The sequence below is a fragment of the Erythranthe guttata genome, chromosome 10 (assembly GCF_056151865.1).
Source record: "Erythranthe guttata isolate IM_541 chromosome 10, IM_541, whole genome shotgun sequence".
In the NCBI taxonomy this organism is placed as follows: domain Eukaryota; kingdom Viridiplantae; phylum Streptophyta; class Magnoliopsida; order Lamiales; family Phrymaceae; genus Erythranthe; species Erythranthe guttata.
The window spans coordinates 13,714,951-13,771,289 of NC_142542.1; the positions used below are offsets into that span (position 1 = coordinate 13,714,951).

Genomic DNA, 56,339 nt, shown 5'->3' on the forward strand with positions numbered 1-56,339 from the left:
GGGACTAAACACCAATTCAACTTAAACAGCCACATTTCAGATGATGAGGCACCACTTGGCGTGCACGTGGACATACATGTCCGCCTACTGGACGATGATGTTTTCTGATGACACATGTCGTGCTCTGATTAGATAAAAGTATTAAATTTGAATTAATTAATTAAGCGCCACTTGGTGTGCACGTGGACAGACATGTCCGCCTACTTGACAATGATGTATCCGATGACACATGTCGAGCTCCGATTAGCTAAAAGGTATTAAATTCGAATTAATTAATTAAACGCACAAAACATAATTAATTTTGAGTCCAAAATAATCTCAACTCCGATCCAATGTGGGATGGTGCCATGAGTAATTATATTCTTATCTATGCACGTTCAGCTATTTAAATTGTTCTCGTCAAAGCTCTTTTTCCAACGTGAGATGGTATATTTTCACCTTTTTAAGTGTCTATCTTTATGCATTAATTTCTTATTCACTTAAAGTCGGTTTTGAGAAATTAACTACATTAGATCCATCTACTCGAAACATAAAGCGCAAATTTAAATTCTATTTTCAATTTCGATAAACGCAACCCACTTAAATATTATTAAAGTTGAGTTTGACATATCACAAGGATCAGAATATATATAGCAAAGGCTAAACAATTATAATCACAATTACAATTTTCTTCTTTCCAATTATTTTACATCTGCCCAATGTAACAAAATTTTCTCTCAGGACATATTGGATTCAGTATTAATTATATTATTTGCAAGAAAAAGTGAATGATTAAGATTGATTGATAGCTGACATCAGCACTCCAGTGAGAACTCTTCCAGCCATATAAGTACTTCATTCCTCTTTGAGAATCAGCACATTCGAAATAAAAGACAAGAGTATAAGTAAACTGTATATGAAATAAAATAAATAGTTCTAAATATTATTTATTTTATTTCTTTTTCTTACCATTATAAAGCTCCGAGTCCTGCCCGGATCGTTGTATCGAGCTAACAAACAACCCTCTTTAGCTTTCAGACCATCGTTTACGAGATTCAAGCGCAGATATTTTTCCTTCTCAAGGGCAATTTGGTCACTTGGTTTTCCGCTGAATTTCGATACCGCAGCTATACCTCCTTCCACCTTCCTCAAGCCAATTTCCGCTTCGTTCGGAGCTGGCAAACTGATTTTAAAATTCAAATCAAATCAAAAAAATTAAAATTTATTGTCCAATATGTTATAGATACAATAATTAAAAAAAAAATCACCTATTTAAATCTTTCTCTGATGGAAGAACTATCTGAATCGAAACTTTGGATACTTCGGGATCAAATGTCTGCGTAAATACCGGTGTCGTCATTTTTAGTTTCTCTGCCGCAGAATTCTTCCCAAATATGTACCTTATAGATAGAATCTGTATATTAGATTACGCGCGAATACGTAAGAAAAAAAAGAAAAAAAATATTCTTGAATGTGAGTTGTGTTATGAAATTCTTACCCAGCCACTGAATTGAAGCCACTCGAACCAGACAACTTGTCACCATTTGTTTCGACAACAATAAACGGGTCGTATTTTCTCACCTGCACATTCTCTTACATATCAAATATAGCAACTCTAATGATTTATCTCAAATTATTCATCATATATTAAAGCTTCGGTACTTTTATAAGTAACGTAAAATGCAATCGAACAATGATATATAAGCAAACGACCTCGTAATTTGCTGTTCTTTTCAGTATTTGATATTTCGGTGTTTCCAGGTCAGGGGTCTTGTAGTATCGCAACTGCAATAATAAAACTTTTCGAAAGTAAAAAAAATAATAATTTTATTAAAAAACTAAATAATTGTATTATCGAGTACTTTCTTTCGGTCTTACCTGCTTTGCAACGTCCACTAAACCTTCCACGGAAAAGTAATCGTTGTTCTTGATTGAATCCCAATAGTCCTTTATAAATGAAGAAAATGTAACGAGATTTGGTTTCGTGATAATAAATATTAGTATTATAAAAATTTCTTGCACGATGAAGGGCCGATAAATATCTTACCACATGGCTGTTGAATTTGTTCGTTTCGGGGTTGATTCCCATGACAGAAGTACCTGTGAAGACTAACTCGGGTTTCCAAGGTACAAGTACAAATTTCATTACCATAGTCCACCTTGTAGTTATTTCATAAGCTCCTGTCTACAGAAAAATCAATCAGTCGAGTAAATGAAATTTCGTCTCTGAATTAATTTTGATGCAATAATATAAAACCTCTGTTAAACCCGAGTTTGACTAAATAAACTAGTATAACTCTTTAAGCCTCAATTTTAGTACGACGAGTTTTTTTTTAAAGCGACTGAATGATATTCAGAGTTAACAATACGATACATCTCATAGTACGATGAATTCATCGATTTTTGTTGCTTTTTTTTTTTTTATATCGAAGCAGATAACTCATTTCTGCAACGAGGAATATCCCATATGTTTTAGATATTAGTGTTCCTACATATTTTATAAACTTCTCCATGAGTTCGACATTCTTTTACGAAATATAATTTAATCCACATTTTCAATAAACAAGATGAAAGAGCACAAACCATTTAAATCGAAACCTTATTCCTCATTTTTTCACTCAGATTCAAAACATAGGTTGATGGCATTGATTAATTAAACATAAAAAAATGTTTGAACATTCCTATAAAAGAAATTTACGGAACAATAAAAACGGGATGAGATAAATAAACAAGAATTGATCCCATCCCATATTCATTTAATAGTAAAAAGCTCTTTTGAGCTTTCATCTATTTAATCTTTAGCATAATCAACATTTGAAAGTACATGATTGTAGTATTGAGTTAATTATCAACACGCGACATCATCTCTGACTTCAGCGTCGGAGCGTAATCGCCGGGGAATCCCCTGACGTGTCACATAGTGTGTTAAGGCCCCGTTTGGTTGCCAAGATAAGCCATGATTAACTAAATAGTTGGACTTAATTTGATGTTTGGTGTCCTCAATAAATTGGTGAGTCGACCTGCTAAAATTATATAATCATGGCTTATCTTGGGTTATCTTGACTTCTAATGAGGTTTTTTTGTTGGACGTTTCAATCTCCAATAAAATAATTGGGTCACATTAGATTATTTAATTTTATCTTGGCTAATCTTATCTTGCCAACCAAATGGGGCCTAAGTGTTTTTGCAGGAAAGACGAACAAGCATCGCATACTTAGATCAACGCGAAGCTCGTGGCATTCGAATCCCGATTCCTAAACAATTCTCCAATTCGTCCTTTGAACTACTAATTTCAAGTGATCCCACATCGATATACAATTCAACCTCTATAAATTAATACAGTTGGGACTAGGAAAATTCTATTAATTTAGCGAATTAATAAATTATCGAGTTAATAATTTAACACGTTTTCACCGAGTGGGGACCGAGTCAGTCACAATTTCTATTGTATATATTAGTTGAGGCACAATTTCAATTCTAGTTGCTTAAAATTATAAATACATAGTACCAAATCAGTCACAAAATTACCGAATTTTCAACTTTCAAATTCCCAGAATATGTAACAGCACAATTAATTTCAACTCTTTGCTGTTTCTACTCTCTCTCTCACACACACACACACACACACAAAGGAAGGTACCTGTTTAACCCAGTGGAGTTGAAAATCAGGGGTGAAGAGCTTCCTCAACATAGCAATATTAAAGAGGTAACCACTTATACTGTCGTGCTTCGTAATTGGGTCTCTGAATTTAACACGATCATCGTACGCCGTCCGATCAATACCTTGGTCGTCGAACAGATGGGGGAGATCCTCGTACAAGAAATCGACCATTTTTTGGGCGTCAAAGGTTTTAGGTCTTGTTGTGGGGCTCTCTTCTTGGGCTACGCTTCTCAGCCTAACCGCCCACTTCAAATTTGTCGCCTTTAATTGGTGTGTGATTTTGTGTGGTGCTAAGTTTTTTATTTGCCGGATATGGTTCGATTGTGAGAGGAAGGAGGTGGTGGTGGTGGTGGTGGTGGCCGGGAGCTGGCAGAAGTTGGTGGTGGCTCTCCGCCGCGGCGTGGTTGGCCGTGGAATGGCGGCGGGGAAATGTGAGGTTGTCATTTGTGGTAGTGAACGTCGTTTTGGTAGTTACTACTCTTTTATTTTGAGGGGGGATATTTTTTTTTATGGATATGATTTAAATGATGATTAATAAGACATCGTTATGCGCTTTTTGTACATCAAACAAATAAAAAGGGAATTGCTATTTGCGGTTTGAAAATTACTATTTGCGGTTTATAACAAAACCCCCCAAAAAACACTTTATTTCACTAAAACCCAAAAATTTTCCAAAAAAGCCAAAAACCCCCCCAAAACGCGTAAAAGCCCAACTTGGGCGCCCATTCATGCAGTGCACGCCCAAGTTGGGCGTGCAAGCTGCATTTGGGCGCCCATTCATGCAGTGCACGCCCAAGTTGGGCGTGCAAGCTGCATTTGGGCGCCAGAGTTGGGCGTCCAGTGCAATTTTTTTTTTAAATGTTCGAACGCCCATGATGGGCGCCCAAGGCGTGTACGAACACCCGGATCTTGGGCGTTCGAAAATTTTTTTACGGAAAAAAAAAGCCCTACAATCGATTTGTAGGGCTTTTTAACATGAAATTGGTTCCGTAATCGATCTACCCAATGCATATTACACATAAAAGAGTCGAAATTACATCAAAAAATGAAGCCCAACCCTTCTTCAAGCTTGATTTTGAATTTTCGATTTTTTTTTTTTTGCTATTTGCAGTTTGGGGGTTTTTTTGATTTTTTTGAAAAGTTTTGGGGGATTTTGTGAAAAACCGCAAATAGCAATTTTGTAACCGTAAATAGCATTTCATAATAAAAGACAAAGTTTATTCAAAATTCATATATATTCGGCGAATATCTCCGTCAGCTCTTCTATAATTTATTATTTTTTCTCGAATTATAGTGGTGAATCGTGTTATAACTTATAACTAGTACTTCACCCGTGCGTTGCACGGTGTCAGTTTTGAAATTAGAAAAAATAGTAATATGAAAACGATTATCTCTTTATAACGTCACGAATTCAACTAAAACAAAATGGAAGGAAATAAAAATAAATAAACTTTATCTCTTAATTCAGAGTTGTAACATATGAAATTCAATTAAGTATACAAAGAAAAAAACGCGAAGCGCGGAAAACACGATATGAAGATTAAGTGAAATCATTTAAAACATATGGTATAGCTCTATTTCGTGGAATGCAAACTACTACACCATGTCAATCTTCTGCAAACTAACTAACTTAACAACAAATACGGTAGCAGAGAAGTAACACAATAGATATTCAAATAACCTGCAAGTTTATTACTAACGGCGTTGAATTAGTGATGTACATTACTCAAACAACAATACAACTTATAAAATATTGCAAAAGAGATAAGATGTACACGCCATTATTGATACTAATGCTGATACCAATACCGATACCAATACGGATACCAATACTGATACCAATATTGATACTAATATCGATACTAATATTGATACTAATATCGATACTAATACTAATATTGATACTAATATTGATATTAATATTAATACTAATAATGATACTAATACTAAGACAATTACTAATCGCAATCCTACAAATGATAATCCTATTGTTAATCGTAATCCTACAAATACTAATACTAATATCGATATTAATACTAATACTAATATCAATACTAATACCAAAACTAATGTTAATACAAATACTAATACTAATACTAATATTAATACTAATGCTAATATTAATACTAATACTAATACTAATACTAATAGTGATATTAATATTAATATTGATATTCGTACTGATACTGATACTAATATTGATACTAATAGTAATATTAATATTAATATTAATACTAATACTAATACTAATACTAATACTAATACTAATACTAATACTAATACTAATACTAATACTAATACTAATACTAATACTAATACTAATACTAATACTAATACTAATACTAATAATAATACTAATACTAATGCTAATGCTAATACTAATATTAATACAAATATTAATTCTAATACTAATACTAATATGTTATTTGTTAATGTTAATGCTAATTTACATGTACTAATGCTAATACTGATTTTTATGTTAATGCTATTCTGGATATGCTAATGCTAATTATAATTGTAATCTTAATATTATCCAAATCCTTATCCTATTTCTAATCTTATTCATAATACTAATCATGATTCTAATTCTAATCATATTCCTAACACTAATCATAAGTCTAATCCTAAACCTAATAATTTTAATACTAATAAGGCTAATGCCAATGCGAATGTTAATTCTTATTATAATTATATTCTGAATTCTAATCATAATTATAATCCTAATTCTAATGTTAATCATAATCCTAATACTAATACATGTCACTAATTGTAGTACTAATTATAATCATAATCTTAATTATAATTCTAATACTAATATTAATCATAATCCTTATCCTTATCCTAATATTAATTCTAAGACTATATTAATCCGAATCCTAATCCTAGTTTTAATACTAATACTAATTCAAAGAATATTAATTATAATCATAATTCTAATGCTAATACTAATCACAATCCTAATTCTGATTTTGTATTAATATTTTTTGCAATGATCTATTATTTTGTATCAAAAACAATTATATTCAATCTCGCAACCTTTATATCAACTTCCTTATGTGTGGTAGTTGAAGCATCCAAAAACACATATTAAATATATTAGAAATTAATATTTAATTATATTATCAAACTGACATTAAAATTATTTAAATTATGAGGGTATAAGCAAACGTTAAGACGTAAAAAGAACAATAATCGTTGTTAATAGGATAAATTATGAAAATCCTCATGAACTTTGGCTAAATTACGGAAAACACCCCCCATTTATCGGTAATTACCAAAATTTCGTCATGTTTGTTTCTATCTTACACGACCCCCTTAAGGTGTGATTTTTTTTTTTGGAATCTTTTTTATTCCATGTAATATCCCAAAAAATGTGGATTTCATCCTTGTAGACGTAACATTTCTTTATCCTACTTTTTAAATACAAAAATTACCCTTAGGGGAGATAGTTGTAATATTAAAAGGTTGTGAAAGTGTTATTTAAGAAGAATAAATTAAGATTCCGTGTAATGTCTCCCTTATGGTAATTTTTGTCGCATGTGCAACGTAGAATCCGCATTTTTCGGGGAATATTCCATGTAATAAAAAAAACAAATCCATGAAAAGTCATACTATAAGAGCGTTGATATAAGATGGAAACAAACATCATGAAAATTTTGGTAATTACAAATATGTGGGGGTGTTTTTCTTAAATTAGCCTAAGTTTAGAGGGTTTTCATAATTTATCCCTGTTAATATACAACTTAAATTGATTTACACAGATGACCATACGTTAGAAACTAACATAAAGGCTGATGCTAATCAAAATAGATCAAATTCCAAGTAAACAGAAGTCATTATAAAATGCTTATATAAATAATAAATGGAAAAATAAAAATTAATTGATTTTGTGTTGAAATCAGTCGAATATATTGTGATTTCAAACAAAAAATAGAGATAAAGAATTGATATTAGATTCTTATAAACATTATAAAATAAATAATTTTATTTTATAAATATTTTAAAAATGTAAATTAAAAAAAGAAATATATCTTATTATATATGATGGCGAAATAGAAAACTTAAGTATATTTCACTAATTTATATACATAACTTGTAAGTTAGACAAAAGAACTCATGTATTCCAGTATCAAAATATAGTGAGACATATACGGTTTTAAAATATTTAATAATCCATTATTTACGCTATAATACCCTACACTAATATTTTTATTTTCCTATGATTTAAAATTTTAATTTTAAAAATTAGTCAGAATATTTGTAGCTAAACATTTTTTTCCGTGATAGTATGTCTATATCTTTACCCACACTATAATGGATTATAGTAAACCTTTTCCATCCATAGCAACAATATAATGGTAGTAATATGGTACCAAATAAAATGATAACCACTAATTTGATATTTGTTAGATGATGTTTTATTGGTATACTATGATACTTGAAATTTGATAACCTTTTCCATCCATAGCAACAATATTGCATCCAACTTTCTCGATTTGGAAAGACACACACATAATTATGCAATTACTTCTTATATAATTGTAGTCATTTATATAATATATAAATATCTTATTGAATTTGTAACTAAAAATGGATCGTAGAAACTACTGATTTGCCGATTGTTATTGTATTTGTTAAGGTAAACTATTTAATGTAACAACACCTCGAGTGGGGCTATTAAATGGGCTATCAAAACATTTAACCACAATTTTCATGCTAAAAAAATAGTAATTTTAATTCAAATAGAGTTATGAAATAAGGGTTGTATTTTTATATTTCATCTTTCGGAATTTAAAAATACTTCATGCGGAATATCTGAGTTATGAATTTAACCACCTCAGTGTCCATTTAGATTCATGTGGCAGTTAGATATATAAATCAATTTAATTATTTTTAATTAACAACCATTTAATAGCTATGATTAGAGCATATTAAATATCACATAAATATTTGCAAATTCATGTTGATGCTTTTGAGTTGGAGTTGCTCTAGATATGTACTTAATTATATCTATCAAAGTTATAGAGAAATACTTATTAGTAGAATACGGTGTATAGTATATATGATCATTATACATTTTAAACAAAACAATTGATATTCTTAATTTTTGGTATTAAATAAAGTGAATAAACGAATTTAATACCGAAGATTTAGAATAGTATTGTCATATTTTGAAATATATAAAATAAATATTTTTTTATCAATTGATTAAACTTAACTTATGTTCTTCAATTTATTAGTATAATCATGAGAAAGTTTGTATTTTAATTAGTATATAATTAAAAAAATTAAATCCATTATAAAATTTATTGTCACTCGATTCGGTGAAAAAAAAAGAGAAAAGTTAAAACAATAACATGAAATTCATGTTGTATAATTTTTAATTTGATAAATAATTGGATAATATTACTGCACACATGGCAGGAAAATAAAATATTGTCAATTTGCGCAATATAGTAAATCGAACATGTATCTTTCTTTTATACATATAATGTTAATATTTAATATTAAATTAGTACAAAAAAACATATTCTCTGGTTATGTTCATGTAAAATGTATAATATATTAATATCAAATGATTTATTCTGAATATTTTTTTTTAATATCAATCCAAATTTATTAATTAAAATACAAAATTTCCCCAACATCACCAATCATGCAACAATAATAAGAGAAGCCTTTAACTTGTATTTAACTAAATTTAAATTAAATTAATTACTATTAAAATGAAATTCAAAAATAAATCTATTTATAGTTTCGAAGAAAGTTGATATATTTAGAGATTTTAGAAATGGTAGGATATAAATATATTAATAAAATATATTTGATTACCTTTAATTTTGGAAATGATGACATGTTTTTTGATGATTTATTTTCACCAATAAATTTGCCACATGTGATGAAATTGAATACATGTCATCAATTGAAATTGACAAATGTCAATCAATTAGGTGTGAAATTCAACTTTTATATATTATATAGACTATAGCACACAACTTTTTATCACTCACTCTAAAATGGTTATTTATATGTTAACACACCACCTTTAACCAATGACCTCACTCCAATAATTGTAAGATTTGGTAAAATTTAGATATTAGCACATCTCTTGGAGATGTTCTAATATTCTCAAAATGTAAAAAACTCTCTCATAGATTAAATATATGAGGTAAAATTTAATCTTTAATGTTTTAGGTTGTTTAAAAATTAAAAAATATAAATAAAAAATTGAAATATATATTTTTTTAGCATCTCGAGCTTTGGACCAATCTTTTTTCTAGGCCATCTGCCTGATTTTTTTTTTTTCAAAATTGGGATGGTTAGAAAATTTATTTCACAACAATAGAAATAAAGCCTCTTAAAAGCTGTCTGATTAAATTTCAATCAACGGTCTCATCTCCAGTTTTATCACTTTTGTCTACGGTTGAGTTTGAATTTCTTGATAGCATGGTCCACAAGACGCGGCTTGAGCAAAAAAGACACCTTTTTGATCTGCCAAAATCATTAAACACGACTTGTTTGGTGACACGTCTTAAGGGTCATTGATATATGTTTAAATCAACAGCTCGCGGATGTGATGAGCGTCAAATTTGTATATAATGGCATGTTGATTTTCAGCATGTTCACTGCCTCCTCCTTTCCAACCGTAAAACATAGTTTTCTCTCTTATTTTGTTAACTTGTTAACTTGGGATGGGATTTTTTCCAGCTTGATAATACCCTGTTCCACAATAGTACGAATGAAATGATATTTAATCTCTATGTGTTTAGTACGATCGTGGAAAACCAGGTTTTTACATAATTGAATTCCCGATTGGTTATCCAAGAAAACAGTGACATCCTTTTTAAGAAAACCAATTTCGCGCAGAATGCCTTTAAGCCATATGGCTTCTTTCATTGCCTCGGTGGCAGCGATGTATTCAGCCTCGGTTGTAGATATAGCTACAATATGCTGCAATTGTGATTTCCAACTAATACATGATCCACACAAAGTGAAAACATAAGAAGTGGGGGATTTCCTACTGTCTCTATCATTCGCAAAGTTGGAGTCAACATAGCCAATTAATTCAATTCCAGTTTCAGATTTAGAAAAATTCAGGCCAATATGCAACGAATGTTTCAAATAACGAAGAAGCCATTTCAAAGCTTCCCAATGCGGCATACCTGGATTCGACATATAGCGACTCAAACAACTTACCGCATAAGCTATATCAGGGCGAGTGCTTACCATCAAGTACATCCCAGAACCTATCGCATTGGCATTAGGAACATTTTGCATAGAGTCAATTTTAGTTTCAGTCTTGGGGGACTGATCCTTACTTAATTGAAAATGGGCAACTAAAGGCACGTTTGTAGGTTTAGCATTAGACGTGGCAAATTTTTCTAAGATCTTACTCACATAAGAAATTTGATTCAAGAACAGCAAATTATTATCTCGATTGCGATCAATGTTCATGCCCAATATTTTCTTAGCATCCCCTAAGTATTTCATGTCAAATTGTTCACTTAGACGCATTTTCACATGATCAACAGATTTCACACAAGGGCTGATTATGAGCATATCATCAACGTAGATCAACAAGAAAATAGGCACAGAGCGAGTATCTTTGAAGTAAAGACAAGGGTCATAAATACTTTTCTTAAACTTCAATGAAAGCATGCAAGAATCGAATTTTTTATTCCATTGCCTAGGTGATTGTTTCAAGCCATATAAATATTTCTTCAGCAAACACACATATTCAGGCTTTTTAGCATCTACGAAGCCCTCGGGTTGTTTCATGTAAATATGCTCATCTAACTCACCATGCAAGAAAGTATTTTTTACATCCATTTGTTTTAATTCTCAATTAAAATGCGCAACTAATGCAAGCATAATACGAACAGTGGTAAATTTAACAATGGGAGCGAAAATTTCAGTATAGTCTATACATTCCTTTTGCGTGAAACCTTTAGCAACAAGACGAGCCTTATACCTAATGGAGTCTACCTCATCCTTAACCTTAAATAACCATTTGCAGTCTACGAAAGAGCAATTAGCAGGTTTAGGAACAAGATTCCAAGTTTAATTAACATGCAAAGAGTTCATTTCTTCTTTCATAGCATTTAACCATTCAGCTGATTTATCAGATTTTAGAGCATCCCTAACAGTTTTAGGTTCATTGCTATCTATAGATTCAAACACATTGAAAACATGAGAAGCAAGATGAAAGCTATCAAAACGTTGTAGAGGCCTAGCTCTTTCACGACTAGGTCGATCTGTAGCAAGTTGATAATCAGGCAAGTCATCCACATTAGGCAAGTCATGTTGAAAATTTTGGTCATGCAAATTTTCAAGTATTTCAGATTCAATATCAGGAACATTATCAGCTTTTACAGTAGGCAGCTCCAGCTCATTTGGAGCAGCCTCTGAATTCACAGCATTATGCACAACAAGGCAAGGAAAATCATATTCATTAAAAATCACATCACGACTAATAGCAGTTTTATAGCCATGTTCCCCTTTAACCCAAAGTCTATAACCTTTAACCCCTTCGGGATAACCCAAGAAAACATATTTCACAGAACGAGGTTCAAGCTTATCACTTTTATGATGCATGAATGCAGCACAACCAAAAACACGTAAGTTGGACAAATCAACATTTTTACCCGACCAAACACATTCAGGCAAATCACCATTTAAAGGCACAGAGGGAGATCTATTAATCAATTAAGTGGCAGTCAAAACAGCCTCACCCCAAAACATAGTTGGTAAACCCGAAGTGGCGAGCATGGCTCGAAGCGTCTCTAAAACAGTTCGATTCATGCGTTCAACCACCCCGTTTTGCTGAGGGGAATAAGGAACAGTTTTGTGCCTTTTAATACCAGATTCAGAGCACATAGCATCCATTTCTTGATTACAAAATTCTGTACCGTTACCTGTCCTAAGGGTTTTTATCCGTTTTCCTGTTTGATTCTCAATATAAACTTTCCATGTTTTGAACTTATCAATGACATCAGATTTTTGTTTCAACAGGAAGACAAACACCTTACAAGAGAAAATCATCAATTATTGACATAAAGTAACAGTTCCCACCATGTGTAGGAACACTGGCAGGACCCCACACATCAGCATGCACATACTCAAGAAGATCAGAACATTTAGAAGGATTCGGGGAAGGGGTAGGTTGAAAAGAAACACGAGTTTGCTTTCCAACGATGCAAGAGTCACATATAGTAACCTCAGACACTTTATCGTTGCCAAAATAGTGATTGTTATGCAGAATGCTGAGACCTTTATTACTAATGTGACCTAGTTTATTATGCCACATAATAGAATGATCATTTTGGACAACATTCACATAAGCAGAGGATTCAGAATTGCATTCATACATATTTTGCATTTTCATGGCCTTAAAACATAGCAGATTACCCCTCATAATTTTCATGCAACCATTACCCCAACCACCATGAAACCCATCATCTTCTAAGATAGCACATGATATCTGATTTTCACATAAATTAGGAACATGCCGCACATTTTGCAAAGTTAACACATAACCAGTTTCAAACTTCAAGCAAACAGTTCCAATTCCATGAACTTGGCGTTTTGTGCCATCAGCCATAGTCACACAATTTTTCATAGTGGGAGAAAACATGTTTCATAGGAGTCATATGATGTGAGCATGCATAATCTAAAAGCCAATCATTTTCACCAAGAGATGATAGCACAAAATTTACACAAGCATGTTCACCAACTATAAACACATCACCAAGATTATTATCAGAAACATGATAAGCATGCTGATCATTAGAGTGCTTATTAGGCTCAGTACAGTTCTGAGCATAATGACCAGGTTCACCACAATTATAGCACTTACGACTGTTAACACGATTTTTCGACTTACTCATGCCCCTACCCTTTTTCTTTTGAAAATTGTTTTGATGAGAACTATTTTGAGAAACATTTTGGCTACTGGATGAAGGCTTATTTGAAAATCGGTTTTGCTGCATTCATCTCACAAAGTTTACCTCACCAAAACTCTTATTGCTTTTGTTAACTCTCAAATCGAGTTCTTTACTCTTTAAACCATTTACAACAGTGTCAAGAGAAATATTATCCCTGCCATACTTAATAGCAGATTTCAGATTGTTGTAAGAATCAGGGATTGCATTTAACAAAACAATGGGAGTATAGTTATCAATACTTTTGTCTCCCGTCAGTTTAATATCCTGAACTAATCTGGTAAACTGATCTATTTTCTCATCAATATCTTTGGTTAGATCCAATTTGAATCTAAAAAACTTTTCGAGTAAAAATAATTTTGAGGGCAGAGAAGTTTTAGTGTATAGCTCATCTAACTTTTCCCACAGACCTTTGGCAGAATCATGCGTACCTACCTTTCTAATCACATAGTCAGAAAGATTCAATATAATGGCAGAGTAAGCAAGTTCATCAAGTTCTTTTTTATTAGTAGCACTAGTGTCAGTAGCATAAGATTTAACAAGAGCCACATAGCATCTTTGTTGAATTAACACACCTTTCATTTTTTGTTTCCAAATAGAAAAATCACCCTTACCATCAAAAGAAACCATGGAATAAGCAGACATAGCAGCCATAGTAATTTTAGCACAAATCAAGATATTAGACAAATTTTTCACAATAGGCCAAAAGTGGAATAAGTGCATATGCAACAAGGATAGGCAATCTTAGAGACCCTCCCTCATAGCAGGGCACTTGCAGTCCGGTCAAGTGAGGTCGAGAATCCAAGTTATACCACCCTTTAATATTTATATATATATATATATATATATATATATATATATATATATATATATATATATATATATATATATATATATATAAGTGAGCAGTTTATATATATGCAGCGGAAGAATAAGATTCACACTGAAGCAAGAGTGGCACATAGACCACAACAGAACACACACAGTGGCTCACATACCACATAATCTAAAAAATAAGGCAGTACCAATCACAACAGAAAATTAAATCCCAACAATAGGGGGTTTAGGGTACAATACCTGAGCGTAATTCGGTTGGATTTTCGTACGCCCTATTTTAACGAGCACCCCTAACTTGACGAAGCTCTGGTACCACTGTTGGGTGTCCGTTCAAATAGCATTAATATTACAAACATTTGGTCAAATGAATTACAAAGATTAATAAGCCTAAGGGGAAGAGAATTAGGACTTAACAAATAAATTACAGGAATAATAATAATAATAAAACAAGAACTAATCTGGGGCATATATGAAAATCTGCCCGTTTTCAGCTCCGGTGGAGAAGATGACACAGCAACGGCTTAGTCCTCGTTTTCCGTGTCCACGTCCGGAGTCCAGTCGGCGGCAGCCAGCACACTCCCGGTGTCAAGCTCACAGATCACACCCAGCCGTCAGAACTTCACCCGAGTACTCAGATCTCAGCCTCACTCCGACTGTAGTCTCAACCCAACCCAAAACCCCAAGGAATCGAACTCACACACACAGTGTTTCCCCAGATCTGTTACCCTCACTTACAGAGGTCACGAAACCACTCACCACAGAGAGATTTGAGACAAGAAGGTAGAAGATGGGAATATTTCGACACCCTCTTCATCTTCAAGAAGAGATGCATATATACCCATACAACTGTAGCAAGAAAGGGAAGAGAATCGACCGAATCTCCGACCGCCATGGAATCCGGCGAAAGATTCAGCCGTCGAGAAGAGAGAGAAGAGAGGAGGTGCAGCTGCTAGGGTTAGGGTTTTGAGGATTAAAGATAGTGGGCTGATATATATATATATATATATATATATATATATATATATATATATATATATATATATATATATGTGTGGCATGGATGGCTCAGATCGAGACTTATCAATCAACGGTCCAGATTGAATCTGCTTGGACATTAAGTGAGCTGATGGGCCGACACCAAGGGAGTGGGCTGCACAAGGTGGGTTAGTAATTTTGGGCCAAATAAACATTTGTGCCCCTTTTATCTAACAGTTGCTAGCAAATTATCAATTATTTTTATTGTTTGTTCAAATTTATATATTAATTAATTAAAATTTGCGTGTTGATTTGTTTTTAAGATATGTGCTAAAATTTAAATTTTGCTGTTTGATTGTTATAATCAGGTTAGTTTTAATTTGCGGCGGACTGCAGATGTGAATGTAGACACTAGCAAATCATCAATTATTTTTGTATTGAGAAGTGACGGTAGGTGCTAACAAATTGTGAATTGATTCTTAGGTAAATTATATTTTATATACTTTAATGAAATTCAAAATTGAATAATAAGAGCAATTCCATTGCTAGGCATAAAAATCAATGTTAATGCGGCGTTTCCACCGGGTTGTGACTTTTATAAAAATCATAAAATGATTATATATTTAATTGTCACATGTCATTTTTTAAGTGGTCATTTTGGTGGTTAAATTTGTAACTTCCATTTGTTATTTCTCCAGGATGTACTTTTACATCCCAATATGTGAATTATCAAAATACAAACCTTATTCGATAGCTCCATTGAAGTGAAATTATTTTAATTGGAATATCAAAATGGTGGTCAAGTGTTTTGATAACGCAATTAAATACTCCATTTGAGTTGTTCTTACAGCATATTATTTTTTCAATTTTCAAGAATTGTATAAGTTATTTAGTTTTTCTTGATTTTAAAATTTTTGACGAAGTTATATAATTAAAATTAAAAAAAAATTAATTCGAATTGCTAAAAATTTTATGTGATGAAAATTATATACGTTTATACAATAATAATAGGGATATCGAAATATAGGTTTCATTGGCCACACCGATTAGGGATACTGCCAAAGTTTTCATGTATATAGAAGGTCATACCATTCAAAATGGATTGAAAGTGAATTATGATTGATATTATCATACAAATATACAAGTTAAATGCGATATATATTTCTCAGATGTTTTGTCCAAAAATATACTCATGTTACCGAACTAATAGTAGTGAACTTGTGTTATCGGTGTCCAAAATTAGAAAGAGATAGTTTCTAAGATAACAAATTGATGGGGGTCAATTTGGTAAGGTTGGGCGAAACTTCCCCCAAAATTGGGCCCTCAATACGAAATAAAGTGAGCTATGAAAATTAAAGGGATTTAAGGGCCTGAAGGTCCATTATCAGATGTTATAAACCATAAAGAGCTCGTCACTAGAAAAGAACAGAGCTCGCTACTAGAAAGGGCGCCTGAAGAAGAGTTCGCCGGGGAAATGAAGATTCCGAGGAAAGTGTGGTAGGTGTCGAGCTGGTGAAGAGCCGTTGAAAGAGCAAGACGTGTGATTTTAAAACTCCAGATAGATTAGAAAAGCAAATCAAACAATGTAAATCTCGACCTTATTTAGGCGAGTTAAAATAAAAAATAATTAGAAAAATCTTCCTATATAAAACCTTGTAATAAACCCGATTAAGACCACGTTGACTCAACAATTAATAACACTTTGATTAATACTCTCTTCCAAATTCTCTGTCTCTTTCAATTTATATTTTCCGTTCGTCGAATTCATCATCTCCAGCAAAAGATCGGTGCTCGGGGAAATTTCGAGCAGTCAAGAAAGTTGGACTTGAAATGAGGTCTCGAGGGTATAATCCCCATTCGAAGTATACAGAATCATTTGACTTGAACGTACAATTTCTTAATGCAATAAGTTTTGAGTTAGTTCACACTTCACTTAGGTAAAATAATATAAACCATATATCTAGTGCACTTAGATAGAATAATATAAATCATTTACATTAAATTAAAAAAAATTAAAAAAAAAATAAAGAAAAAAAAAGAAAAAAAGAAAAAAGAATGAACTAAGAATATAATTGATGAAGTGATCTGTCACTCACCCAAACCCAAGATCCAAAATAGGAAGAACTACAACAATTTACTAGGCAGAATGGCCACCGCCGGCGGCGCCACCAAGAGACGCCGCGGCAGAAGAAAAGTAAAGAAGAAGAAACCCAAAACCAAAACCCACTCCAATCTCATCATCAAGCCCCATTCCGACCACCACCGCGACAACAACAACAACAACAACAAAACCCTCACCGGAGCAATCCCTCTCCTCATCTCCGCCACCACCGCCGCCCACTCCTTCCTCCTCAGCCACGAGCTCCACCTATCCCCACCCCAATCCCTAACCCTAGAATCCCTTCTCTCCTCCACCTCCCTCTCTCTCTCTCATCTCCTCTCTCTCCTCCCCCTACTCATACCCCCAACACCCACCCCACCCCCTCCCCACCCGAACTGGTTCGACAATTTCCTCTCATCTTCTCCCGATTACGATCCCAAATGGGTCCAGTTCTTCAATCTCTCCAAACCTTCTTTCACCCTCCTCCTCCGCCTCCTCACCCCCGCGCTGACGTCATCCCTCCACCCCTTGCCGCCCAATAAAGCCCTCGCCGCCACCCTATTCCGATTGTCCCATTCCGCATCCTTCTCCGCCGTCGCTCGCCGCTTCTCTCTCGATTCCGCCACGGTGTGCAGAGCTTTCTATTCCGTGTGCAAAGCCATTGTCGAAAATCTCGGCCATTTGTTCGAATTCAGCTCGGATATCAATCGGGTTATCGTCGGTTTCGGTTGGATTTCTCTGCCCAACTGCTGTGGGGTTTTGGGGATCGAGAAGTTCGAATTGGAAGGCGAAAAAATCGGGTCTTTGTCGGTTCAAGCGTTGGTTGACTCCGAAGGTAGGTTCTTGGATGTTTCTGCCGGTTGGCCGGGTTGTAAGAAACCCGAAGACGTGTTGAAAATGTCGAAGCTTTTCGTCGGAGTCGAGGATTCGAAGGAGTACTTGAGCGGGCCGGCTTACGACTTAGATCCCGATAATTCGATTCCGCAGTATATTTTGGGGGATTCGTGTTACCCGCTTCTGCCGTGGCTGTTGACGCCGTTTAACGAGGAGAAAAACGGGGAGTTGGGTTGTTCGGAAAGAGTGTTTAACGACATGCATTGTAGAGGGATGGAATTGGTAGGGACGGCTTTCTTGCAGGTCAAGAAAAGATGGAAGCTGTTGACGAAGAAATGGAAGGAGCAGTGTGTCGAGGCTTTCCCTTTCGTGATCGTTGCTTGTTGTTTGCTGCACAATTTTCTCATAAAGTGCAGTGAGGTATTGCCCGACGAAAAAAACGGGGACGACGGCCGTATCGAGAGAGCGTTTGCCGTGTACGATGGAGAGGATAATGAAAGTGGGAAGCGAATTCGGGATGCACTTGCTTCGCACTTGAGTCGGGTAAGTCAGAGAACGTAAACTTGTTTGTAGCACTTTTGTAGGTACATGTAATGTAGTCGAACCGTACAAGTTAGTATTTTTATTTAAATGAAATCGATCGAAGTTGCCAATCGAAATGCATTTCTTGTTTTTGGATTTTGAATTGATATACTCGTTCATGTATTATTCGTTTTTCGTTTTTCTGATTGGTTGATCTAGCTGGTATATAGCTCTCTTAGTTCCGTTGTGTTATAATTGGGGTTTTAAATACGACGACCTTTTGATTTTTATGTCGTTAATAAAATCGGAAGGTATTACTTATTGGTGTGGTTCGTCTACGGATAGGGCAACAAGACATCGAATCTTGAATAAAGAAACTTGTATTGACAATGTTTTCTCATGGTACAAAGAAACTTATGTGCCTTTTGTGAAGACCGCGATCGAGAAAAGCTCGGTCGTAAAAAAAAACGAGAAACACGGTGAGGTCATTTTCTCTACATTGTCTTATAAACAGTGACTGCTGCATATTCCCATAATAATTTAATTAGAACTTCTTGGGAGGAGAACAGTTCTTTGTGCAATCCAACCAGCACGCAATCAAACCCGCGAAACCACCCTCGCGTGGCTGTGAAATATCCATTTCTCGTCTCTCGAGCACTCTTAGGAATTCTTCCGAACTTAGGCTCCCATCTTTGTTTGCATCGAACATATAGAACACCAAATCCACCACTTTATCCGTAAGCGAGATCCCACAAACCTAGGATAATCAGAAAGATTCGACGTATTAATTATTGCCAAAAGATTAATTAAAAGAAAGGGCTAATAGATATATATATATATATACATATATAAATGTGTGTGTGTGTGTGTGTGTACTTGATCAGCTGCTCTTTTGAAGTCTTGCTTCGATAATAGGCCGTTGACTTTGCCGTAACTAAAGAGTGCCATTGAGAACGGCTCTAATCTTTTCCTAAGCTCAGCAAAGTTCTTGAATTCTTCGAACGTGACACGTTCGTTTCTCAGCAACGGCTCGTTATTTAGCTCCTCCACTTGATCGAGAAACTTGTTTATGTATCTCATATCTGCAGATGCAACCATTGACAAGACGAAATCTTTCGCGGTAATTGTTCCTTGCGACTTGTAGTCGTAGTGCGCAAATTCCAGCCTCAGCATCTGTCGATTTTCACAAATTTTGAGATTTTTTTTAATTAAATTTTTATTTAAGAAGGGAAAGAATAGCGATACCTCATCATGTAAGTCTCTCAAGAACTGGACAAATTTGTCGTGCCCGAGTTTGTCGTTTCCGTCTTTTCCGAAGAAGTACTCAACGAGGCCTCCGTTTTCGACTGACCCTTTGACTTTCAACCCGCTTCTCTTACCGTCTCTGTGGGAGGCGCCTTGTCTGTTTTGAGTACGCATAAGTGACATCACTTTCTTGAATTCTTCTCTGTCTATGCCGCTGTGTACAAAATTAACAAGTTAGTTATATGTTTCTTTGTCTCTGTGTTCACAAAAGTATGTAAGAACGCATACCCATCATTGTCAATATCAAACATTTTAAATGCAACTGAAAAACTTGATTCTGGGATGCTCAATATTGTCACAAAGAAGATGTACCTAATACAATCAAGAAAATATCAAAATTGAACATATTTAAAAAAAAAATTAAAGAAATAAATCAGGAGACTAACTCTGGAAATGAAATAAGCCCGTCGTTGTCAAAATCGAAGAGCATAAAAAAATCGGAAGGAGGGAAATGAAGTTCGTTCGTAACGAGTTCGCCTTTGAGGTTTCCTCCTCTAACAATATCTGCTTCAGATGGAGGAAATACAGGCACTACTGCTCTCATTAGGTCTGCCGGTGTCATGTACACATCGCCAGATGGCGATTTGTATGATGCAAAATACTCGAACACCTTCAATAAAAAAACAAAAATCGAAAAAAATATAATTAGGTAGTATTGTAAGCATAACCGCATTTGAAATACGAAGGTTTTGTCAATATAAGATTACCTTTTCGGGAGGGCTTCGTGTTCTTATGCGTTTCTCATACTTGAAGAAAACTTTTCTCCGGTATGTATCTGAAAATCGTAACAATCGGATCAATAATAATAATAATAACGCTATATTGGAAATAATCGGAAAGTGAGTATGTAAAATATATATATATATATATATATATATATATATATATATAAAAGGCGAATGAATTACCTTTGAACAAGAAGATAGGTTTCTTCTCGGGCTCTCTTCTTCCGGAATCAGCATAAGACACGAAAGACGAAGAAGAATAACAAAGGGCTGAGGTTGAGCCAAAAATCACGGCCCCGTAAGAAATTGATCTCAAAAGTGATTCAAGAAAAGACGAATCTCGTTTCTTGGTCTCGTGATTCTCATAGTATTTTCTTTCACCCTTTCTTAAAGATTCCGTAAATGAGGTGTTCGATCTTGTGAAAACTGAGCGAGGATTCAGGATGCTATTGGCTGCGAAAACTCGAACATTCGATGCGGGTTTTCTCAACGAATGCATAGTATATGTATGTGTAAATTATATTCCTTGGAGTTTCAAATGAAAAGGAAAGGTTAAATTTGGAAGGAAGAAGCTTTGAAAGAGAGTTTTTGGTGAAGTATAAATGTGTGTGTGTGTTTGTGATGGTGAGAAATGAGAGGAACAAGTGTGTGTACGGAATTCAATGGAGAGGAAATCAAGGTGGGATCAACACTTGGACTTAGACTCATTTTGTAACGGTATGTGTGATTATGTATTTGATCAATGACAATAGTTTTATTTTTCTATTTTTGGTTTACCAAAACCAAGAAAAAAAAAAAAAAACTGTTTCAATGCCTCTAATTTTTCTTTTGTGGACTTGTTATACTTCTACTATGAAGCTTCAAGTTTAGGGGGGGAGGTTCGCGATTATGGCTGGGTATGGGTCGGTTTTGTAGGCCAATCGATTTACTTTCGATAATTGTTTTGGTCGATAATTTTTTTGTCAGGCCGGTAATTTTAATCGATTCATATATATACGGGTCAGTCGGTGGTTTTCAGTTTACTCAAAAGTGGGTTGACCGTGTAATATCAGTCAAATGACTTTTTTAATAACAAAATTTTATTTGTAATTCTTATTTTCTTAATGTTAAAGGAAGTCAAACCCAAAAACTAAAAACACAAATTTATAAACTCCTACGTACTAAAAACTAAATACACAAATTTATAAACCTCTACGTATTATTTCTATTTTATGATTTTTATTTCATATTCTTCATTATATATTTACTTATTATAGAAGTTTAAAAAAAAAAACTCTTAATTTTAAAGTTAAATTTTTTGCAATATAAGTTTTCTCAAAATTTGAATATCTTCTAAGAAAACTTATAAAAACACATTATGTACCCTACCTTTAAAAGCATGACTGTTTTAGTTTCTTAACAGTTTTGTGATTCCAATATTACCATTTATTTATTTATAAATTACACTATATCCTACTTGTGGTTAATTAGGTTAGTATGTTATCATTTATCAACAAATAATGGATCAAATAAATATTTTATGCCCCCCCCCCCCCCCCTACATTCTAATTCTAACCGGCCTCTCCTACTATCATTAATTCACTAATTAACAGTGCAAAAATGTGGTTGCTATTCAATTAATGAGTAGAGTCAGTATACATATGCTCTCATCTATTTTTATTCCAATTATTTTAATTTTCATTGTTTAATGAAAGGTCGGCCGTCTATTCCGTTGTACGTGTCATTTACGATTGGAACACTATAATTCTTTGACAAACGAGATTCGCCTTTATTAAACGTTAGCTCGATCCACATTTTTTTCCCTGCAATTTTTTTTTTTTTTTTTTGTTTGGTTTATATTTCCAGTACTTTGTTGCTTCATAGTACGTAGTCTTTTCTTGTACAAAATATGCACTAGTTAAGTCCATGAATTTATTTCTCCCTCCATCAATGGATATGAAATCCTTAGTTTTCACGTCACTTCAAAGTTTGGCACTCAGACAACATAGATCTCCATATAAGTTGGATAAAAAATTAACATTTTTATTCATTCACTATATTTTGAACAAGAAAATACTAGACTCAAGTCGGTCTAGTACTAATGTTGGTTGTTTCTAAATTATACATTCTTTTATCAACAAGGTAATTGGCATGTTTTAGTCGTATAAATTATTTCATTTTAAGTAACAAAATATTTGCATTCCCTACAATTTTTGACAGGCCAAAAAAATGTAGAAGTAACTACGGGAAACCTCTTCAATTTATATATTTTTTAAGCGAGGTAAGTATTAATGCCGTATGAGTTTCATTTTTTCCCCGAAACTATTTACCTTATAAAAGTTAGTATTGGGTTTTTTTTCTTTTAGGAAATAAGAAACGGGTTTAGTTTGTAATGAATGTTATCTAGCTTCATGAATGATCATTTTTCATTATTTCAGAAAAAAAATGGATCATCTCATTCTTACATAATTTTTAATTGATGCCCCCTAACTATTCTAATTCCCTACTCTAATGCATGTTTTCATACAATAACATGGGTGTTTTGTATTGTATCGAACCAACCCCCCCCCCCCCCAAACCGCTCACTAGCTAGCCGAACTAGTGGAGCCCTATCTCGAGATATACTGAAAACTATGCCTTTTGAACCGACGGCAAGGTCTGTCTCCCAAATCAAAATAAAAAAAGAGTTCGGTGGGAAGAAAGATGGAGTACGGCTTGTATAGCACATGTAAGGCTGATAGGTACCGATTAAGGAAATAGAGATAAACACTCAAACAATAATAAAAAAAATAAAACAAAGGTAGATTTAATGCAAGAATCTTAAACATAAAATCCACCAAGTAGGCTGTCCGTATGGAGAGGACAATGCTCCAGAATTTCACACAGAATACTAATTCAAATCCCCCCTAAAAACTAACAAGGAAAAACTATTTATATAAAACTAACATTAACTTCCTAATAATTAAATAGAAATTCCTAATAACTAAATAGAAACTGCTCCTCTGGAGCAGTTATGGATATGGCTTATCCTTATACATGTTATTCAAATTGTTGGGTTTAGGGCACGCATACGCAGCGGAAAACAAAAATTTATGCGAATTAAACGAGTTTAAAACGCACATAGTACATGCCCGACAAATTAAATCAATTAATTGCGTACCTTTGCGCTTCCAGCGAAATTAAAAACAACATACATGCTAATAAATTTAACCGAATTTAAATCAATTAACATGCTCGCGTTTAAACCAAATAACATGCTTGTAATGATTTAAAACGATTACACATAATCACATAAAATCATACGAAACAAACATGAAATCATAGTCTAAACCTAATCGAAACGAAATTAGGGTTTCGTGGATTTACCTCTTGACGCGTGAGGTAGGAGCGTTTAACACGTCGAGATTGCTACGGAAACCAATCCGTACAATCGGGGCAGCAGCGGTGCAGCGGCAGCAGCGGCGCGTGAGGTCACGGCGGCGCGTGCGGTATACGCGCGGCTTCGGGGCGGCGCGTGGGGCAGCGTGCAGCTTCGGCTCGTGCGTTGCTCCTCGATTCTTCGATCTTCCTCCTCTCGGATTTCACCTCGTATACTTCGATCTACTAAAACGTGGCACTAGACACGAAGTAGTTAGAATAAAACGGAAGAAACGAAAAGAGAAAGAATACCGAAAGAGGAACAGCCGATGAACGGCCGATTCCGGCGACGGAACGGCGACGGTGGCGCGGTGATGGCCGCGGAAAGAGAGGCCGAGAGAGAGAGTGGACGGCCGCTTAGGGTTAGGGTTTTTTTGTGTGTGTGCAAGGCCTATAAATCATGTATTTATAGTCCCTTGCATAAAACCCTAGCGGGCTTAAGTTGGACCGGGCCCAACAACTTAAGTTCGCTAGTACTTTTACTTGCTCGTTTCTCTCAATTCAATGACCGAAAAATTGCAACGATTACATTTTCGGAATCATTATAATTCCCTCGTCATTACGAGTACCATCTTTCATTTTCCAACTTTCCAAAAGTGGAAACCCTAGTTCAGTGCACTTTCTAAATTTGGAAACTTCCCGATTTAGAAAGTTCACTAACACGTTCGCCTATTCTTTTCCTTTTCTTATTCTCATTCATAATTCCAAATTATGAATGTTGGACTCAATCATATTGACTTCCAATCATGCAAAGATAAACTATTTTATCTCTGACCGTTTATTCAAAGATCTCATGTGCACGAGCAGTGTGACCCTCGATGGTTCAGGTGTAAGCTAGCCGTGGGCCCACAACCCTTTGTGGTCAAAACTCGTCCCCTTCGAGTTACGATTAAGATGAAGCTCGTTTCACCTTAATCACCCAACGAATCAAGATTGGCGTCTAGCAACTACGCGTCATGATTCCCTAGATACAAATGAAGTGCCTGCAAGAACCTTCAGATATAGTTAACGTACAGTACGGTCCCTTCGATTCATATGTCCCGATCGAACTAGAGGCATTGGTTCATCGAGACCTCTTTATATGTTCGATGACGGTGCGATCGTTCCAAGTGTTGTAATCGTCACGTGCATGACTTAGAGAATCAAATTCTCTAATCATCACTTAGTCAGCTCTGGCCAGAGACTTAGAATGATTACAAACTATTAGAACACACAGGACATCCAAGAGTATTCTAGCGATCGAATCCCCGACTACAATGCACAGACCTCCCACTAGATTTCGGACTGCACGAACACTGGCCCTTGGGATGGTCCTCGGTGGAACTCAGAGACAGGTCACGACACAGCTGGTCCTCTAGTGAAGTCACGGTGATGTCTAGGTCATAAGGACTAATGGTGTACAACTATACCATAGATATTTCTACTCGATTATTGGGAACCACTTAGAGATTTCTAGGGTGAGGGAGTTCAGTGAACTCGTCAACTTACGAGCACCCACTTATGCATGCCGATATCACAATACCGTTTACTGATGAGATGCAATACACATACACTAAGTGCTAGTCTTAATGGGAAAGGCCGATATCCTCATTCGTGGCGTAACCCTTCGACTAGGAACACGTTTAACAGTTATAATACTTAAGTAAATATCTCACGATCCTAACGATCAATTACTAGTACTTGTAATAACTGTAAGGACTATATCTATGCTTGTGACAAAGGGACAAAGATATAGAATGCCAAGGTGTTTTATCATTAATACGAATAAAGGTTCGTTTATTACAATAATAAATACGAAAGACCACAGCCACAGGTTGGCTTGTTGGTCACCTACTCTAACACAAATCTCCTGGAATTGTATCAGTACACCCCCCTGAAAATTCGCCTTGTCCTCAAGGCGGAAAGGAAATTTCGGCCAATCTTGCCATAGAAGAATTTTCAGTACATAAATTGATGGCTTCTTTATCTCCTACGACTGGAGTTTCACCATCCATAACTTCCATGAGTGAAAGGTTTGATATTTTGCAACGGTGTCCCGGTCCAAATTTTTCGTTGCATCGAAAACAAAGGCCTTTCGCCATTCGTAATTGTCGCTCCTCCATTGCAAGTGCTTGTCCAGTTTGCGTTGTTGTCGGAAGTTTAACTGAATCTGGATGAAGTATGGATCTGGGAATAGATGAATGGGGTTGTGGGTTTGGTTTATTTGGTGTAGACAAATGGTGTCCGCTACGAAGACAACTTGAATCTGAATTAGATGTAAGTTTGGATTCAAATTTTAGTGCCAAACTCATAGCTTTATACACCGTTCGGGGCTTATGAATTCTTACATCTGCTCGTAATTCTTCCTTCAACGCATTGAGGAAAACGCCCAAGAGGCAGTGGTCTGGCCAATTAGAAACTCGTGCAGATCGTCTAGCGAATTCTTGTCGATACTCTTGAACAGATTTAGTTTGTTGGATGCCACAAAGAAATTCATCTGGATTTTGGAATTCTGCAGGGCCTTAGTTTTCTTGGAAAGCCTTCACGAGTTCATCCCAATACAAGATAGTGCGCTCTTTATTGATCCACGCGAACAAATCCAACGCATCTCCTTCTAAGTACATTGAAGCGATATCTACCTTCAAGTCTTCGGGAGTTTGGTTGTAACGGAAATACTTTTCCGCCTTAAGAATCCATCCTCGAGGATCTCCGCCTTCAAACCTAGGAAAATCCATTTTCGTGTAAGGTCGTCGGGGATAGTAATGTGGCTTACTGTGGCTGTTCATTCCATTATCTTCATCATCTTCATCATCTGCCCAAATTGGTTTTACACGTTGTCGGTTGCCAAGGCTCGTTTCTGCCCCTTTTCCTTTGTCGGTTTGCCGTGTTTGGTTGGCTTGGGCTTTGAGGACAGCCACATCGGCAACCAGAGCATCAATTGTTTCGAGTTTGGAAGCGATGGACGCGAACTGTTGACTAATATGGTCGGTGGGTGGGATTGTGGATTCGTTTTGGGAAGCAGTGGATCTGGTATTAACCATGATGGATCGAAACCTGGCTTTGATACCAAACTGATAGGTACCGAGTAAGGAAATAGAGATAAACACTCAAACAATAATAAAAAAAATAAAACAAAGGTAGATTTAATGCAAGAATCTTAAACATAAAATCCACCAAGTAGGCTGTCCGTATGGAAAGGACAATGCTCTAGAATTTCACACAGAATACTAATTCAAATCCCCCCTAAAAACTAACAAGGAAAAACTATTTATATAAAACTAACATTAATTTCCTCATAATTAAATAGAAACTCCTAATAACTAAATAGAAACTGCTCCTCTGGAGCAGTTATGGATATGGCTTATCCTTATCCATGTTATTCAAATCTCCTGGAATTGTATCAAAGTCACAGTCGAATTGCTCACGCATCGGATCTCTCTCTATTTATAGATAGAGAGAAAAATTGTCAAATTTTTACATTATTGTAATTCAATTGTACCTTTCCTTTCGTCTTTCTTCTATAAGAAAAAACTCATCATTTTTTGTTCTTCTTCTACTACCAAAAACTCTCAAATTTGAAGGGCATTACAGTTATTGAATACTTGTTACGATCCTTTATTGGTATGATTTACTCCCTTCTTTATGGTGAACAAGGAAGATGAAACAACTCCAAGTCTCCGTTCTTCTTAACTATTTTTAATTTTTTATTTTTTGTTTCATTGGCTTCTTTAATTTTGTGATGCTTATGAATACAATAAACTTCACATCATGAAATCTTTTGTATGAGTTTTATCACTTATTTAAGGATGTGTAAACAAAGCAGAAAATGTGGAGTTTTATTTCTGCATATAATTAAATTTCTGCTACAAAATTTGCATTCATTCTTCGCAGAAAGACACTGGCAGATGATCGTCATAGAACCATTAATATTAAAATAATCACCCCACGAGTTCAATTCGTAGACATCCATACCATTTCATTAGTCATACAAAGAAAACACACAATCTTTTATACACGCTTTATGAGTGTCATACGTTCTGCAACCTTCTAATGTATCCTGGTTTTTTGTGATATATAATAATTAACCTTCACAATGGCTTTGAGCTAAAGTTGCGATTTTCATTAGGAGCTGTCGTTTTGTGTGATAATTATGCTATTTTTACGTTTGATGGTTTGTTCTTTAGTCTTCTGTTAAATTACCATTTATTTTAGCGGGGTTTGCTATTTGGATTCCACCAAATTCCTCACCATACTCCACCAAGTACTTTATTTTCAATTATACCCTTCAATTACACATTCTACCAAAAAAAAAAAAAAAAAAAAAAAAAAAGAAAGAAAAGAACACATGAAATTAGATAAAAGAGAAGAGGAAAAAAATTAAAGGAAAGAGGAAAAGACACTCCATATTTTTTCCCGTCGGTCATCCCAGCTTTCTGCCGTCATTCGCCACAGCTTATCGTTGTCGTTCGCTGCCGCCGTCGAAAATCCAATACTTAGTTATCCTCGTTTGCAGCCAAAATCGGTTTCCAGACATAATTTACATCATTTATGACGAAGAAGACAACCTCTCGGTGTTGAATTCTTCTGCAAAATTTAATATCAAATTTGCTCTTTTTCCTTTGTACTGAATTGCAACCATGTATTATATACCGATTTATCGTACCATTTCCTGTCTACACACTCCTCATGGAAGAACGACGGCGGATAAGGATGACTGAGTAGCGAGTTTTCGACAACAGTTATCGGCGGTGAACGGACGATGGACGTGGTGGAGTGTATTTCCTTTTTTTTCATGGAGCATGGTTGTTGTTTCCTTCATTTTCATTTTTTTTTTTAAATAAATAAGGATATAATTGGAATAAGTGTTTGTGTTAGAGTATTGTGAGTAATTTGGTGTAATCTAAATAGACAAACCCCTTATTTTACTTTGATCATTTGTTCCATATCAATTAAGTCTACACAAAATAATCAAAAAAAGATGATTCTATTTTCGCATAGCCTATTTATTGTATCCTCTTCACTGAAACTTTAAACTTTCAAACATTCACATATTAATCAAGAAACAAGTCAAACAGATTCAGGAATTACCAATATGTGTACTATAATATGTCTTCAAGGAATAAATAATGATAATTAATTTTTTTATGAAGAACTAAGTATATTGATCGGTATTAACATAAAAACTATTTATACAGTCGTGATTATAATATTACAAGCAAATAAATTAAACATTGATGTTATGAATATTCTTGATGTCAATGAACAGGCAAAATAAAACTTAGAATGATATAGTTTTAACTTTACATCGATTCATGGCCAATCCTAACAAATTGTTCTGTATTAATTAAATTTACGACGAAATTTTATCGAAATATTATAGGAGATTGAGCTTACAAACAATATGAAATGTATGTTTCTCATTGCTCTGAATTAATAAGGAGGCAACAACTATCAATGCACAACTCAATGTTGTAGCAAAAGTAACCGAAACTAACTCCCAAAAATGAAGATGATGTGGAAAATGAAACAAAGGTTGCAAGAAGAAAAAAAAAATTGAGAAAAGAAGTACAAGGCCTTTGGCAATGAAGATGAAGATATGATGAGTACACTGGACAAGAAAAAATGGAAGACTACAATAAAACAATAACAAACAAAGAAATATTTTGAGCGAAGACCAATCAGCTGCATGATCTTGTGAAAACGGAGCGAGTATTCAAGATGCTATTTGCTGCGAAAACTCGAACCTGCGATGTGGGTTTTCTCAACGAATGCATAGTATATGTATGTATAAATTATATTCCTTGCAGTTTCAAATGAAAATGAAAGGCAAAATTTGGAAGAAAGAGCTTTGAAAGAGAGTTTTTGGTGAAGTATAAATGTGTGTGTGTGTGTGTTTGTGATGGTGAGAAATGAGAGGAACAAGTGTGTGTGTGTGTGTGTACGGATTCAATGGAGAGGAATTCAAGGTAGTTCATTTTTTGTGTTCATGCACGGACACACATATTTGATAGTATATGTATGTGTGATTATGTATTTGATCAATGCCAATGTTTTTATTTTTCTATTTTTGGTTTAGCAAAACCAAGAAAGAAAAAGAAAAAAAGGAGATTGGTTCAAAGCCTCTGAATTTTAGTTTTGTGGACTTGTTGTACTTGTACATATGAAGCTTCAAGTTAGGGGGGCGGGCGGGGGAGGGGCCGGGGAATCGAGATTAGGGCTGAGTATGGGTCGGTTTTGTCGGCCAATCGATTCACTTTCGACACGTATTTTTTGGTTGACAGTTTCTTTGTCGAGCCGGTAATTTATAATCGACCCATGTATAAATGGGTTGATCGGTAGTTTTCAGTTTACTCAAAAGTCGGTTAGTTGGGTGATATCGGCCAACTGACTTTTTTAATAATAAAAATTTATTATAAGTATATATTTGTAATTCTTATTTACTTTAATGTTTATATATGAAAGAAGTAAAACTCAAAACACAAATTTATAAACTTCAACATACTATTTCTATTTTATAATTTTTACTTTATCTTCTTCATTATATATTTACTTATTACTATAGAAGTTTAATAAAATAAAAAAATAAAGATTTTTGCAACATAAGTTTTTCCAAAATTTTAAAAATATTCTGAAAATAACTTTAAAAATATCGTATTATTGTAAAAGAAAAATAGATTTTTTTTTGAACAAATAAATTGCCGATAATACCACCAACCGACCCATTTTTTAACCGACAAAGTCGGTTGCCAACATTTATCCGACCCATAATGGTCGTGCCGATAATGTTTTCAATATTATGCAAAATCGGGTGATCGTTTCGGGTAGGTATTTGACCGATAATTGCCCGACTCAACCCATGTCCAGCCCTAGGCGTGATAGTTGTTTCGAGTTATGGATGATTAAATAACCTTCGTTCAAGGACCATTAGGCGTTTTATATATTTTTTAGAGGTTTTAGCACTCACACCACCTCTGTGTGATCTCTAATTGTTACAGAAGTCCTCGTGTTGAAAACATTAGCTAGTACCCCCTTGCGAGTGGATCGTGCAACACGCGTTATCCATGCGAATGAGAGTGCGTTTTTGACCTGAAAATACACAAATACCCTTTATATTTGAAATTCAAAAATTTTAGATTCACCCAATAATTTCATTTACCCCAAATGAAGTTTTTAAATTTTCAATTCAATGCCTCATATTTTTCTGAAAATCCACTTTCCTTTAGGTCGACCATTTCCAGTCATGGCCTTAAACGGGTCCCAATGTTTTTGGTAAGGAATTCCGATACAATCTCCCAATTTGATTCGTCGATTTTCACGATCATCGCTGCCTGAAGAATTAATCGAAAACCCATTTCAGTACCGGAAAAGATTTTTTTTTTCCCTGTTTCCTATTATTTTTTTATATTATTGTATTATTTATCTATTAGTTTAGGTATTTTAGTCTTCCCAAAGTGAACTTTTTTTTTTTTTTTTGATAAAGAAAATTTTATATCCTTTTAGCTCATAAAAATATTATAGCCCCTGGGTCCGCCTCTGCCGACGAAGTTCCAAGGTCCTGCTCGGTTGGGTTAGGTGGAGGATGATTGGTCTTTTCTTTTCTTTTTATTTTCATATTTTATTTTTCTTGTCACAACTGACAACCCTTCTTTTCTTTTTATTTTCATATTTTATTTTTCTTGTCTATTATGTTTTTCTGAAATTGAAATATTGTAAAATTGGTAGGGTAATTTTGTCTATTTAGTAAAGTCAACGGACAAATCTCATGTAAGGAGTGGTGCCAAATAAACACGTGGGGGAACCCTTGTTAATTCTTTATTTTAACATAGCGACTATTCTGTCACCGCTAAATAAATATCGTTTATTTCTCACTTTAATACTACCAACATAAAAAATAGAAAATAAATAGCTAATAACATTAATACATTTAATGAAATTAATATTACCCAAATTTTGTCTGTGCTATTGATTTTCATTAACGGTAATAATGTCATTACCTATTTATTATTTATTTATTTTTTATTTTTTATGTTGGTGGTATTGAACTGAAAAAAAAAGGTATTTATTTTAGCCGATTCCTTAAAGATTACATTGGGAACTGTGCTACCAGCCCATACTTTTCGGGTAAACATCATAAAACCCCTCTGTGTTAAGGAAAACCTGCGCCAAATCCCCCTTGTATTTCATTTTAAGTTAAAAGTTAACACCGTTAACTCTAGAGGTGATTTTATGCAAGTTTTTTTATAACATATGGGGGTTTGGTGCATGGTTTTGCAACATAAGGGGGTTCTACGCAAAATTAATTTATTCATTTAAAATTCAAATTATTTTATGTTCTTTTCACATATAATTAATCCATAATAAATTATAAACATAGATGATAATTCTAATAAAATAATTATATATTTTAAAAAATCAAAATTCTTAAATATTTTAATAAATTATATCATATAAAAATTGATTTTTTTTTAAATACTCAGCACACCTATTAAATTTATATTTTTCATAAGGTAACTGAATAAATGTGTTCGACTTAATTTAAGAAAATAATGTGAAAATTTTAAATGAATAAATTAATTTTGCATAAAATCCCTTATATTGCAAAACCATGCACCAAATCCCCCTATATTATAAAAACCTTGCATAAAATCCCCTTTATAGTTAAAGGTGTTAACTTTTAAGGGAAAATGAGATTTCGTGCAATGTAAAATGAAACACAAGGGAGTTTTACGCAAGAAAAAAAAAACACAGGGGGATTTGGCGCATGTTTTCCTTAACACAAGGGGTTTATGCTGTTTACCCCCATACTTTTCAGTTGCTAAGTCGTCAATTTACTATAGTAAATTTTGATAACTAAATTTTTTTATTAATTAATAATTTTAGGGTAAATTACAACCACCTCTGAGGTATAGTCAATTTAAAAAAAAAAACCCTCTTGTTTGGATAATTACATTTACCCCTCAACTATGATTTTTCTTACAACTCCATCTTTATGGTGTCGAATTCAACATAACCATCTTGATTTCCTGGAATCTGTTCTAGTTTGTACTGGTTTTGTGTAAAATACAGTTTCTGATACACCACAGTCTGATATATACAAGCCAAAAAACACCCATTATGATCATCTTGCTTTAAATGTGGAGTTCGAATAAGATAAAATGGGTAGAAAAGTGATATTATTTCATATAATCTCGAAGATTCCACTAAATTTGAAACCGCAATGATGGACGCGTAAGAAGATTTATAGTTGAGGAGGTAGTTGTAATTACCTAAACAAGAGGGAGGTTTTCGTAATTTGACCATACCTCAGGGGTGGTTGTAATTTACCCATAATTTACTATATAATATCTTCAATCAATCTCGACCTAAAAATAACGTGCTAAATTCGAGAACATTATAAACTATATGCGGTATGGTATATATAAGTTAATGGCCACTTTACAAATAAACTCATTAGTGGGTACTTATTCATAAAGGGGTCCAGACAAAAAACTGTTTTATAAAAAAGTCCATACATATTACATGGTCCACATGTTTGTAAAAGACTAAATAGCTCATCACATTTCAATATGCTCCAATTTCATCCTTTAATTTAATCTAACTTCAATTTGACCCAAATTTTACAAATTATTCAATTTTGACCCAAAACACAATTTTATGGACAATTTCGTATGTCTTCGCTGTCGACCGCCGATCTCCGCCGTTGACTTATTTTATTCCTGATTTTTCCGTCGGATTCCGGCGTTAACGTTTACGAATTTTTTTTTCTTCCTAATTTTTTCGCCGCCGGTCTCCGACGGTGACTTTTTCGAATTCTTTTTATTTTTTTTATTATTTTTTTTATTTTTAATTTTTTTTTCTTGAAATCTTTTTGCCCCCGTTTAAATAGGAATATTGCCGTGGTTGACAGTAATATTAACTATATTACTGTTAAACACAATAATATTAACTATACAGCAGTTGAACACACTAATATTGCTATACTAATCTCTAGCATAGTAATATTAACACAACAAAAGTCATTATTATTTTGTAATAGAGTAATTTTAATATGTTGACCGTTCAACAAAGGTAACCATAATAAAAAGCCAAAAAAAATAATATTACTGTGGTTGACAGTAATATTACTGTAACAATAGTAATATTACCGTCAACCACAATAATATTATTGTGTTTACAGTAATATTACAATAGTAGACAGTAATATAATTACGTTAGTCCGCCAACAACTGAAACAAAACAAAAAACCCAAAAAACATAATAATATTAATGTGGTTGACAGTAATATTATTGTGTTTACAGTTATTTTATTGTCAACGACAGTAATATAAATACGTTTACTTTTCAACAAATTAAAAGAAAAAAACCTAAAAAAATAATAATATTGTCCTTGACTTTAATTGTACTGTCAAAGACAGTACAATTACGTTAATGAGTGACAATATAATTACTGTTAATGACAGTACAATTACGGTCAACGCTTAGCGGCGGACGTAAAAAAAGGGATAAAAACTTTATGAGCAAAAAAAAAATCAACGGCGGAACCCGGCTGCGGAAAAAATAGATTATAATATTTTTTTTTCGAAAAGTCAATGCCGGAAACCGGGGGAAAAAATATTATTTGAAAAAAAAATCAAAATTGAATTTTTGTGGTCAAAATTGATTAAATTAGGGTTCCAATTAAGAATTGTGTGTAAAGAGTTGGGGGTAATTTTGTCATATACAATATATTTTCCTTTCTTTATAATAAATATTAAAGAAATGAACTTAATGACGAAAGAGATAATAACCCCTAAAACTATAATAATAAAAATAGTTGGTCAGGTATTTATGCAAAAACCCAAAGTTAATAACTTTAGTAGACATCGAGCATTTGAGCGTTGTTTGAGAATATCGATATGATTGTTTCACATTGTTCATGATATAATACTAGATTATTCATATTTTTTTGGGTCCATTATTGTTTTGGATCCATTATTATTTTGTAGGTAAACATACAGTAATGGATGAATAATAACTGAAAGTACTTGTCTAGTGACAAATTTAGTCATTCGGACTCCGTTTGATTGATTTAAGTTGGATTGCAAAGTTAGCTATAAAGCGATGTACATAAACTTTGGGTAGAGGTTTATTTTTCTCAAATGAACGTGTTGGATGTTTTTCTTCTATTTATTTTTCTTTTTTCACTTACTTCAACATATTTGGCACTTTTTTTTTTGATGGATCAACATATTTGGCACTTCAAAATCAAAGAGTAGTAATAAAAAATAGCTCAAACGGATTGAAACATTCAAATTAACTTTTTAATTTTCAATCCATCCATTAAATGGAATTTTCAAGTAATTTAAGATTTTCTTCCTTGGGTATGTACTTGAATTACATTACCAAGATGGAATCGGTCAGTCGGTCGATCGGGGTGTCCCGCAAGAGATAGTCTGGCGATTGCAGCAAGTGAGATTATGTCAATTGATCAAAATTCGAATTCCCTTGCCGATTGTCAATAGGTCGAACTTGTCACACATAATTATGACCACATATTATAAGTACGATTACAGATTTCAAACCCGATTATCTCTTCTCATCTCCATGTAACAAGATTCAATTTATTTACCAAAAAATAAATGATGATTAAAAAATAAAGAGTTTGACAATTGGGTACACGTCAGCAAAACAGCCAAATTACAAATATAGGATTGTTGCTTGACGCCTTTTCAAATAATGCAGTTGAGTACAATTTCTTTAGTAAAAGTAGTTCAAATGTAGGGTCTCTTTTATAACTTCATTGATTCGCATTAACAAACATTTGCCCGATTTTTCTTCAGATTCGCACAAAAATTCAAATCACGTGGAGTCAACTTTTTGTTCATTAACTCATAATTCTTTTTAATTATGTCGTTCGTAATTGTCAATGTTCTGAAAACTAGACCCGACATTGACCCGAACAAACTATTAGCTCATGGTTGGGTCGGTTCAATCGAGGCTCGTTTTTTTCATTTTTTTTATATTATAATCATCTATATTTAATTTTTAACGTAAATATGGCTTATAGTTTTCTTGCACACACAATAATTCATTGCTCACTGTAACTGAAATGCAAATTAAGCTTATTTTTCTTTTACAGACAATATATGCTGTGCTAGGGCTGAAGTCGAAGTATGTGAAAACACTCCATATTTAAATTTTGAAAGTTGTTGATATATATTTTTTTTAAATTTCAACTAGACAGTAAAACGACATAGTTTTAGTCATTTTGTTTGTTTTTTTTTAATTAAAACAAACAGCACCAAAAAAAATATAATTTTTAACCGGCCAAATCAGATCGAACAAGGCAGCGGTTCGCGATTTAACCGGCCGGTCCAATCCGGGCTTCAAATATAACTAGTACAATTAATTGGAAACCAGATATTAGTTATGAAATTAATAATTCAACCTAACAAACAATAAAAATTCAATATATCTATAAAAATAAAAAAATAAAAAAAATCCAATTTAAGAATAGAAAACAGCCGCTAGTTTTCATGATCTCCCCAACTACCATTTGAATTCCATAAAGTGAGAAGATAAAGAAATTATATTAGTCATCTATCACCTTACCCACCACATTCATGTACCCTCTTAATTTCCATGCCCAAATATCCCCACAAACCTTATGTATATCTTCCCAAAACCCTCCACCACTTGCTAACAAAAAACAAAAAGAAAAAATAATACTAATAACACAAGAAAGTGAACAAATATATTATAGAAGATAATTAAGCAATGGATTGGCACTCTTGGTTATCGAAAACAAATCTCGAGCCAACAATTGCGTACGAGTACGGCCAAGCATTCATTCGAAACGAGCTTCAATTTGACGACATAAACCACTTCAACCACGAGTTTCTCCAAAGCATCGGAATCTCCATAGCCAAACACCGCCTAGAGATTCTCAAGCTCGCCAGAAAGAATACAAAGGGCTTTTCGAAACTCGTGTTGGCAATGAACAAGATCACTAGAAAACTCTTCGCCGCCAAATCGGGCTTTCACGAAAAAAGCCCGCCCACATTCCGGGCCTCGGGCGGGCTATCACCTTACAATCGGAGCCAATGGAGCGGATCACTAAAGAGAGTGAATAATAACATTGGTGCAAAGGAATATTCCAATAACTATTGCAACAATCAAGATCAAAAGTACTCGAGAGATGTTAGTACTACGACGACTAATACGAGGAATGTGATGTGGTCGGGGCCTTTGGAGAGAAGGGTTTTGATGACGTCATGCAGGAGTAATAGTGTTTCCGGTCCACTTGATGGGAGGATGCAAATGTACCCGAATTGGAGCCCGATTGCTACGAGACGTATTGTGGGGCCGGGCTTTATTAGTAGAAGCCCGACTATATCCGGGCCTATTGATAGGTATGGACTAAGCCCGAAAGTCAACTACTATAACGGCGAAAAGCTTGGTTACGAATACGACGACGATGGTGGTGGTGATGGGGTTCAATCACTTTGGTCTTTGATGTTTCAAGATATGAAACCAACTTAGACGAAAAGAAAAACAAAAGCGTGTTTAGCTTCTATTAAATCAATGTGAGTAATATTTTCGAAATTTTTGGTAGATTGAATGTGTGGTGAGATGGTTTGACGCTTTTGGAGCTACCATTGTTTTGTGTTCATCTTTGGTTTGTGTTTGGTTATAATTTTTCTATAAATCTTAGTATTTTGGTTATTAAGATGAAGTGAGCATAGAGAAAAATTGATGTCAAATACCAATTATATTTTTGATATTTTATTTTAGATTTTCTTTATAATTAATTAAATTATTCAGTTAGGTTTATCTACGAATTAGGGAACCAAAGATATTATAAATTTTTATGTAATACCTAGGGAGAAAAACCCAGCAGTTGAATCATTACTGATCATATGTTTTGGTGGACGATAAATTTTTAACCGACCCATTGGATCGGAAATTTCAACTAATTTATTTATAGTGGGTCGGTTGATGTTTTCTAATATTATCAAAGTATGTTGACCGATAATTATTGATCAACTGACTATATTAATAAAATTTTACTAAAAAAGATATAAAATAAATGGTGTGGTACTGTGGTTGTTTTAAGTAGGTATTGGAATTATCAAAATAGTTGGTGTTTAAATTTAAAAAAAAAGGGGGAAAAAGTTGATAATCTTCCACCGTAATTTCAGAATGTGCATGTTTAGAATTGGTTTGAAGTTTGGAATTATATTTTTTTGTCTAATTGCTATAAACTATTTTGAACTAAAAAATGATTATAAACTATCTTGAACTCAAAAATGATCATAAACTATTTTGAACTCAAAAATGAAAATGATTATAGAACAGTGGCACCAAGTAGAATGTGCATATTTTTACTCCAAACTTTTGGATTTTTTTAAATCAACTAAGTGAGAATATACCGATCAACCGACTCATTTCAGAACCAAATACTTTGTTGTCAACCATCAACCGAACTACAAAAACCGGATCGTCAATGATATTCGAACTCGAGCAAAATTAGTTTGTCGAATGGGTCAGGTTCTAGGAAAATAATCAATCGACCGACCCAACGCTGTCTCAACCCTAATAATTTTTTTATTTTTAAGCCAATGCATATAATAATATTAACATATAAACAGACATCAAAAGCAATGAATTACTAATTCAGCAACATTTATACTTACAACATGAGTAGTAGAGTTCACTACAAAGCCACATATACATACACCTATCTATATATTCAAACATCATTTCTCTCAACGGTGTTCGAACTTTGAGGAGGAGGTGTTAGCCTAAACGAGCCCCCACCATAAAGCATTTTATAAACCGGTACAATCCTCACAGTCAACACTACGCTAAGCATTGCTCCAATAACGCAAACTCCAGCCAGAACAACGAACGTGAGCCTAAAGCAATGAGGGCCCACGCAAGTCGAAGAGTGCTGCTTTGCCGCCTCGCTGTCGTACAGAAAGCCCGCTAGTAGGCCCGAGAATAGATACGCGCCGAGCGGATTACCGAGCGACATGAAATTGAATATCATACCGAAGTTTTTAAGCCCGAAAAGCTCGGAGGCTGTGGGGACCATTATCGAGAATTGGAAACCGTAACAGATCCCGAGTAATGAAGTGGCGATTAAAAGAGTGCCGTCGAGTGACGAAGCGAAGAGAAGGTAGGTTATTACCATTATTACTTGCGTGATTGTCATCCATATAGTTCTGGGAATTGCCCTTGATCTGCAATTACAAAAATTAATTACGCTGCTAATCAGAATAAGTAAGAAACTGTGTTTAATTTATAACAAAAAATCATAATCATAATTCCCAAACAAGGCCTAGTTTCCTGTCAGATCTTGATCCACATCAAAAAAGAGGCCTTACGCCTCGTTTGGTTCATATGATAAGATTAACCAACATAAGATTAAATAATCTAATAAAAAGTACAATTGTATTATTGGACCACGGGTAGTCCAAATAATACATATCCCTATTTAGGCAAAAATATGGCGTGGTAAAATAATAATTCGGGGTCGACCCGTAAAATTATTAAGTTTACCAAACATCAAACAAAATTCAATTATTTAGTTAATCACGGCTAATATCCCCAACCAAACGAGGCCTATGCTGACTCATCCTAGTAGACATGTTTCTTGATCAAAAGAATATACCAGAAATTTTTAATATTAATAATAATGGTGACGATGTTAAAAGAAAAAAAACGAACCTGACAAGATATTCCGATACAACACCTCCGCCAAGGCGGCCCACAAAATTGCAGAAGCTGAAAATCGACAACAGCACCTTGGTGTCGTGCATACACTGCGCTATTCCAATTTGCGCCAAATTATTCAAAACAGTGACACCCGATCCAACGCCCACAAAGTAAACCAAGAAAAGCAGCCAAAAATCAGCTTTCACCAACGCTTCCCCAAACGTAAAATCCTCACCTCGTCGGGGCCTCCGCTTCTTCTTTATTAATACCGCACCTTCTCCTTGAGCAAGAAGCATATCTACGTCACACGCGCTCTCACTTTCTTGAAAACTTTCCAAATTTGCCCCCGACGAAGACGGCTCCAGCAGCGGTTCGACCTTGTAGCCACTGCTTCGATCCGACGACGGATATAAAGTCATCTTCACAGGGATAGCAAGTGGGGCCATAAGTAGAACCACCATACCGAGAAGTAAAGAATATGCCAAAGGAGAACTGAACGAGACCAAAGTGTCTAAAACGGTGGTTGTGAGAACGTATATACCAAGAACTACACTAGCAGATTGGACGAAGAGAAAATGGCGATTTTCCGAGGAGGAGGAATCTACTGAAGCTGGTGTACACGGTCTGACGAAAAACATCATCAAGAAACAAAGAGTTGGAATTGCGAGTGCGAGGAAGAGGAGTAGATTCGGGGACGAGTTGTTTAGAAGGATGATACGATATATTATTTAATATACCGTTTAATTATTAGTTAGTTAATATTTTATTATTAATTAGATTAGATTGATATATTTAAATATATATATGGCGTGAGTTAGTATATTTAGGATATATATATAGTCGTGTGTTTAGTGATTAGGGGAATATTAAGTATTTTATTAGTTTAGGTAATTATCTTTCCTAGTTAGATTAGGATTCTAGGGTTTTATTATCTTTAAATAGTCGTCTTGTGCTAGGGTTTTATAATGAAGAGAGAAATATTAAAGAATAGATCTTACGTTTCGTAGGAAATATTTATGATACTCAAGAGATCGCATCAATTGGTATCAGAGCGAAGTTGCGATTAACACCAACGCTTCGTTAGCAAGGCAGAGATTATATCAAAGCTAAGCTGGAGCAAAGTTGAGATCACATCAAAACTTTGTGAAAATCATGATGTCAGAAACAAGACGGTTGGAGCGATTGGAAAAATCCGTAGAGAAATTACGGATTAATTTTCAGAAATTACTCGAACAAAGTCAAGGACGACGTCAACGCCATCACAAAAGCCGAAGGGACCGCCGCCCATCACCGCCAACGCCACCGCTGCCGCTGCCGAGCCTATTGCCAGAGGAAGAGGAAGAGGACGACGATGATTTTTTCAAAGAGCCACCGCCGCCGCCGCTACCGAGCCTATCGCCGGAGGGAGAGGAAGAGGACGACGATGACTTTTTCGAAGAACCTCAATTTTTTGTGAGTTCGCCGAAAGATGAATTATCAGATTCACTTGAGGTAATTTGGGACGAAGGTGAGGAATTAACTAAGGAAGAGAACGAAGAACTGCAGTGGATATTAGAAGAGTCCCGCGATATTCAAAAGAAAGGAGACGAACAAGATTTGGTGACTGTGAATGAGCCCGGATCTGTAAAGATGACCGAGAAAAATAAAAGCATGATATTGATTGTGAAGGAGATGAAATTTGAAAAGACAATTGAGAAGGTTGATTTGTCGGAAAAAAGATTGAATATTTCCGCTAAAGTAGCCTTTGGAATTTCATTGGATCAATATGAGCAATGTGTTAAAAACCTTGGTCGTTCATCGTGTTTTTCGAAGTCGGAGTCAATCGGGAAGCAAGTCGATGAAGTCAAACATAGGTGGAAACGCAAAGAAGAGGGATCAAATTGACACGAACCTTGAGGACAAGGTTCATTTCAAGAGGGGTGGTTTGATACGATATATTATTTAATATACCGTTTAATTATTAGTTAGTTAATATTTTATTATTAATTAGATTAGATTGATATATTTAAATATATATATGGCGTGAGTTAGTATATTTAGGATATATATATAGTCGTGTGTTTAGTGATTAGGGGAATATTAAGTATTTTATTAGTTTAGGTAATTATCTTTCCTAGTTAGATTAGGATTCTAGGGTTTTATTATCTTTAAATAGTCGTCTTGTGCTAGGGTTTTATAATGAAGAGAGAAATATTAAAGAATAGATCTTACGTTTCGTAGGAAATATTTATGATACTCAAGAGATCGCATCAAAGGACGCTGTAGAGCTCGGTGTACACGGCTGCGCTTAGACCGCCGTACCCTTTGAGAATGCCGGCAACGGTGCCTCGACTGAGAGGGAAGTTTCTCATGTTTGTGACGAGGACTGATGTGCTGAACCACGCGCTGCTATTCGTTGCGGTGCATAAAGCAAACCATAACTGCACGTTAATTAATTATTCTGAAAATTATTACCGAAGCAAAACCAACTAAAAGCACGAATACCGACGGAACAAATATATATTAAGATCAAGACACATGCCAATTGACTCACCCCCTTCCCCATGCAAGCGAAAATTTAAAGATCGAATATTTTGAATCGAAAACCGAAACAGCAAACAGATAACAGAGCCTGCCCCGTAGTGAAATAAATTACCACCCGAATAATTTACCAACGAAAGACTGACAATACCAAGCATTATCCAATTTAAAGAGCATACATCCCCAATCAATTTTTTTCCTCCCCTTTTTTTATTATATGATATACGAGTGAGAAAGTTTCGACATGTTCGAATAATCGAATTCAAAAGCACAACAGACATAAATCTAGCCGTTTGACATAAACTTGATTAAGATCAAGTTACTCAGTGCCTAGCATAGGGCCAGAAGGGGGCCATGACCCCCCAACAATTCTCGAATCCCTATTTCTTATGTAACCCCCCCCCCCCCCCCCCCCCCCCCCCCCCCCCCCCCAATTTTTTTAATGCATTCGGCCCGCGAATTGAAAATCTTGGCTCCGCTAAATGTCGTTTGTATCATAAGACAAAACCACCTGCGCGATTCACTAACCCCACCCCCACCCCATCCACATGCATATCAAGAATCAAAGATCAAATCTTTACAACATAAAACCGAAACAACAAATAAACAGAATACAGAGCAACAAAAAAAAAAAAAAAAAGAAAAAAAAAGAAGGAAATTCGTACCACCCAATAAGGCATGGAAACCACAGTCTGGCTTAGGGCAAGCCAAAGAACACCATAACCGAAGAAACAAGAAAGAGCACCGACCAATAGAACAACCCACGGCGGGAATTTATTACATACCAAACCGGGCAAAAGTCCGACGTTTTCACCAACGTCATTCGCCACGCCGAGCAAAGTGAGCTGCCTTTGGTTGAAACCTAGAACCGATTTAAGGGAGTGTGAGTAGAGAGGGAAATTGTACGCATTCCCGGCGGCTATTTGCACCCAAACTGCAGCTCCGAGACCCACCCACGGCGGCCTTGTCCCGTATTTCAGCGTCGCCATTTTCTATGCTTTCAAAGATTCAGACATCGTACATCAACATAGGGATACATGTTTTTATTTATTTATTTTGTTGATAATTTCTGTGCAAGGAATGAGTGATGTAGTTGAAGAAAAAGGGGGGAATTGGGAAGTGGGGTTTTTGTACCTTTTTGTTGTCCGGGTGTCAATTGATGAGTCACTTCACACTCTTCACTAGTACACATGTCTTGGATACAATTAATTTCCACCAAACTAAAATCTATATTTTATTCTGATAAAACTAAATAGAACTAAATTACAACGTCAATTAAACATTTGCTTCATATTTTTTATTAAATTCATTTCAAAAATGCCCTTTCTTTTTTTTATCAAATGCCATTTCAAATTCATTATAAACAACTTATTTTTTTCTTTTTTTTATTTGAAAATTACGAAAAAAAATATTTTTTGTTTTTATTAAAAAATAAATTAGATTTTAAAAAGTACTATGGTGTACTATGGTATACTCTGGTACACTGTTGTATTATAAATTAAAGTATTATTAAAAAAAATATTTTTTCCTACATAATATTGAAAATTACAAAAACAACGTGTTTTTCGTTTTTTTTAAATTCAAATTACATTCTGTTAATTTTTTAATTTAATTTATTTTTTTGTCAATACTGTAGTAGACTATGGTATATTGCGGTGTACTATGATCTACTATGGCGTACTATAATCTACTACGGTGTACTACAAAACCCTAGCAGCCAACAACACCAATCTCACCAACCCTAGCCGATTACATTCGCAGCCGTCGCAACCATAGTCAACTACCAACTTTGAGAAAACCTAGATTTACTATTTTTAACTCAAATCAAACAAAATCTCTTGAAGATCAAGAAAATTAGATGCATCCGTTGTTGACTCTTTTTAGTGTGTTTCTTTTATTTTTATTTTTTTACGTCCGCCACTAAACGTTGACCGTAATTGTGTTGTCATTAACGGTAATTATACTGTCACTGACAGTAAGTTAACGTAATTATATTGTCACTGACAGTACGTTAACCTAATTGTACTGCCGTTGAAAATACATTTATGTAATTGTACTGCCGTTGACAGTAAATTAACGTAATATTATTTTTTTTTTTGTTGTTTTTTTTAATTTTGTTTGATTTGTTGACAAGTCAACGTAATTATATTACTGTCATTGACAGTAAAATAACTATAAACACAATAATATTATTGTCAACCACATCAATATTATTATTTTTTTTGGATTTATTTTATTTTATTTGAGTTACTCACGGAATAACGTAATAATATATATATATATATATATATATATATATATATATATATATATATATATATATATATATATATATATATATATATATATATATATATATATATATATATATATTCAGTTATCTCTATTTTAAGATATGATTCATTCAAATCAACTTTATTTTTTATTTTTTGTTCCGGATTATGTGTATATCAAATAATGACAATTTTTACATTTTTTCATAACTATATTTTTTTCCCATATTATATGCATCATAAAATAAGATAAATTATGTCTTTTATTGTGGCTTAACTTTTCTCGGATTAGGTGGCTTAATTAGTTGTCAATCAAAATTAATTATTTCCAATTAACTTAATAAATATTTATTAACTGCCATGATTAACTATTTCCAAATCAATTCAAATCAAATCATTTCATTATATAATCAATGATTTCAAAATTTTAGATTCTCACTCATTTTAGAATTCAAATTTTGAAATTTTAAACTATTTCCAAAATTACGTAATAATCCATGTTATATAAGCTCCCACAACAATGTGATTTTCAACACTCGATCCAACTACTTCATATTATCATATCCAATTATGTTTCCGTTTTAATATTATATATAATTTGCAGCACTTGATCCAATTACTTCACATGATGATCTACTTCATATTATCATATGTAATTGTCTTTCACTGTTAATAATTATATGTAATTTTTAGCACTCGATCCTCCACCTTCTTTTGTTCCAATTTTTTTTCCTCAACACGCACTCGATCCAAATACATATCATTAATATTTCTCACATTTCTTTTAAATTTTAATGTTTTTCTTTATTGAAATGAGATTTATAGTTGTAGGATCCGATATTTTATAAAATTAGATCCCCCTTTCAAGCTTAATTTAAATAAAATATTAAAACATCAAGTAAAACATTTTTAGTACGCATTTTTCAACTTTTGGCACTACGTATGTTTCATCGCTATAAATTTTTATTAGTTGGATACATATCCCCTAATTTTATGCAATTCGTTTTTATATATGAAATTAATTACTAAAATTTTGGATAGCTTTATGCCCTAATTTTAATTACTCCTATAATCTTCATTCAAATTACTCCCACCAAACTAAATCAATAATGTTTTCAACTATACTTTTTTATAGTTTCTTAGATTAAAATCTAAAGGGGCCGGGTACAAAATTCTATTATTGGTAATAATTGGTAGATGGTTTATTATTGTTTTTGTAATGATTTTTTGTTTAATAATTTCCATATAATTACTTTTTATTTACCCTTCATTTTTTATCATAATTATATTAGTATCATTATTTGAGTTGCATCAGTATTAGTAGTAGCATTACCATTAGCAGTAGCAGTAGACTTATAATTAGCATTAGTATATTAATATTAGAATTAGTATATTAGGATTAACATTAGCATTAGTATATTAGGATTAGCATTAGTATTGGCATTAGCATTAGCATATAAGTATTAGTTTAGTATTATTATTAATACTAATATTTGTATTAGCATTAGGATTAAGATTATGATTAGCATTAGCATTACCGTTAGCATATTACAATTAATATTAGTATGAATATTAACATTATGATTAGAATTATTATTGAAAAATAGCATTAATATTAGCTTTAGCATTACCATTAGCATTGCCCTTAGCATTAGCATATTAGGAATAGTATTAAAATTAGTGTTAGCAATAGCATATTTGCATTTCTATAATGATTAGAACTATGATTCGTATTATTATTAGAATTAGGATTATAATTAGAATTAAGATTTGCATTAACATTAGGATTATGATTAAAATTATGATTGAAATTAGTACTAGGATTATAATTAGGGTTAGTATTAGTATTGTTGTTAGGATTATGATTAATGTTAGTACTATGATTAGGATTATCATTAGAATTACTAATAGTTATAGTATTATTATCAGATCAGTCTTAATATTAGTATATTACTATTAGTATTAGTAATGGTAATGGTAATGGTAATGATAATGGTAATGGTAATTGTAAAGGTAATGGTAATGGTAATGATTAATATTGGTATCAATATTGATATTGGTCCTATAATATTGATATTGATCCTGGTATTTGTTGGAGTAGGTGACCAACAAGCCAACATGTGGCTGTGGTCTTTCGTATTTATTATTGTAATAAACGAACCTTTATTCGTATTAATGATAAAATACATTGGCATTCTATATCTTTGTCCCTTTGTCACAAGCATAGATATAGTCCTTACAGTTATTACAAGTACTAGTAATTGATCGTTAGGATCGTGAGATATTTACTTAAGTATTATAACTGTTAAACGTGTTCCTAGTCGAAGGGTTACGCCACTAATGAGGATATCGGCCTTTCCCATTAAGACTAGCACTTAGTGTATGTGTACTGCATCTCATCAGTAAACGGTATTGTGATATCGGCATGCATAAGTGGGTGCTCGTAAGTTGACGAGTTCACTGAACTCCCTCACCCTAGAAATCTCTAAGTGGTTCCCAATAATCGAGTAGAGATATCTATGGTATAGTTGTACACCATTAGTCCTTATGACCTAGACATCACCGTGACTTCACTAGAGGACCAGCTGTATCGTGACCTGTCCCTGAGTTCCACCGAGGACCATCCCAAGGGCCAGTGTTCGTGCAGTCCGAAATCTAGTGGGAGGTCTGTGCATTGTAGTCGGGGATTCGATCGCTAGAATAGTCTTGGATGTCCTGTGTGTTCTGAAAGTTTGTAATCATTCTAAGTCTCTGGCCAGAGCTGACTAAGTGATGATTAGAGAATTCGATTCTCTAAGTCATGCACGTGACGATTACAACACTTGGAACGATCGCACCGTCATCGAACATATAAAGAGGTCTCGATGAACCAATGCCTCTAGTTCGATCGGGACATATGAATCGAAGGGACCGTACTGTACGTTAACTATATCTGAAGGTTCTTGCAGGCACTTCATTTGTATCTAGGGAATCATGACGCGTAGTTGCTAGACGCCAATCTTGATTCGTTGGGTGATTAAGGTGAAACGAGCTTCATCTTAATCGTAACTCTAAGGGACGAGTTTTGACCACAAAGGGTTGTGGGCCCACGGCTAGCTTACACCTGAACCATCGAGGGTCACACTGCTCGTGCACATGAGATCTTTGAATAAACGGTCAGAGATAAAATAGTTTATCTTTGCATAATTGGAAGTCAATACGATTGAATCCAACATTCGTGGTTTGGAATCACGAATGAGAATAAGAAAAGGAAAAGAATAGGCGAACGTGTTAGTGAACTTTCTAAATCGGGAAGTTTCCAAATTTAGAAAGTCCACTGAACTAGGGTTTCCACTTTTGGAAAGTTGGAAAATGAAAGATGGCACTCGTAATGACGAGGACATTATAATGAATCCGAATATGTAATTGTTACAATTTTCCGATCATTGAATTGAGAGAGACGAGCAAGTAAAGGAACTAACGAGCTTAAGCTGTTGGGCCCGGTCCAACTTAAGCCCGCTAGGGTTTTATGCAAGGGACTATAAATACTTGATTTATAGGCCTTGCACACACACACACAACAAACCCTAACCCTAGCGGCCGTCCACTTCTCTCTCTCGGCCACTCTCCCCGCGGCCACCACCGCGCCGTCGCCGCTCCTCCGTCGCCGGAATCGGCCATCTATTGGCCGATCCCTTTCGGTACTCTTTTCTTCTTTCTTTTTCTTCCGTTAATTCTAACTATTACGTGTCTAGTGCCACGTGTTTAGTAGATCGAAGTATACGAGGTGAAATCCGAGAGGAGGAAGATCGAAGATCGAGGAATCGAAGAGCAGCGCACGAGCCGAAGCCGCACGCTGCCCCACACGCCGCCCCGGAAGACCGCGCGTGTACCTCACGCGCCGCCGTGGCTGATTCGCCGCTGGTGCTCCTGCACCGCTGCTGCCCCGATTGTACGGATTGGTTTCCGTAGCAATCTCGACTTGCTAAACGCTCCTACCTCACGCTTCAAGAGGTAAATACACGAAACCCTAGTTTCGGTTCGTTTAGGTTTAAACTATGAATTCATGTTTGCTATCATGTGATTTTATGTGATTATGTGTAATCGTGTTAATCGTTGCAAGCATGATTATTGGTTTAAACGCGAGCATGTTAATTGATTTAAATTCGGTTAAATTATTTAGCATGTATGTTGTTTTTATTTTCGCTGGAAGCGCAAAGGTACGCAATTAATTGATTTTAATTTGTCGGGCATGTGCTTGTGTGCTTTAAAGTCATTTAAATCACATTAAATTTTTGTTTTCCGCTGCGTACACGTGCCCGAAACCCAACAGTGGTATCAGAGCTCGTTGCGTAATTAATTGCGTTGTATAATATGCTATGATTTTATGCATGTTCGATTTATTAAAGTAGTGATTGTTGTGTTATGTAATTGGGAGTTTTCGTAAGTTTAAAATATTTTCGAAATATTGTTTAGAATTTTTCCAGCTTTAAAATTGTTTGAAATTGGAAAATCGGATCTGAAATTGTTTTAAAAATGTCGGATTTTTAATTGTTCGGATCGAACCGGTCGAACCGGCCGGTTCGATGGTTGTGCACGATTTAGTTGACCGAATCCACGTGGATTCGGGTCGGTCAGACCGGTTCTCGGTCCGACTGACCCGGCCCACTGATTTGGGTCAGCTGGACCGGGCAGAACCGGACCGCTTCGGTCCGAACCGGTCAGACCGGTTGGGCCGAACCGGTTCACTGAAAATAAAAAAAAAATAAAAAAATTTATTTCAGATGTCTAAAATTAAACTTAAAACAAATTGATTTTAATTTTTGGAAAATTATTTTCAATTAATCCCAATTAGATAATTGGATCGACAATCATCTATTTTAGTAAATAGTGTTAGATTAATTAAATTGATTTAAATTGTTAAATTGATTTCAATTAATAGAACACATATATAATATTGATTATAAATTCAACTTAATTAGTAGTACCTCAACATTATTTGAATGATTTATGCTAGTTGAGGTTCTATAATTATTTTGAAAACTCGATAATTAATTAATGTAATTAATTATGAAATTAGGTCGTATGTTCCTCTTAGGACAATATGCGCTTCCATATACCTTTAGAGAACATAGATGTAGGAATCACATAGACCAATCCAAAACCTTCTGATGAGATAAAACATTTTAATAAAAATCCCTCATTCTTAATATAATTAAGAATCATTTCAAGCTATAAAGAAAAACCCAATCTGTTGAGTTATTTCTTTCCTTCTGCCAACGGTTGGATTATGTGTAGCCCTTTACTATAGTGCAGTAAGCCGTGTTAGCGGGGAGTGCTATGGTAGAGTAAGCTGTAATTCAATTGACATAGTGATGAAGGTAGCCGTAGAAAAGGGTTATGTTGAATTAACGTGGTCGGCTAGATTAACTAGGGACTGCATTAGTTTGGCATAATCAAGTTCTATGAGCATCTTTGATTGGTAGGTTAGACTTGACACACGACGATTTTGATATTCGCGAGATTAACTTAGGTCATTATCAAGTGTGAGGAAAATTAATTTAGGGTCATATTGTGGATATGATTGATTGTGATCTACCTTTGGGCAAATATAATCGGGCTAGATTAACTACGGGTTATATTTGTCTATTGGACCTAAAGCCCATTAAGAAAAATCAGTTTTCTCGTTTGTCTACTAGAGGGAAGTGGAACTCGATAAAATTAGTGGGAGAACAATTAAATAACATAAGTCCAAACATTTAATTGTAACAATCATTTAACGCGAATCTCTAATAATCCTCTTCTCTATATGTCTCAGATAATCATGTCTAAGAATCCCATAATGTCAATCCTCGACAATAAACTCAATGGCCCTAATTACCTAGATTGGTTGCGTAGTCTTAAGCTTGTGCTAACTGTTGAGGGGCGTCTCTATGTTTTGAACGAGAGGCTTCCCGCCACTATACCTGCCACAGCGACTGATGCTGAAAAGGAAACTTATGAAGTTTGGAAGAAAGATGACACTCATGCTAGGTGTTATATGATAGCCGCCATGGAGCCCGCGCTTGCGAGGAAATATGAGTCTCACTTGCATTCTTTCGATATAAAGGCTCATCTCGATAGCATGTATAGTGAGAATATTAGGGCATCGAGGTACGCTGCTACAAATGAGTTGATCACAGCGAGACTGCGCGAAGGGACTTCGGTCCACGAGCACTGTCTCAAAATGATCACTCTCCTTGAAAAGCTAGTGAATCTTGATGTCACCCTCCCGGCCGAGCTCTCGTTGGATTTGATCCTGTTGTCTCTTCCTAGTTCCTATGAATCGTTCATAGTGAACTTCAACATGAACAAACTAGATCCTCCCTTGGATGAGTTAATGAACATGTTGGTCAGCTTCGAGTCCACCATTAAGAAAGAGAAGTCTGTTCTCATTGCTGCTACTTCTGGAAAGAAGAGTTCTTTCCAAAAGAAGAGAAAGGAAAGAGTTCCCTTCCCAAACAGCAAGTTCGAAGTGGGTGAAGGTAGTGGGGGCCCCAAAGAGAAGGTTAGCAAACAAGTTGATGATGCTTGCCATCACTGTGGAAAGAAAGGACATTGGCGCCGCAACTGCAAGGCTTACCTGAAGCCGAAAGGTTCTGAAAAGGGTACGTATTTCATTGACGTAAATTTGTCTGTCAACTCTTCTTCTTGGGTATTGGATACGGGATGTGGCTCACATTTGTGCAATGATTTGCAGCTAATGACAAGAAGTCGAAGACTTAGAGCGGGTGAGACCTACCTAAGGATGGGGAATGGAGCAAGAGTTGCTGCTGAAGCCATTGGCACAATTTACTTAAATGTTTTGGATTCTAGTTTTCCTATTGTTTTGAACGATTGTTTATTTGTTCCGTCGCTCATTAGAAACCTTATTTCTATTCCTGTATTAGATATTGAAGGTTTTACTTTTGTTTTTGGAAATTCGATTTGCATTATACAAAAGAATGAGAATTTAATTTGCAAAGGACGACTATTAAACAACTTGTATGAACTAAATCCAAGTGAAATACCTATTAATGTTATATCAGCAAAACGTAAGGAGATAGATCAAAACCCCGCACAACTTTGGCACGCTAGATTAGGTCATGTCTCTTTAAGAAGGATGAACGATTTTGTTAGTGAAGGATTGTTCTCTTTGGAGGACGTGAAATCACTACAAACTTGTGAATCTTGCCTTAAAGGGAAAATGACCAAGTCACCCTACAAAGGGAAAATGGAACGAGCCGAGGGTCTTTTGGATTTGATCCATACAGACGTATGTGGTCCACTAAGTGTTAGTGCGAAGGGTGGATATAACTACTTCGCCACCTTTACCGACGATTATTCTAGGTATGGGTATGTGTACTTGATGAAGTACAAGTCTGAAACATTTGAAAAGTTCAAAGATTTTAGACATGAAGTAGAAAAGCAACTCGGACGAAGTATTAAGAAGCTGCGATCCGATCGTGGTGGAGAATACTTGAGCATCGAGTTCATTGACTATCTAAAAGAAAATGGGATATGATAAGTGTTCGTTTTGCACGATTTTTGCTTATCGAATCTTCGAGTTTTGGTTTTCATTCGTCCGAGTTTCGGCGTTATTTGTATATATTATTGCGTTTCTTGTTTTATTTATATTTTTAGGTTTTGTTAGCTATTTTTGCCGATTCGAAACGATTTTGGAAGCGAAGCCGAGAATCAAGCAAACAAGAGCAAAAATTGCAATCAAGTGGATGGTGGCAGCGTTCGGTATTTTACGCATAACTTCTTCATACGACCTCCGATTGAGCTGATTCAAATGGATTTAGAAAGCCAACTGCAAGGGCTACAACTTTTGTGAAATGCAAAATTGTCAAATTCGGGCTACAAAAGGGTCAAAACAGAGTTTGAAGTTATTGCAGCGACCATATCGCGATATTACATTCCATATCGCGATATGGGAGAAAACGAAACAGAGAGCTTGCATTTTTGCCATATCGCGCGATATGCCATTCCATATCGCGATATGGGGAGAAACGAAACAGAGAGCTTGCAATTTTACCATATCGCCCGATATTGCTTCCCATATCGCGATATGGCCTTGGGATGCGTAAAAAATATCTAAAAAGGCAAAGTTTCCTCAAGAAAATTTGCCCTACTATAAATACAAACCCCTTGTGTCGTAAAACGAAAAAGAGGAACTTCTTCGACTTCACTCTTCGACTTCTTCTTCGGTTTTCTCTTCGGTTCTCGCAAGTTCTTCGCGGGAAGCTTCGACGAGGGTTTCGACTCGGGTTTTTCATAAGCTTTTTCTTTACGTTTAGTTTATAATTTCTCGTGTTCTTCATTTTGATGCTATGTTTGTAATGAACTGAGCATTTGCTTTTAGGGGAAATGAAACCTTGTATATATTGATTTTGATTTCCAGATCTGTGATCTATTTGTCGTTCTTTGATTCTGTTTATGTTTTCCTGTATTAAATGCTTTCGATTGTTTGGCCAACAGTTGAATTGATTCTAAATGGGAATGAACTCGAGAGAGGATTTCTCGTTTGATTTTAGGAAAACATAGCTCGGGTTGTGGAACGGAGACGTGATGCACCTCGGGTAGCCCTTAAGGACTTGACCTAAATGCTCTCTTAATATCAGGTTCTGAACGGAGACGTCGGACCTGTGGGTAGACTCTAACTACACTGGAGACGGGGGTTAGGGTATTTTAGTGTCTGGGTTAGCGAATATAGAATTGACATTAGATTCGGATTTGTAGATCTTTATCGATAGTACACTGGTGGATTTTACCCTAGAAGCCATCACACGTCGGAATTACTCGCTTTTACTGGCGGAACGTTGCTTTTATTGTTGTTTCTTTCTTTTTAGCTTCATCCCCTTCCCTTTCGATCGTCTAGATAAAGTGTATGTAGGATAGTATAATTACGGTACTTGGTAGATTTAGGAACTTAATTCCCTGTGGATCGATATCTGGAATTCACTATTCTACAAAACGCGATACTGTACACTTGCGGTTTTTCATACGTAGGTTTTACGCGTATCAAGTTTTTGGCGCCGTTGCCGGGGAATTAGTTAATCTTGAATTTACTAATATCGTTACCAACTATCCTTACTTTACTTTAGACATTTTTTTTTCTTTTAATTTTTTTTTTATTATTTTTATAGCAGATTTGTATACATCAATGGCCTCGATTTATGATCTCTCTCTTTGCAAGATTCAATCCAGAGCTGATTACATTCAACATGAGTTGGAGGATATTGAAAGACATTGAAGGTTGAACCCAGAAAATGGAATTGCACAAACAAATGAGCACTTCTGCTATCTACAAGAAGAACTCCACTTTTTGGCAAATATCTTCGAAAATTTTCAGAGATGTCACATTCATAAACCACATCCGACCATCCTTTATGAAGACAACGAGGTATTTACAGATTTTCGTATGAACGATGAGGTTGAGCACCTTGAGGGAATTATTCATCCCAGTTCTGTAGATACTTTTGCGTGTGATGAGAGTGAGATGAAGATGATGGTAGAGGAACTTGACGAACAAAATCCTATCCACATTGTAACTTCGGATTTGATTGTGACCGAGGAGATGAGTATCAAATTCGAGGTAGAGCTTACTCCAAAGCTCGAATATCTTGTATACGAGTTTGAGAGATCGGTAGGCAAGCAACCCATTCTAGTCTCCTACCGACTGATTTCCAAAGCAAACGAGAAGTTCCATGGGATGGGATGGGCACTACGTGATTGCAATCTAGTCCATGATATGATTGCAAAGTATGTATCAAGACTGACGGATGGATGCGCAATCTACAAGGTTTTGGATTGGACATAATCCGTCCAAAACGTGTCGAGCCGTCGACAGTAAAACAGGCGTTGAATGGGAGGCAACCCATTATTTATTTCTCGTCATTTTGTTATTTTTTGTTTTTGTCATTTTTGCATTTTTTTTTCTTTATTAAAGCTAGATTTCACCCATTTTTCTTGATTTTTGCCGGTATCTCGTCCCCAAGGAAAGAAGAGTAAGAGGTCGGGAAGTCTAGACAATTCCGGCAATTCGCCATCGGTGCCAAAATTCACGGCACCCCGTGCAACCAAAGAACACTTTCGCAACCGTAGAACACTGATCAATCTGCGGCACGACTGTTCAGGGCGTATTTCTTTCTCCTTTCTTTTATTTTTCGCATTGAGGGCAATGCATGATTTAAGTTTGGGGGTGAGTTTAGCTTATTTTGATTTGGTCTTTTGCATGCATATCATATAATTTAGTTTCATTTATGTATTTTGATTTCCGTAATTGTGTTATGTTTGTCACATGCATTTCATATAGGATCGAGTGTAAGTTGCATTTCCGGATTCTATTGAAGCAAAACAATTAATGAATTAGTAGATGGGCTAGTTGATTTTAAAATTAAAATTATGGATAACCGGCTAATTATAGATGTACCTTCCGACTGCGTTTTTGCAACTTGTGTGGATAGCCTTTCGAATCCTTTCCGATTAAGCTTGAGTGCACTTTTCTGAGGGGTATAATAGTCTGAGGTTTGGGGGGCGAGTTAGAATTGAATTATGTGTTCACAATTTCCAGTTGTTGGCGAAAAGTTCTATCAATGGTCTTTACGTTTTTATTTTATGTTATTTTGTCTATTAAAAAAAAAAAAAAAAAAAAAAGATAAAGAGAAAAATAATAATATGTGGTGTTGTTGTGATTCACGCTCTGATTTCCCCGCCTTTCTGACTCGAGCTTAACCCGTTGGGTGCACCTCGTCGCCTAAGTCTCTCGAGTTGTCAAGCTTGGGGGTTTCTTGGACTAAAGTTCGATACATGGGTCAGAGAGATAACACAGTGGTATCGAGCCTTGCACGAGTCACGATTATTCCCGTTTCAAAAAAAAGAAAAAAAGAAAAAGTTGTGATGAAAATCACCAAAAAAATTGTTGTTGTCATCTTTTTTCTATTGAATAAATAGACCTTACTTATGCCCAACTCGAGTTTCCGAATTTCAGAATCAAAACTTACCTTTCATCCACATTTCTACTCAAAACCCTCGATGATTGTGTTTATTGTTTAATTACGGATTCTTGAGTCTATCTTTCATTTTGGTGTAGAAACAACTAATTGCGTCGGTAGGAAAGTCGAATACCTTAAGCCGTATGCCATTCTAAGATTTTAAGTTATCTAGCGAGTTTTATCTTTGAAATTAATTGCAATGCTTTGACCAATCCGGCAACTTTGTGGGTGTGTTGTCTGAAAACCCTCACGAGACACAACTCGTCCTTTGGGGGTACCCAGGGGTTCGAGCCAGAGCTGACTAAGTGATGATTAGAGAATTCGATTCTCTAAGTCATGCACGTGACGATTACAACACTTGGAACGATCGCACCGTCATCGAACATATAAAGAGGTCTCGATGAACCAATGCCTCTAGTTCGATCGGGACATATGAATCGAAGGGACCGTACTGTACGTTAACTATATCTGAAGGTTCTTGCAGGCACTTCATTTGTATCTAGGGAATCATGACGCGTAGTTGCTAGACGCCAATCTTGATTCGTTGGGTGATTAAGGTGAAACGAGCTTCATCTTAATCGTAACTCTAAGGGAC

The 56,339-nt window shown here is 34.9% G+C and overlaps 5 protein-coding genes across 6 annotated transcripts; 2 read left to right on the forward strand and 3 right to left on the reverse strand.

Annotated features, from left to right (window-relative positions):
* Positions 1 to 559: 559 nt before the first annotated feature.
* Positions 560 to 4,187, reverse strand: HBP5 (SOUL heme-binding family protein). Of its 2 annotated transcripts, XM_088823872.1 has the most exons (9): positions 4,017 to 4,166; positions 3,620 to 3,986; positions 2,027 to 2,164; positions 1,858 to 1,926; positions 1,693 to 1,764; positions 1,478 to 1,560; positions 1,248 to 1,379; positions 949 to 1,162; positions 560 to 842 (listed from the first exon to the last, which is right to left on the reverse strand). In XM_088823872.1, the coding sequence occupies exons 1-9, from the start codon at positions 4,082 to 4,084 to the stop codon at positions 795 to 797; spliced, it is 1,191 nt and encodes a 396-aa protein (XP_088679998.1). In that variant the 5' UTR covers positions 4,085 to 4,166; the 3' UTR covers positions 560 to 794. The 2 variants fall into 2 exon arrangements, with proteins under 2 accessions (XP_088679998.1, XP_012836362.2); XM_012980908.2 differs by having other exon boundaries at positions 3,620 to 4,187.
* A 13,190-nt stretch (positions 4,188 to 17,377) lies between these two features.
* LOC105956978 (LOW protein: nuclease-like protein) lies at positions 17,378 to 19,075 on the forward strand. Its single transcript, XM_088823874.1, has one exon. The coding sequence runs from the start codon at positions 17,540 to 17,542 to the stop codon at positions 18,887 to 18,889; it is 1,350 nt and encodes a 449-aa protein (XP_088680000.1). The 5' UTR covers positions 17,378 to 17,539; the 3' UTR covers positions 18,890 to 19,075.
* A 139-nt stretch (positions 19,076 to 19,214) lies between these two features.
* Positions 19,215 to 21,605, reverse strand: LOC105956998 (calcium uptake protein, mitochondrial). Its single transcript, XM_012980909.2, has 7 exons — positions 21,064 to 21,605; positions 20,863 to 20,930; positions 20,542 to 20,765; positions 20,384 to 20,467; positions 20,096 to 20,309; positions 19,727 to 20,023; positions 19,215 to 19,607 (listed from the first exon to the last, which is right to left on the reverse strand). The coding sequence occupies exons 1-7, from the start codon at positions 21,377 to 21,379 to the stop codon at positions 19,395 to 19,397; spliced, it is 1,416 nt and encodes a 471-aa protein (XP_012836363.2). The 5' UTR covers positions 21,380 to 21,605; the 3' UTR covers positions 19,215 to 19,394.
* Positions 21,606 to 36,801: 15,196 nt separating this feature from the next.
* On the forward strand, positions 36,802 to 38,038 carry LOC105956979 (uncharacterized). Its single transcript, XM_012980890.2, has one exon. It carries the CDS (start codon positions 37,012 to 37,014, stop codon positions 37,774 to 37,776), a length of 765 nt encoding a protein of 254 aa, XP_012836344.1. The 5' UTR covers positions 36,802 to 37,011; the 3' UTR covers positions 37,777 to 38,038.
* Positions 38,039 to 38,878: 840 nt separating this feature from the next.
* LOC148767591 (protein NUCLEAR FUSION DEFECTIVE 4-like) lies at positions 38,879 to 43,582 on the reverse strand. The gene is made up of 4 exons (XM_088824222.1): positions 43,140 to 43,582; positions 42,207 to 42,374; positions 39,967 to 40,661; positions 38,879 to 39,479 (listed from the first exon to the last, which is right to left on the reverse strand). Exons 1-4 carry the CDS (start codon positions 43,461 to 43,463, stop codon positions 38,987 to 38,989), a joined length of 1,680 nt encoding a protein of 559 aa, XP_088680348.1. The 5' UTR covers positions 43,464 to 43,582; the 3' UTR covers positions 38,879 to 38,986.
* Between the last annotated feature and the right edge of the window lie 12,757 nt (positions 43,583 to 56,339).

Bases quoted from the DNA above. Each gene is read 5' to 3' on its own strand.
- LOC105956998 (XM_012980909.2), bottom strand. From the start codon at position 21,379: ATGCATTCGTTGAGAAAACCCGCATCGAATGTTCGAGTTTTCGCAGCC. The intron at 20,766-20,862 runs GTAATCTTATAT...TTTTTATTGAAG, and splicing joins CACGAAGCCCTCCCGAAAAG to GTGTTCGAGTATTTTGCATC. The intron at 20,024-20,095 runs GTATCGCTATTC...GAAAATCGACAG, and splicing joins TGAGAGACTTACATGATGAG to ATGCTGAGGCTGGAATTTGC.
- LOC105956979 (XM_012980890.2), top strand. From the start codon at position 37,012: ATGGATTGGCACTCTTGGTTATCGAAAACAAATCTCGAGCCAACAATT.
- LOC148767591 (XM_088824222.1), bottom strand. From the start codon at position 43,463: ATGGCGACGCTGAAATACGGGACAAGGCCGCCGTGGGTGGGTCTCGGA. The intron at 42,375-43,139 runs GTACGAATTTCC...ATTAACGTGCAG, and splicing joins TTTCCATGCCTTATTGGGTG to TTATGGTTTGCTTTATGCAC. The intron at 40,662-42,206 runs TGATGCGATCTC...CGTATCATCCTT, and splicing joins CCGAGCTCTACAGCGTCCTT to CTAAACAACTCGTCCCCGAA.
- LOC105956978 (XM_088823874.1), top strand. From the start codon at position 17,540: ATGGCCACCGCCGGCGGCGCCACCAAGAGACGCCGCGGCAGAAGAAAA.
- HBP5 (XM_012980908.2), bottom strand. From the start codon at position 4,084: ATGACAACCTCACATTTCCCCGCCGCCATTCCACGGCCAACCACGCCG. The intron at 2,165-3,619 runs GTACCTTCCTTT...ATTTTTCTGTAG, and splicing joins AACTCCACTGGGTTAAACAG to ACAGGAGCTTATGAAATAAC. The intron at 1,927-2,026 runs GTAAGATATTTA...TCATTTATAAAG, and splicing joins ACAAATTCAACAGCCATGTG to GACTATTGGGATTCAATCAA.